This window comes from Calypte anna, chromosome 1 (assembly GCF_003957555.1).
Source record: "Calypte anna isolate BGI_N300 chromosome 1, bCalAnn1_v1.p, whole genome shotgun sequence".
NCBI lineage: Eukaryota > Metazoa > Chordata > Aves > Apodiformes > Trochilidae > Calypte > Calypte anna.
In genome coordinates, this window is record NC_044244.1 from 31269216 (window position 1) to 31341304 (window position 72089).

A 72089-nucleotide genomic window follows, 5' to 3' on the forward strand; every position below is an offset into this window, starting at 1 on the left:
AATATGGCAAAATGTTTAGACCTAACTGCAAAAACATTTTCTATATTTTAATCCTAATTTTTTTTTTCTTAAAAGCTTTTGGGTTAATTTCTGACCTGTCTAAAATTAGTTTATTTCATCAAGTGAAAGTTATCAAACTGCATGCCTTGTAAGTAATTTAGAAAAGAAATGGAATAAAACAGGAAAGATACTTAGAAAACAACCACAAAAGGATTCCAACAGGTAAATATAGCAATATTCCCCCATTATGAACCCATACTCCCTTTTCCCCCTGTACTAGTTTTGTCTGAGATATAGTTAATTTTTTTCATTGTAGTCTTTAAGTTGCTATGGTTTTGATATGTGATGAAAACAGTGTTGGTAACGCCAGGATGTTTTAGTTATTGCTGAACTGTGCTTACACAGTGTCAAGGTTTTGGGGATTATCACAGCCCCTTGCAAACGAGAAGCCTGGGGGTGAACAAGAAGATGGGAGAGAACACAACTGACCCCAAGTGACCCAAAGGATATTTCATACCTTATGACATCATGCTCAGCAATAAAACTGGGGGGAGCGGTGATGGAGTTTGTCTTCAGCGCTATGTGTGGAGCTCAACATCTGCCCCCAGTGAATGAATTCCTTGTTTTGTTTTGCTTGCATGCACATCTTTTGCTTTATGCATTAAATGGTCTTAATCTCAGCCCACGAGTTTTCACACTTAAACCCTTCTGATTCTCCCCCTCATCTCACTGAGGGCAGTGAGCAGGTGACTGGGTGGTGCTTAGCAGCCTACTGGGGATAAGCCACGACAGCCCCCTAAAGTATGAAACACTAACTATTCCAGCATATTTGGCCAACAGTCAGAGAAAAGTATGAGGAGATACCCAGTGCTGATTGAACTGAATGGAAAACCATTCCCCAAGTATAATTGTACTATACTGGTATACTGTAGACATATTGCACAGGGTAGAAGAGAATCCCAGTGGAAAAACTCCATCCCCTGAGTTGGAGATTGATTCACGCTTCAGATTCCAGCTGAAGCCAGCTCAGAGTACTTCAGCTACAATTGTAGCTGGACTTGTTCTTAGAAAACCTCATAATTAGAAAAACAAACAAATAACAAACAACCTCCTTTTGTCTTTGCTTATGTGCTGGGTTCTGTACATTTATTTTTTCCTCTCTTTTTTTTTCTACAGATTTTTCTCAACCCTCTCCCTCCCTTTTCTCATTTCACATGTGAACAGAAGTCTGCTATGGAAGCAAAGATCATAACCAACAGCTTTACTAAAAATAAAATTTAATAATATAATTCCTTCAGAGGCCTGTTGAATAAGTTAGTGGAAAGAAACAGATACAAACACACTCCAAATAATCCCAAACTGATAGATGCTCAGAGCTACTCCTCCTTCTCCCCTGCCTGCACACGAAGACAGATGCTGTTACAGCTTTTAACATAGATCAGGCTGTGAATTCATTCAGCCAAAGACCTAAATTACATTTGCAAGATACCAGTACTTGTTTTGCACCACTCAGAGCCATCCACCCAAGGGACCAATGCCTGCCTCCAGATCAAGTGACAAACTGTGTATTGTGTGCATGCTGCTCAGCACAAGCTCTAATAGAATAGCTGTAAGCCTGGGTTGTTTGGGGTTTTTTTGTTGTTTTGTTTGTTTCCTACAATGCCCTGAAATTATCTAGGGACTCTGTTACATCCTATCAAGCCAAGGGTGGCACATGATGATATCATGTTTGTGTTGCAAACCCTGGACTCTGATTTGAAGGTGTGTGACAAAGCTCTGTGGGGAAGGACAATGGTCCTGCTCCTTCTGCAGCTGACCACTGGGAACAGCCTTGGAGAAAGTCATCCCCAGAAACTCATTTGAATTTCATCCCAGAATGAATAAAATTGTTGATTCCTTCCAAAAAAGAAATGAGGCCTGAATAGGGAGACTGAGATGTTAACACGGTGAAGGTATTCTCATATCCCTACAGGTTCACAACCCGAAAATCTCATTTTGCTGTGCAAGTTTACCAGTGCTAGGAGTAGATATTTCTGGTGTACAACAGACAGGTTTTTGATGTATTAGAGTATCAGAAGAACTGATGATGTTTGGATATTTCTGAAAACCCGAAGACACTGGTTAAGAAACACCTTAAAATATCACTAAGGGAAACTAAAATTGAAGATTCAAATTTAAGAAAAAAAGCAACTAAAACTAATTGCTTCTGTCTGCAGCTATTTCAAAAAGGTCAACAATTTTTTCATGATTTGTTCATAAGGAACAATATTTGCTGTGGAAATACAAAGAAATTGTTAATCTCCTCTTTCCATTCTGTATCTTAAGAAACACCTTTTATTTATCAGGGTAGTAGTATAATGTGATAAGAGTTTCCAGCTGTAAAGCATATTTTTTCCATTCAAACTTACAAAATAAATACCTACAGAGTTAAACATTTTATAATGAGTCAATTAAATATAGTACTGCCTCATGTTCTTTGGGCTCACCTCTCCAGATTCATAATCAGAGTCAATATATTAGGTCTTTGAGGAATACATGATAAAAAGTGTTTTCACAAGTATGTGCTTAAACAGAGAGTTTGTATTTCCATCCAATTCAATACTGAAATCCCAGCTGTTAGAACCTCATACACAAGTACAACCTTCTCAATGCACGTTAGTGATAAAATAGTCTCTCTATTATGTGTGTGAGAAGAGCAATGCAAAGCAAGAGCACAGGAGCACTTGCTAACCCAAGATGTTTCCCTAGGTCTCTAACCCAGCACACTGAATTGTCATTAAAGAAACACTGGTACTTCCCAAAGACCCACTGGACCTGATGGGCTCAGGCATCTCCAGCAAAATAAAGATGAAAATGTTTCCCTTAAATTGCTCTTGTCAAGTGTTGTGGGAGGTGGCAAAGTTAATGTGGGTGATAAGAAAGGAATGTGCTAATGAAGTACCTTGTTTAGCAAAAGAGATGGTGGGAAACTACTGAAAAATAGTGAAAAAACCCTGGAAAACACTGGTGGGAGGAACCTGGGAGGATCCTTGGGAGGACCCGGGGAAATGTCTGAGTATAGAGAAAATCCTCAGTTTAATAAAGTTTGTATCAGCAAGGGAAGCCTGTGAGTCCATGAAGAGTATGCCACAAAGACTTTCAGAAATGATAGAATTAATTAAAGGAAGAAAATCTCAAGAAAGAAATTTCTCAATCTGTACAATTCCTTGTCTCTGTAGATGGTTTTGTGCTCAGCTGATGAGGGTTTTGAACAACCCTTTCAATAAGGATGTATCAGTAGGAAAGTTAAAACATTCTGTTGTGAGAAAGCTGATTCCCTTTAGATGATGCTGGCTGGACAATACATCAAGACAAAACCCTTCAACTAACACACAAAAGCAGAAATAAACCAAAAGAAGGAAGCACTTATTGAACGAATAGAGAATAATCCTGAAGCTGCAGAGCAAAGCCAGCTGCCCTATTTGTGAAATCATGATGAGTATGAGGAACACAGAAAAATGAAGGATCTGGTGCACAAAACTGGACTTGAGTGGTGAAATAACCTGGGAGTGGGAAATGCTCAACAGGCAGCTATGAAGCTCCCTCTGGAGGAAGAAACCTTATAAAGAGTAACCTGCTTTCACCTGCATGTCTTTAGCTTCATGTCAGGACACAGATGCAGATAAAAAGGCATTTAATCTGAGCATTGCAGTGTGGCAACCATTTCCACTTGAGGTTTATAACTCAGGCAATTGTAAACTTGGACAAAAGACCATATTTCTTTCATATGGTTCCCAGCTGATAACAAAAGGGAGGTAAACACGAAAAGCAATATTTGAAGGGACTTCAAATCTGTAAAATTACATTGAGAAAAAGAATTTTTTCTGCCAAACACAACTGGGATTGAGACTAATTCATCTCTCAGGCTATAAATGTTAGGTGCTAGCTTCAGGGCATTTTCAACCATCTACCACTTGTTTTGAGGTTAATTTTACCATCTAGCCTATCCACTCAATTTTACCATCACTTACCTATCCACTCCCTGTAATTTTGGAGGTTCCCTATGGAGTGAGAGACTGATCAGTCAAATATCCTGCCAGATGCAGGACAGGCCCAGAGGAGTACCAGAGGTTACTCTCACCATTATCACTGAGGACCTGCTGGATGGTTACATAGATACCTTACTCCTGGACAACAGAAGCATGGAGGTTAGGGATAAAACACATCATCCAGTCATGTGCTGACTGTGTGGAGATAAAGGTCTCTGAACCTCTCAATAGTCTGAAATGGTTTATTTTGTTCTTGAACTTAGATGTAGGAGCTATTGAAGCAACAACACCAGACATGTCAGTGGTCTGAATATCACTGTATTCAATTAGTTACTTTCTGGGGAAAGTTGAGGCTTTGCTAAAAAAGTTGAGTCCTTTCACTGCCTTCTTCTTTATATATGATTTCAGGTTTAAGGCTTGAATGTTAAATTGGTACAGTGTAATTAAAATTATTCATGTTTTAAGCAACTAGCATTCAGTGTGAACAGAATCAGACAAGCTGAAATGTCAGAGTATGCTCTTGCTCTTCATTAAAATGCAGGTTTCTGAAAAATGACACATTCTGAATGATGAGCAAATTGATATAGTTCTATTAGTTGTAAGTGCCAATTAATTGCTGACTGTATTAGCAAGAAATTAAATCATTTAAATAGAAAGATCTAAACCCAGTGTTCCATTGCACTGTTACTAGCCTCTTCAGTAGTCCTATACTTAACTGCTGGAACACTAACAAAATTTTAATGTAAGTAGGAATATTGCCATTGACTCAAACAAGACCCCCTTGCACCCAGTGTAACATGACCTCTCTCAAAATGAGGCAATGCTCTTTCTGTGCTTCTGCTCAACAGAAATTATTTTATTCCTTCTTCCAAATACATCAGTTCTTGTAGTTCTGCAGATTTTTGGGGGGCTGTATTATAGGTTTGGTGGACCCCACAGAGAGTCCTTAATCAAACATAAAGAATACATCTATATTAACTTTCTTTGCTCTTCTTGTAGAAGACTTTAAATATTTAACTCAATGTTCAAACTACGGCTAATTTTTCAAATTATTGCCTTTGTTGATTTACAGTGATGTTAGGTTGGATTTATAAATTTAGAATAAAGAGATGACAAAAAAATATATATTGTATTGATTTAGGAAAGGACAAAGTATATTCAAAGTGAAGCACAAAATCTGGCTTCTTTAGCTTAGCAGGAGAAAGGCTGAGAAAGAACACGCTTGGTCTTTATAAAAACATTGGAGTCTAAATACTGGATTAGTTCTATATACTTTCACCTACTGAAAAATGTTATTTCAAAGACTAAATGCCTGATTAAATGTAGGCTGAAAAACAGATTGAGATTCCTACCTCTCTGAGCGACCTGGTTTCAGGAGATGTTTCTAAGTGGATTAGAGGAGGAAAACTCAGATGGCTTCTATGGAGGAACTGCTTGATGAGTTTCCAGGACATTTGGGGAGAAGCATCTGCTGAGGTGCCATTTATCCAGAGAAAACCATAACAATTACCAGAGGCCAGAGGCCCAACTTTCCATCAGCTAAAATGAAGCAATGTTCTACATATCTTTTAAACCCCTCCTGGGATTCAACCACCTCCCTCTTCCAGTTTTTGTTTCCAAGCAGCTGACGACAGAAAGTGAATGAAGACATTGATAAGGTCAAAGGCTCATTTTTACCTTTAGAAATATTTGATTTTACAGTCTTTAACTGTGAAAATGAACATTCTTTTATCACTAGTTTTGTGTGTAGATCACAGTTAGTGACTGTATCTGTGGACCACAAGTATTATTGAGTACCATAACTTGATATTTTATTCCAAATCATATTTCTCTAGTTATAATTGAAATAATAGCTAAGAAAGAGGTTCTTAGGCTGAGCTAACTGTTTTGTGGTTAAGCAGTAACAGTTCCATTGATTGTCAGAGGAGGAGATATTCATAAAATCCGTGTTCTCACAATCCAGTGTTCCTCTCTGGCAGTTCAGCAGAACAAGCTCATCAATTCTCTCTACGATACCCCCAAATTTTTTGCCCTCTCTAAAATTCTTAGTTTAGTCAAAACTCACAGTTTTGCTATTAAGCTTATTTTTATTTTAATGAAGGGATTTCTCATTTTAATTTGCTTCAAGTAGCTGAATTAAATCATGGAAGCAGTGTAACACTTAAGGAACTTTAGGAAGAATGAGTGCATGCAACCTCTACTCCCCACCCTCTCCATACACATATGCACACATACACACACACACACACACACAAACACTTTATTTATGACTTCGTTTCCACCTGTACTGACATGGCTGGGAATTTACAACAGTGTTGAAAATGTTACAAGCAGTACCTCAGAAATTCCACATTTTACTGAGCTGTGTTATTATGACACATCTGTCAGGCAGCCAAATGTTGTGCCAGCCCTGAAATTGATTTACAGCAACATCTATAAGAATATCTGAGGAAGAAGAGTAAACCAATGTCCACTTTTGAATCCAGTGTTTCAAAGAAACAGATGGTTGTTCACAAACAGAAAACACTAAACAGTATGGCTAGAGGAACATATACCAAATGTCAAAAAAAGGGGGGGAAAAAAAAACAGGAAAAAAATGTCCATTACTTTTCAGACAGGAGAATAAACACAGCCTTTCCAGGCATTTTTAAACTTAGCTATTTAAAACACCTGGCCCTAAAAAAGCAGACCTTTTTCTTTCTTTTTTATTTTTTTTTATTGAGGAAAATGTGAAGCTTAAACAAGAAGCCCACATAGGCTCAAAACTCCTTTGTGAAAGACCTTATTAAAAAAAAAAAAAAACACACACCCCATCAAATTTGTATAATAGCTAACTTTGTAATTTGTATGAACTATATGAACAAATCCCTACTTTTATGCTTAGGAATGTTTTGTGAGGAGAAAAGAGGTCCTATACTATTGAAGAGCTAGAAAAGTTTGTGTGAAGAAAAGAGGTAGGAATGCCTTTCTCAGATCCTTCTCCTCAGCCTCCATACCTACAATAACTTGCTTTTCTGTTTGATTCTTGAACCTTTTCTCTGCAAGACAGTATGATGCTGAAGAAAGCAGAGAAGATAACTGATGAGATTTGGGAATGCTGAGTATTAACATCATCATACAATACTGGTGTTGTTTAAAGTTGGTTTTGGTTTGTTTTTTGTTTTTTTTTTTTAAGTTGATTAGACAGCATAAACTTGAAGAATTTTCCTTAGCTGCCTTCGAGACATGACTGTGTGATGCAGCCTTTGGTTTTCATTTCAGTTCAACAAGACACATGATTTGGGTGGTGCTTGGACAGCTTGGGAACCTGAAGTGCTGTTTGAGATCTATTGGAGCAAGGCATGGCCCAGAGTGGGGACTTCCCTGCCCACAGCACATGTGGCAGCAAATCTGGAGAGAATCCATCTTGTGCTTGTTCAGAAGGAAAACCACTTTGGGCTGCACAGAAAGTGGAGGGAATGATCTCCTTCAAGTCTCAAAGTCTACAGGGACTGGTGTGTTTCTAATTAGAAAAAAAAAAAAAAAAACGAAAAACCCAGAAAAAAAGACAAAACAAACAAAAACATTAAGCCTGCTTTTTTACAATGAAAGAAAGTTGTTGAGTCAGAACTGCTAAGAAGAAACAAAGAAACATGCTGTGCTGGCAATGAGAATCCACAGGGACCTACCAAATATGTGGTGGGGAGAGAACAATCAACAGTTCTGCCAGCACCAGTCTGCACTTGGTCTGAGTTGCCATGATAACTCAAATGGCTCTGCACCCCATATTCCAGTTCTGAATGGAAAAGCAAGTATTTCAATTTTAAAATGAGAACAATTTTTCATCAGCAAGTAGTTTCAAAGTGAGATGAGAAATCAAAGTTTTTCTCTTTTTTTTCAGAATTCTTTTGATGTTCTGAGTTAGGAAATTTAGTAAGACGAGTTCAGTGGTTCAGCATCACAAGGCATCTTTTTTATTTTTATTTTTTTTTTCTTTTTTTTTTAAACTATTTTGAGTGAAAATGCTATTTCAGATGAAGCCAAAAGTGTGTGCTGGAAGGTGAAATAGCAAAGTTGTTACAAGCTACAGAGCAATAAACAAACATTTTTTAAATGAGGCACTTAAGAACCTCAGTTTACATTAAAGCATAATTTTATTCATTAATCTAATACAGCTTTCTGATTAGTCATATTTTCCATCATCGCCGTCATTTTACTACTTTGCCTACCGTGTGGCCACAGCTACATGAAACGTAATTCATTCTAAGGGCTATTTTACACATAGGTTTTTTTGTCCCTTTGCCAAAACCTGAGAGCAGATTAACTTTTCCCTGCTTACAGCAAATACCTACGAGGTTGCTGTGAGTGCCCCTGACACTTTCCATTCTTTAACCCACATGGAAGGCTGTGTAAGCTAATTACGATGGGGGCCGTGTTTCCCCTCTCCTGAGGGAAGGTTAATAGAGAAAGAAGTTTATGCTAATAAAGAACACGATCAGCGTGTGGCAGAAGCCAGGCTCTGGGCAGTTGGCTGCTGTAACACTGATGCCTTCTTAATGCTGTTGGCACAGAGACCCACAGCAGGTAGCAGTGCAAGTACAGTTTATTTTAAGCCAAGAGTAGCTAGTTCCAGTTACAAGACCTGGCTTGTTTATATATATACTCTTCTACCACTTGCTCAAATAGTAGCTTCTTCATTGCTGGGCTAGTGAGCCACAGCAGTTAAAAAACCACTGGAAAAAAGAAAAGCTTCATTTGTTACGGTTACCGTGTGGTGCCTGTGGATCAAGTATTTTTTTTTATTTTCTCTTGTTTTCAGCTATGTCAGGCAACAGTCGACAACATCTTTCTGCATGCAAAAAGGTGATGAGCAGAGTGAGGAAACATCTCATGTCAAATGAAGGACTGTGTCTTTCTGCTTATTTCTAAGCATGTAGAGTGAGAATGAAAACCAGTTTCAAAACCTCCTCTAACATTTCTGGGGAAAACGTGCATATGTCCTAGGATGAAATTTTCCCTCCTTGTGAGTAATAATTCTACCATATAGGGATTAAGCATCAAACAAGCACCTCACCAAGTATCTTCAGTTCTACTCTGTGTCCTGCAGAAAAGGCCATAGGTTCCCCATTCAAGGGCTGGCAGAGTGGCAGCTCTAACTCCTTGGTAAGCTTACTGAACTGTGTTACAAGGAGTAAATGTTAAAAGCTGTACAAGTTACCTTGGACCAAGGAGACTGTTCAAAACCACTTTATGGTATGCCAGGAACTCCAGCCTTCTTCCATGCATTCACTATGGAGTAGCTCTGTAGCTCTTACAGTAGCTCTGACTACTACCCTTCCATGAGCCATGCCAGCACTTCAGCAACACCACAGAACAAGATATGGGTGTCAAGTGCTGGCACATCTAAGAGAATCAACATGAAATGCCACTCTTTGCTGATTAATGGAGGCTGGAGCCCAAATTCTCCATGTTATAGCAACACAAAATGTAAGCCAGGGGCACAAACAAAACCTAAGTATAGCAGTGTCAATTTATCCATCTTCACTCTTTCTTATTTTACAACCTTCTTCAATAGATTACTAAAATAAGTAGACTGGACACCAGGAAAAGTGGCAAAGGTAGTTTCTTGAGCATCACTGTTCAAGATGTTATTTCAAATGGATGTATAATCAATACCTGAATTCTGATTATCCAGTAGTGGACCCAAATGATAAGTCACAGCCTCTCCATGAACATGGACAAAGTAAGTGCTGAAAGGAGTAAGATGTCCATCATCTTATTCTGTCAAGTAAGTGAAGTCTTAATTTCCAGTGCCATTACTTTTGAAGCCACAGGTTTTACAATCAGTCACCATTCATTTCAGAACATAAAGGTGCTCAGATTGCAAACTCCTGTATCGCAGTTGTTGGTGAACAGCCCATAGTCAACAATTAAACTGAGTGGGTACAACACAAAAGCACTTGATGGCTAAAAAAATTTATCATGCTGAAGTGCTATCAGTAGTCCATAACCTGGAATAATTCGTGGGTTTGTTCTCTGCTGTGTGGGAAATAACATCCTGAACTCAAGTCACAAAGCCTAAATTTGGTTTACAAGCAGTGAATTTAAATTATTGCCAACTTCACTCTCAGGTCCTGTTGTCCCATGGCATTCTTGACTCACATTGATAGCAGACTTTGTGACACACTGGACTCCAAAGACCACACAACTCTGGGAAACTATGCATTGGACCAGCAATATTTAGCCTTGAACACAAACACAGAATAACAAATGGATCTTGTTTATTGTCTGTGAGAAAAAGAGATTTTAGATACAGTAAGACATAACTCTCCAAATGACATGTTCTTTGGAGCAGAGCTGCTTTTGGCATTTCTGAGCAGAGATAAATAGATACACAAATGTTTTGTGAAGAGCATGGGAATGAAGCTATTGTACTACAAATATACTCTTTTTTTCTGTCTAGGGTCCTCTATCAAGCATCTTCTGCATATTGACACCAAAATCTTCCTGAAGCTGTAGCAATCCTGCCTCCTCACGTTTCCATTCCTCCAGCACTCTACTGCTACTACTGACTTAGTGCCTGCAGTTGCTGTGCTCTGTGAACTGAACACATTTGTCCTACTCTGTAGCCACAGTGACAGGGCAAATAAAGACACCAGAGTACTGTGAGTTACCAAAGAGGATCCCCAAAGGACATGGGAACAGTACTGAACTACAAGAGAAAAAAAGCAGCATGGGAAAGAGGACTTCTGTGCCTCTGGGTAAAGTGATAGGATGTGCACAGATGTTCTTTCAGCACAACTACTGAATGCTAATGCTTAAGAACAATATCACACCCAAGTGAGCAAAGACACTATGGCTTTTATTCCCTGCTTTAACACCTCCCTAAAAATACAGTAAAAAAAGCTATTGGGTAAGCTCTTCACCCGAGTGAAACCTTAAGACCAATAAATGCACCTTGCTAGACACCGCTTTCCTTCTTTCACTAAACAGCCTGAGTCTCCATACACACACACACACACACAAACCTTATTTTTCTTAACAGTTTCACACAGCTGCTAGACTAACATCCAAAACAATACACAAAATAAGAAAAAACCCAAATGTCTTCCCAGAGAAAATACAATCCACTGAGATATGCCACATCTGTGACAAGAAGTCTTGCAAGTAAAATTTCTGCTTACATTTTTACTTGAAGCACAACCCCCAGTTGTGGTTCTAGCTTATAGGGTTGGCAGAACAGTATAAATATTTGCAGTATAAAATTTGTGAATGTTTAGTTGATCTTGAATCTTAACTATTAGTTTTAAGCTTCTTAGAAACAGTTCAAGGAGTAAGACCCAAGAGCTCAAGAGATTCCCCCAGACCCAGGTCAGAAATGTTTTGTGACACTATTAAGTCCTCAAGCTGGAAACGTAGCAATATTCTTCAGCAGAAATTTTGGACCTAGCTCTTTGTCACTGTAGCACTGTCAAGCTCCATTTACAGTAAAGAATTGTGAATACTTAGGCATTCCTTAAGCTTTTATGTGTTTGAAAAAGTAACTGCCTTCAGTTAAGAAACTATGCAGGTATCCCTCAGTGTCATCTCACCCACACCCTTCAGGTTATTCACTTAGAAAATGTCTGCTCCAGAGAGATTCTGGTAAACAAGTAAGTCAGTGTGACTGTCTAAAATCATTGAAATGTTATTCAGGGTTTGTAGAAACTATACTTCAGCAAACACCTGTATGAGTTTACTGGGTAAAACATTTTGTTATGTGAAGCACTGAGAGGACACTGCCTTCAAAGAACATCTTTTGAGTTTTAAGTGAGCCCACGACATGGTATCTGGTGGTGGTAGTCATAAAACTGCAAAATGTCTATTTTGCCACTCAGCAACACTTCTTCCTCATTCTAATACTCTGGGATGCCTCCCCATCGTACCAAAATACTATTTAGCCATCAGCTGTGTAAATATCAAACCACCAGCTCCCTCATGTCTGGATTCTCATAGGGGAAAAAAAAAAAAAAAAAAGTAAAAAAATTGTGAACACTTGTTAGCCTTTAAAACAGATGTTCGGTTAAATCATTAGTCCTAAAAATAACTATTACACTATTGCAATGAACGATCTTGTAATATACAGATTGCCACTGGATTTAAGCACAATCAGCTTACTTAACTTATTCTGGCAGAAGAGATGACTCAGGAGCATTTATTTCCATTTCTGGAAAGACATTAGAACATAAAATAAAATTTTATCACTCACATTTCTTGTATGCTAAATGAAACCTAGTGGGAAGTATTTAAAATGCAGTCATTGACCCTAAGTATTTATTTGGGTACAGGGATCCTTGAAAGATGAGGATCTTTGTGCTATCTCCTTCAGCAAGTCTAAACAAAGTATTTAAGGAAGACGATGTATGGGAAATAAATTATATTTTACTACTGTTCCTAAGCTTCCCCCACTACAGAAAGTAAATTTAAAGTGTTTTGGTTTTTTTTTGTTTTGTTTTTGTTTTTTGCTTGTTGTTTGTTTGTTTGTTTTTTGTTTTGTTTGTTGTTTTGTTTTTTTTTTTTTGCTTTTTTGTCTGGTTACAGATGTTATCATGGCCCCCAGCTCTCCTCCCCCTAAAAAAAAAACCTAGGGTCATTGGAGGGGGAGAAAAAGCAGAGTTATCAAGTGAATCAAATTTAAGATTTCTTGCCTTATTGACTTATAGCACCGTGCTTAACTCAGGAAAAATTAATCTCTTTCAAAATGCACTTAATTATAATCAAATACCCATATCAATGTCTGTCACCACATCAGCACATCTGGCAGCAATGAAGACAAATTAACAATACAAGTCGGAAAATCTGGCAATATGAACAACTAAGGCACACAAAATCCATTCTCTACGCTCAGACCACCAGTGACTAGGATGGATTAACTTCCTGTCTCTAATACTGGCGCCTAAATTAAAGGGAAATTGCATTGCAATCTGGGTACCAGGTTTCTGGCTACAAACTGCAAAACACCCTTAGCTCAGCTCCACCAGGCAGTGAAACTTCTGCTCTAGCTTCAGCCATGATGTCTGTGATGGTCTGCTCTAACAGCTGCTTTTAATTTGGTTTTAAAACAGCAAACTGGCAGCCATGGAAGTTTTGCACCTTCAAAGCAGACAGATGTAAAACGCTGATGTCCTGTAATATTAACTTTTGGAGTCTTGCCTTTCTAATGCAGTGATGACAACAAGATTCACAGCTTTTTATTTTGGTTTTCTGTGCCTACAGATGCCTACTATTTTAGAGTGTTTTCACTTAGTTTTAATCACCGTTTTATAGTAAGCAATCCTCCTACTCTGACTTTGTATATTTTAAGTCATTGGGTTAATTACTGCAAATTTAATCCAGCAAGAATTTAAAATTGCTCAAGTGGAGTGAGCAGTTGAATCAAACACAGATCTTGTCTGTAAGCAGAAAATGGCAGCTGAATTAGGAACAGAAACATGAGTTAAACCAAAGAAAACATTATCTTGTACTTGGATTACCTCTCATGGTGGGTGTGGAAGCAGCTGCAGAAGCAAAAAAGAGGGAGAAAGTAAAGGGGTATGGAAAAGCAAAGATTCGGACATGCAATGCATATTTGGTAAACTCTTAACACTAAGCTACTGAGAAGAGACAGCCAGTGCCTTTTTTCTTCTTTTATTAAATAGCTTGATATGGATTTATTCATCTACTGTGCATTCCCTCCATCAGATGCATGCACACCTCAGCCTTGGGTGCACGAAAACTGAGGATATAGGCACAACATCTGACAGTGGGAACTCATTAAGTGAGAGACTTGCATGCTTATTTTGGTAAAAATAGTTTCAACCTACCTTAGCAGCCACCAGAAGTCGAGGCAGGACCCCACCTGCCCTTAAAAGCTGTACATACATAACACCAGAGATACAAGTTAAAACAACCAACAAAAGGCACCCAACAAAAGACACCTACCTATGCAATATTCCACCATTTACAAACAGAATTCACACTTTTCATTCTTTGTACACTAATGTGGGTCAGAGACCACATGGCAGCATGTTTTATTAAAAGTAATGTGCAAATAAGATGCATGATACCTGCAAACAGCATGGAGTTTCCATTTATAAAAAGGTACAAGTAACAGTACAAAATTTGATTACTACTCATTTCAATAAAATGAAGTCTGACATAGAAATACATATGCTGTATTATTTACACCATTAATTTACAAAAGATATTATTTGCATAAAACAAAGCTATAAAATAATTAGAAATATAATGTTTTTATAAGGAGTGTTTTCTCTGTATAAAAATGTAGAGCATTTTGGCAATTAAGCTTTATTTGAATAAAAATGCATTTATTTGTTCTGAATTCATAGCATCACATGGTTTCTTTCTTCACTTCTTGCTTTCCTTATTCCCTTTTTAAATAAAATTCCACGCTGAGGTAGTAGTATGTCAAAGTATTTCTTTGGTTTCAGAAATCAATGGCCAGCCCAAAAGTAGCTATGTATCCAAATCACAGGATTGGAAAGTTGAAGTCCTAAAGTTTTCAAAGGAATGTTTGTAAGTGTAAATGCTGTTTTCTCCTCTACAAACTGTCCTTTCCTTTCTATCTTCATCTGCCTCTGCATCAAAGTCCAGTGAGGCATGAGAATTATTATGGGAGGTTTTTGGATGGCAATTTGCTGGCTGTCTGCAACTTGAAAGAGAGTCCAGCTGAGGCCTCCATAAGGGCTTTCCAAATGTTCCTGAAAGACAGTAAATGAGAAACTAAGTACAGAAATACTGCTGTTAACAGTTTGGTGTCTAACTAAGAGCTGTACGCTGTATTATAAGCCAAGGACCAACACAAGCAAAAGCTCACCAAAGTTAGATTTTGCTTAACTGTTATTTTACCCCTTAAAAGAAAACATCCATGTGATCACAAGCATAAGGCACAAGCATAAGGCAAGATTCCACCACCTGAGACATTAAAAACATTTCCAAAGTAAATGTAGAGCCACACACAATTTCATTACTTTTGTTTTCATGACAACTCCCAAGCTCATTTTTCACTGGGGACGGTGGTGAGGGGAAAAAAAGGTAGGCACAGAGAAAACTATAAACATATAACAGGACACTTTCCAATGTGAAAGTCAGAACAGTCTCCCTGCTTTATTTTTAGTGAACAAATGACACAAGAAATCTGCCATAAAATTCAGGAAAAAAAAAAATTAAAAAACCCAAAAACCCCTAGGAAATTTAACATGTATAGGGTTATGAAGCATCCTCTCACTGTACAATCTAAATGCTAAACCCATCTTCTTCTGGCTAGCATCTCCCATTAATAATAGAAGTTTCACCAGCCAAATTCTCCATTCACACCTGCTCATTTCTTTGCCCACAACTGGTTAGAACAGATGTCACCCAAAAAGAATTTGGGATTTCAGTTGAGTCTTTACTAATTATTGGCATTTACAAGCCTCAAAATAATTAGTGTAGTTGTCACTCTTCCCACTGGGAAGGTGTTCGCACCAACCCCTCTGCAAGAAGTGTCTTCTCTTTTTTCAAAGAAAGATTTGGCCATTGTAAGTCATGTTGTCTATAAGTGACACCCAAAAGACTTATTTTCAGATGACAATGTGCCACAGGCTGAATTTTAAGAACTCAGTTTTTATTAATAACTTGAGTCTACAGTCATTAATAAATTTTGCACCCAAAAAGCCAGAATTTTAGTTTTACTTAGTTGCTAGAAGCAAAGGTTTCAAGTAAAACTGTAATCTGAGAAGTTACTGAAAATGGATTTGGACAAGGTCCACAGAATCCAGAGCAATTTTGCTGTTAAAACAGTATGAAGGGATGTGTCTCACAGCACCAAAGCTACAAATTAATCTTATCTTAAAAAAAAAATTTACAAGCTGCGAACTTTGTCTTGAACATTGACATCACTGACAATTCCACCCATCTTCTTCATCCACAACTAAAGACAAGAAATCTATCAAGACATCTTTCACAGCCATCATCTCCAAGACCTAACCATAGGCTCTTTGGGTGAAGGGTGCTAATAATTATGAAGTGTCAAAGGCAGTGATGATGCAACTTGGTGGGGTAGTAGCTCAGCAAACTGACAAAAAAAGTAGTTCTGCATAAATTTTTAGGTCAGAAAGAGGAATATGAGCCCTTAAGGTTGTATTATCTCCTGCAGAACTACTTTCTGCAGCAGACGTGTGGTAAAGCCCTATCTGCACAGTCCCACCAAAGCAATAGTGGCAGGCAGCCAGGAGAATGTGTGTAGTCCCCGAGCCTCTGCCAGACGTCACGGCATCTGCAATTTTCACAGTCCAAACATCTGGCTTTCAAAGGGGAAAAGCTTCAGAACTTGTACCACCCTCCCTACCCATAAGAACAAAGAGCCCAGTGATGCACATTCCTCCAGCTCTCACAGAGCCAACAGACCCAGGCCTTGATCAACCATGCTGACACACCAGCCAGTAGACAATCCATGGAACCAATGATGCACTTGATGCTCAGATATCATGAGAATGAAAGCAGTATGTGGCTTCAAGTGTGCTTAAAACCAAACAAACAAACCAATACCCAAAACTTATTGAGATTCAAAGGTAAAGCAACACTTTCCTCCTTCCCCACACTCTCTCTGCAATCTGGAGCAAAACTGTAAACCCTGAATTAAGCTTCAGGATCTCCTTTGTCATGCGCACTGTGAGAAAAGAAGACAAAGGAGGGTAGAGAGGGCTCACTGCGTTCTAACCTCTGGATTTCAAGTCTCCCAACCTGCCCTGAGTCCTCCTGGGACCTTGCACATTTTTTGCCTGACAGGTAGAATTTCTGGCATGCTAAAGTTTTCTAAGGTATATTTAAGTAAATATCTTATTTTTTATGGAATCCGCCAGGTCTAAAAGGTAAGAATAACACCACTGATGAGATTTTCATCTAAGTATTAGGTATTAAGATCACCTGGTAATATAAATATGCTCGTTACACAGTTTTACTGTAATAACTTTTCTGTTCCTAAATTTCAAACATTTGGAGTGGTGTATCTAATGGTCCTTAGAAGTCATGGTTCCCTAGAAGCAGAAAGGGCTCATGCATCCACAAGTGAACCATCTCCCTGTACTATTACCTTTGACCTGAGGACTCCTTTGATGTGCGTTAGTTATACTTCTGACCAAGCTCCAAGCTGCTACCTTTTTAAGATAGGATAAAGCCCATCTCCTGGGTAACACCTGGTAGGACCAAGAGGGCACCCTGAGTTCTGGGGCATCTGGGGCATCTGGGGCATGTCCTCATGCACCACAGCAGAGAGAGTAAACCTATGTGTAGAGTTCAGTTTTTAGGGCCTTAAAATAGATACTTCAGTATGGCAAGTTATTCAGGGGAGGAGAAGGGGGGGGAAAAAGACAAGAACACATGCAAAAGTCATGGACAACTCTCAAACTGCCTTTCCTCTCCTCTTTTATGAAGTATTTATTTTCCACATGCTCTATTATCTTATCAAATTCATGGACACTCACAAAAAGATGTTAATGAAAAACTGCACAAAATTATTTTTTTCACAACGCTAGCTATGTGAGGATTTAAACACTTATACAGAATTACCTATTATAAGAGTGCAATAAAGGAGCTGAGAAATCAGTTTTGTTTAGTGTTGGAAGTAGGAAACGATACAGCAAGGACATCAGCAGCTTGAATAAAAACCAATAGGTAGAACATACCCATAAAAGTGCTGTTACTGATAATAGGTGAGGGTTCCAAACTCCTGTTTAAATCAAATGTGTCTGAGTTCAGACTTCTGCTTTTTAGTGCATTTCCTTCATTTTGAGTATAAATGGAGCTAATCAATTTGCTGCTTGTAGCCTGCATCCCAATAATGCCAACACACTGGTCAAAAGGATCTTCCAGTGAAGGAGAATATTGACAGCATTCCTTTTTCTTCAAATATCCAGACTCATAAGGGTCCAGGCACGCTGTTCTTTGGTCAGGGCTGCAACCTAAAGAAAGTTAAAATTGTCATTATAGAAAATCATCTCAGCAAGAGATCAAATTAGGACTAAAACCAACCCTTTCCCCTCAACTTACTTGAACTGTATGCTTCAAAGGCCTCAGAGCCATACGTGTTTCCTTTTAGATACAAAGTCCCTGAAGTCCCAAGATAGTGACACAGGAATGGATCTGCAGCACCCTCCAAGTCTGTTTCACTGCCGTTATCTAGATGGCAAATGCCTTAAAAATAAAACTGATGTGTCAGTGTATGGGCTTTTCTTAAACTTCAGCTTATAGTTTCTTGAGTAAGTTTTGTTCTTTTAAGAACTCCATCTGCTCCACTCAACTTAGAGCTCAAGTTTAACCTAACCTTTTGATGAGAACTCTTAATTCTAGCAACTGTTCCAACAAATTAGCTTGACAGAGAATGTGTCACACTGGGCATCATTGTATGTCCGTGGATAACAGAACATACCCAACCACGGGGATCAGAACCAGATCCTTCCTTCAAAGCACTGGAAACCAAGTTGATGCTGTCATGCATACATCTCTTGAAGCACAGAGTGCTCCAAAGAGAAAGTCCCTTGTGGAAGAATCTGAGGGATTCACGGGCTGCTCTAACAGCTACACTGAGACTTTCAGCTCAATAGTTCCTAAAAGCTGTGGATATAGTCTTTGGCTCTTGCTCCACAAAGAGGCTGCTCCTGTCACTACCCTACCATTGCAGAACAATCTCACCACAGCTCCATTCCCACCTGCCCCAAATCCTGACTGCAGCTCAACCCCAAATCCCTTCCAGCAAGAGCAGGGTTCCTTTTCCTCCCTAACCCAGGTATGTTCTCAATTCTCAGGGACCAGTTATATAAATATTAAGGACAGCAGCTTTAAAATTGCAATCACCTTAAATCTTTTATTGACTCAGACCCTAATGACTTTTCCAACAGGAAAGTTTAATCAGTTTTACTATACTAAATTTACAATGACACTACCACCCATCCCTACATTCCATTAAAAACCTTTCCAAGCTGTAACAGAAGAAGACATGCTGTTGTAATTTCTTTTGAATGCTCTTTTTTTGGAAATGTGCTCATCAAGTTAAATTTACCCGGGAGACTAGAGAAAAACTTCACGATTTAAGCAAAGTAAATCACTTGTACCAACAGAACCAAGTTTCTGTTATTATCTGCTGAAGCAATCCCAAGCAATAAATTTCACACCTTCTTTTAAACTTCAGTGAAGATGTCTCTACAGTGTTATTTCTGTTAGTTAGAAAAACAACAGCCAAACTGCAACTACTCAAACAACATGGAATATCTGCTTAGCATTTTACACTTACCATTACTGTCCTTCTGCTGCAAGAAATACCCTCCTACAGAAGATGTGAGGAACTGATGATGACTGCCATTTTCTGATGAACCATATCCATCCTGCCTCTCAGCCAGTGTCCCCTGGGATGACAGGTAGCTTGGAATGTCAGCAGGCAAATTTGTTTCATCTGTGCGGAAGGAAAGCACACACAAAAGCCATCAGCATACTTCAGAGTTTGTAGAAGCATTTTTAAACTTGTCAGCAAAGTGCTGAATGTAACAAGTAATTCACTCTTCTGACGCTGAGTCAAAGCACACAAATGTTCCTACAATAAGGTCATTGCAAAGCAACCACAAACTTTTTTTTTTTTTCCTTTCCTATGCAAGTTTTCAGTTTACACACCTGTATTTGTGATGCTGCAATCTTCATTTCTTCTTCTGGTGTGGTAGATGATGACCACCCACACCAAGGAAGTGCCCACCACACAGCAAACCACAGCTATGATCACAATGCCAACTGTGGCCCATCCATCATCATCAAGTGATGGGGCAATGTTTTGAGGGGAATCACAGGTGGGTGTAGGAATTACATTAAGACGGATGTTGCCTCGTTCTGTTCCAAGTGTATTAGACATTTCACAAGTGTATTTCCCAGCATCTTCTACATCTGTATCCACAATAATTAGCAACTGATTGCCTGCAGCAAAGAAATGTCTTTCTGTTACCACGAGAGGGCTGTCATCCTTAGTCCAGTTCAATCGGGGTGGAGGGCTACCCCCAGCAATACACTGCAAGACAGCAGTTTCACCTTTCGTTACAGTTCGATCCAGCAAAGGCCGCAAAAATGATGGCGTTTCTGGAAAGGAAGCATAAGTTTTATATTCTACATGACCTTGAAAGAATGGGAACATGTCCCTTTCCTACATAGTTCAAGAGGAAAAGCTAAATTAAATAGATCAGTAAGGCCTAATGAAGCTTACTCTCATTCTCAGAGAAAACACATTCAAGGAATTTGAACTTGGAGCCTACAGATTACTTGCCAGTTGATGAGACAAACCTATATGCTTGATTACCTCAGACAGTAAAAAGGCCAAATCATACATGATTAAGATTGCAGACAACTAGATTAAAAATGGTTAACAAAACATGAGGAAATTCAAAGTTAAACAAAATCTCCTGTCTCTAAACAGAAGTAACAACCCCCTTTTCTTCCCCCCCTGCATAACAGACGTAATGTACACACTGAAAAACAACACTAAATTTTACTACTTTTCATCATAATAGTGAGTGTGTGCTGGGCCACATATTTCTAATCTGTATGTGCCAATACAAATTAGAATATTTTTATTTCTATAAGCCAGTGATTTCAGAGGTGTAGCAAAAGCTAGATAAGGAGGAGGAAGGTGCTCTGAAGATGATTTATCTTTCAACTAGATGTTGCAAAGAAGAATCATTGGGTTCAAAGTCAGTAATTTCTGAGGAGAAGCAAAGTGATTGTATCAAAACCAGTGCTGATGGAGGCAAGACTGGAAATTAATGTTTTGGTAAGAGTTTGACATTATGGAGAGAAAGCAAGGCACACATTTTGGATATCTCCTATGTAGACAGGCTGAGAAAGCTGTAGAAGAGAATAGCCTGTAGAAGAAAAGCTTCCAGGGACACCTTACAGCAGACTTCCAGTACCTGAAAGCGGATGACAGGAAAGCGATGGAGAGACTTTTTTAAAGGGCATGTGGGTGAATGGTTCAAACTGGAAGAGGGTAGGTTTAGGTTACACATTAGAAGAAATTCTTCACAATGAGCACGGTGAGATGTTGGAAAAAAAATCACCCAGGGAAATTGTGGATGCCTCAGCACTGAAAATGTTCATGGCCAAGTTGGATGGGGCTTTGAGAAACCTGGTCTAATGGAAGGTATCCCTGCCCATACAGTGGAGTTGGAAGTAGATCACCTTTAAGATCCATTCCAACCCAAACCATTCTAAGATTCTATGATTTTAAAATTGCTCAGCAATAGTTCTACTCAAGGAAACTATGTCATCAAGGATTGCCAGTGTCTTACCTAGTACTGTTAACGTTGCATTAGCTGAAATGCTTCCAGCAGTGTTTTGAGCTGTACAGCTGTAAACACCCGTGTCCTCTATCTTGACATCAACAATAAAGAATACATCATCTTCAGGCATCACGTGCATGCGCCTCTTGCGTGCTGCAGGAAAATCTGTTCCACCATCTTTCTGCCAAGCAATCTGTGGGACAGGATGCCCGACTGCAGCACACTCCAAACGTGCCATTGCCCCAGCACGAATGGTTAAATCCATGGGGATCTTCGTAAATGAAGGCAGCACTAAAGGAAAGTTAAGTAACACCAAAAGGGATAAATGAAACATACTTTTTTCTTTCCCCACAGCATATTCTTAATACAATTCTTGGTCCTAAAAATGAGGGAGAAGCATACAACCTAAATTTACCAGTATCAAATAAAGAGAAAGGACAGAAGCTGTGAAATATGTGAGACTGCCTAGATCAAAATCTCATTTCTGCTAACAGCCTCCTACATGACATTTCCATAATAGCTTGAAACAGTATACACTCACTTGTGAAGAAAAGACTAATCTTTTCCCAGGTTGTTACATAGATTTTGTCAGTTACTATGAACTGGGTCTGTTTTTAATTTTTTCCTATGCTATATATACACTGGCCAAAGGGGGACAGATATAAAATGAACAGGGACCTCAGAGCTAGACACACGTTAAGAAATACTCTCAGCTTATGAAGGGATCTTCTAAAAGACACAGATGATGAGAATGGAAAAACTTTGTTTAGAAATCTTGATGAAAATCATTCTACTTCAAGTCCACAAGGAAGAAGTAAAATACTTACTGTTTACTGTAAGTTTGGCTTTGACAGAGTAGGATGAACCGAAATGATTTGAAATAACACACTGGTATTTCCCCTCATTACTGAACTCCACATTGCGCAGTCGCAGGATGGTGGTGTACTCCATAACTTCACCTCCCTGTGCCCTGAGGTGTGCATAATTCTCCATTTCAGCATCTTGCAGCAATTCATTGTCTTTCTTCCATGCAAAAGTCATTGGGGAATCACTGCTGCTGGCTGCCGAACACACAAAACTCAAATTGGTGCCTTTGATTGCTGACTGGGTTTCTGGCTGGACAGTGATCTGTGGTTTAGGAAAATCATCTGCACAAAAGGAAGAAAAAGTAACACAGAGGAAGAGAAAAAAAATATATATACGTGAGGCCCAAGGACTTTTTAGAAAGAGCTTGTAAGCCTTGTTTTACAGGTTTGAGAGAAGAGCCAGTTAAGTATTAATAAAATGGATATGCCATGTTTTCATTTTAAGTTTTGCTTGCCTTAAGGCATTTAAAAATACCATATTTATGAGTTTATTCTGCCAAGTAATCTTTTATTGAATAGAAAGCGTGTTTAAAAGCAGATTGTGTGCATGGTTTGCTCAAGACCAGCACTAAAGAGGAGAGAACTACCTCCTGACATCCATAAACTACCCTGAATGTTCATCATGAAGCCTGCCCTTCATCTTTACAACACCTCAGGCTGCTGTGAGGTTTTTCTTTACTGAAAGCATAGTTTTTCTGCCATCAGAAACTGCAAGTTAAAGTGGTGGGTTTCCTTTAAAGCCCCAAAAATATCCCCAAAACATGTACAAAAGTCATTGTTCTAGTGATTTGTGGCTGTTTGATCCACCTTAAAACACAGCAGTGCTGAAAAACCCTCACACCAGGAAGCACACAATTTCAAGACATCAGTTTCTGGAGATCCCTTTGCTATTGGAAGGTTACCTGAAAATTACCATTTTGTGAGTTTTGAATACTCTGCCAATTGCATGTACCTCGTATGTAAAAAAGGAGTTACCGATTAAATGCTTGGTCTCCCAAAAGCAAAAGCCTTAGCATATTCCCCATTTTCAGGATATCTCCTATCTCCTGAGAAAAACACAGGCCCAAACTTGACGAGCACAGCACGAAACACCCTGGGCTCCAACTTCTTACTGTAGACCCTTTCAGCAGTGCAAAGTGATGGTTTTACTTAGCCCCTTTGCCTCCTTATGTCTCATCTCTTTGGGAACAGCATACCAGCATCAAAGTGTAATTCCTGTGAAGAATCTCTCCATTGCATGTTACAAAAGAAAAAGGGATGTGCATATAGCCTGAACTTGAGTTGCCTGCAGGACACTTTCAAGTCTGGAGCAACATGGATTTCTCAGTCTGGGACTCTAAGCATCAGCCTTAAGAATCTCCCAAGCAAACTTTTTCACGCTTCAGATTATTGTTCCTCCATGAAAAACTACACCATTTGCAAATCATGTGGATAGTTAGCCCTGTGCAAAGCCAAATGAAGCAAAACATTTAAAATACTTAAATTAGACTTGTGAAAAGATAGAATATACTTTATTCCAGTTTAGCTTTACTATAAATGGGATAGTAAAATATTTAAGTTATTTTGCAGGAAGCTTGGGATGAAATGGTCGCTCAAAGATACTACAGAATACAGAACACTCTAGGATAAGGCTGGCACTGTCTTTTGTCTGAACAGAATAATTTGGGACTGTATTTGCATGCATGTTTCACAGAAACATACATATATATACACACACAGATACATAAACACATACAAAGACTGTTTCTGAGAAATATACTTCTCATTCTATAGATGCCACTTGACTACTGTTTAATAGAAAATAAACTATTCATTGCCTAGATGGTACTCTTTTAGCATCTCTGTATTAACATGAATAATAGTAAAGCATTTATTATTTTTTTTCCATTGCTATCGTTAGTACAGAAATGTCTCATGATCTGTTTCAGTTTGAAAGACATGATCTTAGCAAGCACAATTTACACAGATTTTCTTTTTTTTTTTTTTTCTAAGTTTCACAGATAAGGAAACCTTGCCTAAGACATGCCTTCCTCTAATAAATCTAGGATGACTGCAACCTATCTCACAGCTCTTTTAAAAAAATGTAACGTGGCATGATTTGGCCAATGTATCTACTCACACAAATTACACATAACGGATTATTTTCATTTCAGATGGGACACACTTCTCTTGAAAATTCTCTAAAAGCAAAAGTGACCACTGTAAACTTCTAATTTTCAGTGTTTTCTAAACACTGAAAACTGTGTATGCCCAAACATCTAATGATGAGGGCGCACTCTCAAGACTTAATAAACAGTAAAACACTCATTGCTGTTATTAAGATTCTAGTTACTTCGGCAAAACAACTACTTTACGTAAGAGAACTAACAACTTAATCTTAGTAAATTCCTTTTTGCTATTATATCTTAAAGATTTTGAAATGAATTCATTAAAAATGGCATTCAGCAGCTAAAAGAAGGATCATGATCCCCTGTGGTTTAGGAAAGAAAAAAAGATATATATTTAAATCCCTTAATTTAATGTTTTGCCAGAATGTGCTTCTCATAAATAAGGATGTCTACTTCATATATACTCCAGAAACTATTGAGTAATCTGTAATTTCCTGCACTGAGTCAACTTCTCCTTTTCAGCATTAGTTAGATTATACCCTATTCACTCGTTATTCAACATTAATAAATTACACATTTGACTGTTAAAATTAAGCAGTCGTGTTAGCTATGAGAGGAAAGTTACTAAGATAAATATGTTTACTACTTTATCTCCAAAGAATATAATTTTCTGTAGCAAGAAAAATAAAATATATACAACAAAAATACTAAAATCCAGTTAGCTTTTAATTTTTAAAGTTCCCACTTGATGTATTCGAGAACTCAAACACACACCTTTAAGTGCTTAAATTTACTCTGCTTTAAATAGAGAGCATAACATATAGGTGATAATGAATACCAAACACAGAGAAATTTCATTTTTCTAGGTGGATGCTATCTCCTCAAGTTCTCAAGTCTCAGTATTCTTCTAGCATTTACTGTTGCAAGCTTAAATTTAAAATATCAAGAGCAGAAGTATGGCAATCAGGTGTTTTAAGGTACAGTTTACATACAGACAACAACTTACATGGTCCAAATAATTTTCAAGTTGACAACAAGTACACATAAAAAAGGCCAGAGCTGAGTCCTGTATGGCTGGTTTGCCCTCATGTTTTCTCAGCTCTGGAGTAACTTCAAGATTGAAGTAGTATGAAAATAATTTACAAATAATCAAAACAAAATACTGCATCTTAAGTCTGACAAAACATCTCACTTGTGATGAATTATTTAGACAATATCTATCTTTTAAATAAACACACATACCACCACAAACTACTGGGCTTTGCCCCTTGCATGCTATGCTATGTACTATGGAAGCAAGCTGTACCTGAAATAAGTCAGAGAACACTCATATTGTACAAAGCCACAATCTTTGAGCATCTACACCACCATGTGGGAACAGAGAAAGAACTGTTAACAAATATTAAATGCTCTCTATTTTATCAGAGAAGTCAAAACATATTAAAGAAACAACAACAAAACCCAATGCCTTCAGCAAAGTTCATGCTATGGAATGAGGAATAGAAGCTGTACTTACCACAGACAAACCCATCCAGGCTGACAGCAAAAATACTTCTCCCTTTTAGCAGCTGAGGGTGGGCACAACTGGCATTTACAAAGCTCTGAAAGTTATTCTCTGACATCCACTGTGGTAGCCATTTCAGCTGGCAGTCACACAAGAGACTCGATGTGTTTAAGTGCCTAAGAAAAAGCAATTACATTCAAAGCCTGTTTGATCAACAGATCAATATGAGCATGTGTCAGCAACAACAATAAATTTTTAGGCTAAATAAATATATCATAAGAGAAAGACAGCAATATTATTTATCTCAGATGTGGTGACATATGATGTCATGACCCCTACATTCTACAAAGTGGATGTTATCCTGAACCCTGAGCTTCTGATAATGAATATGAGTATAGGCAGTCAAGCATGTTTCTAGTTTCTTCATTACAAAACTACAGTCAGGAGTAGGACACAGAATGGGCATGTAGGAAAACAGTCCAGAAGGGAGGTCTGGAAGATAACATCAAAAAATTCTGAGACAATTTCATTCCCATTTCAGCCCAAATGTATCTTGGGGAAGGCATCTAAAAAGGGGAGTGAGAAGATGAAGAATAGTCAAGTGCTGAAATAACGAGTGCAGAACTGGTTATCTGCTTACCTGACCTATGTGAATAGCTACATTCACAGAGGGGGAAAAAATACCAAAGCAAAGAGATACCCTGTGAAGCTTTTAGAATCAGGAGTTGGAAATAGGAAGAGTTCTCACTTTTGGCTTAAAGAATCACCCTTAAAAAACATAGTAATACAGTTCCTCTCTTCCAATCTTATCTGTTCCTGGTAGAAAAGCAAAAATAACTCATGATTCCAGGGAGTGAAATAGCTTTAAAGATAAATAAAGACATAGCAATTCTTGATTTTTATTTTTTTTTAAGAAAGGGAAGAGCATCTCTGTGCTCTTTTTTTCACACTAACACTGAATGGATGAAACCAAAGGATGCCATCTTACCAGTTTACATTGAGATAAAATAGGTTTTCCTCCACTGAAGTTCTAGTAGCATTCTTGTTACTCTTATGAGGCAGAAAAAGTACAGCATTTTTTGCTACTGTGATGCAGCGGGTGTCTGTCGTTAGTTTTAGATTTACTCTCAAGAGGTCTCAAAATAAAATTACTAGATGGGAATTTAAACTAAAAAACCTCACTTTATCTTTCTCAGACATAATGGATGCCTACCAAGAGTCTCAAGAAAATAAAAATAATTTAAAAACCAACAAATCTTGAACACTTATTTCACTGAAATGTTCAGTGTCTGGTATCTGTAGCATCCTGGAGTACTATTAACCTGCTATTCCATCACATCTGATCACTATTTCAATCATCTGCATCGTTCCCTAATTGTTGGCACTGTGCACCCACAGCTTTTCTTGTGCCAAATGAAGCATTTGCCCTGCAGCTGGCTGACTGACTTCTGCAAACTAATCAAGCAATACCAGCAGATCCAACTCAAGGAAGAGGAAAGGCAGAAAACACCTGGCAATGGGTAGAAGCACGGCTGCTGTTTTCTAGAGCAGCTGCAGCTATGCCAAGATATTGGTAACAAAACTGAACTTCGAATGACTCAACTATTGTATAGATACAAGAAAGAAATCCTTTACTGTGTGAAGGATCATACACTGAAATAACCTCCCCAGGGACATGGTGGAGCCCCCAGCACTGAAAGTTTTCAAGACAAAACTGGACAGCATGCTAGATAATCAAATCTAAACTCCCTTTTCCCTGAAAGCTTGGACCGAATGACTTTTTGAGATCCCTTCCAACCTGAGCTGTTTAATGATTTTATTAAGCAGACAGGGCTTCTTGTTACTTTCTCTGTGGCACACAACATGGACTAACACCATAAAATGAAGTACAGAGCCAGCTGCTAGGGTGATACTTGATAAAAATCTGGAGAATACAAATTAAAAGCTTCAAACAGCTTCTGCTCATAATGAGAGCAGCATCTTTTTATTATTCTTTAGTTTCTTGACAGATTGTGCACAGAGCAGCTCAGGACAATATATCTAGCTAGAGAAGGCTGATATGAATAGAGAAGACACGAGATATATGCAAGAAGAGAATTAGCTGTGCTCCAAACATAGGGGACAGTGACCCTGATCGACAGAAAAAGAGGACAAAAAGCCCCAAAAACTGTCTAGAAGAATACATTCTTCCTAGTGACCGCTTCATGTGAAGAAACTGCACCTTTGCTACTACAGGACAGAAGAACCAAATTATAAGTACTGACAACCAGGTCTTTACAAAAGAATTACAGCACTGCATTTCACTGGTCCAGTAAGTTTTAGCTCAGCGATAGCACTGCTGATCTTATAGCACATTACATCAAAGTCTCCCTCATCTAATACCTATTAGAGACCAGCCAATATAAAATAAGGATTCTAGACACCAAATGTAGCAGAAAATGAACACCTCTTATCCTATACTCTCTCTCTTAAATACAGTCATCATATGAAAAATAACAAAAAAACCAAAACACTGACATACCCTTTTTACATTACTTCAGAGAGATTACATTGGGAGTCTATCACTGCATCAGGGAACATCTTACAAGGTTTTTATTTATATGGCTATATATATGTATTTAATTCAGGTGATGTCTTTAGATAGAAACTTACAATTCTTTGAGTTTCTTCATTTGTGAAAATGCATTTCCTTGAACTGACATAATTGCATTGTTACTTAGATCTCTAGGAAAAGAAAAAAAGAAAAGTAGTATTAGAGGAGGAAAGAGTAAATTTTTTTAACAGAATGCATTTAAGACTCAAGGAAGTCTTCTACCTTAGCAATATGCAAAGGATCCCCTATAGCTCAAGAAGCAAAGAGATAAGATGAAGGAGTTTCACAGCATGCCTAATACTTAACACTTTCTCCATTAATTTTAAAATTCATATTCAGCTTAACTCCAAAACACAAGAAACACAGAATGTTAGATAATCAACAATGTTAGGGGTTGGAAGGGACCTTGAATGATCGAGTCCAAAGAACCTTCTCAAGATCCCAGTATCAATGAAGATAAGTGTATTTCATTAGTTCATTAGAAGTCATAAGTAAATTTTGCTAGTCCTACGTTTATTTCAATTATTATAGAAATTAATTTTTTCCAGTGTTGGATTAAATGTGAATTTCTACTACTTACAGGTGTTCGAGTACATCCAAACCAGAAAATGCTTTCTTTGTAATGGATCTAATCCTGTTGCCTTGGAGCATTCTGAAAATGTAAGTACATGATGCAGAAAATATGCAACTAAACAGAAGCATTTTTGAGCTGAACAATTGCTTTTTTGGCATTTATGTCTAATCTGTGAATATATTAGCCATTCAGCCTTTCCAATGCAGTAAAGTGTCTTAGCTCTAAAAGATTCTAATTTATTCCCCGAGTAACATCTATATTTAACACTTTTTTAGAAGATATTTTATGTATACAGTTCAGTGATGTGGATTTTTATAAATGTATTCAAATAAACATCTTTTTATTTCATAGATTTGCATTTGAAAATTTCAGTGCAAAGAAGCCACTTCCATTGGATGCTGCATTACTTGGTCAAAGCCTATACTTGTCACTCTGCCACTGGCATATAATTCATTTTTACTTACTATTGTGGGAAACCTTCATTCTTAAAGAAATGTTCCCATAAACAGCAGTAATACTTAAAATATTTCAGATTAGTTTGATTTTAAAATACGGAATTTCTTTTGTAGAAAAGTAACATTTTATAAAGAACAAAATGGTAAGGGAGAAAGAAAAACCATCTCAGCTACAGAAAATAAATCATCATTTTTGGGGCTTGTCCCTTGATATACACATTAATTAAATTTTTGTTTTTAAACAAATGATGACATAAGTACTGCAGCAATACTCACAGATTCCGAAGTTTATCTAAGCCAGAAAAGGCACCATTCATATCTTCAATAGTCCATGATATTTCATTGTTTTTCAGATCTCTGTTTAAAGGACGACAAGAAATCAAACCACAGGAACAAAAGAAAGAACAAAATACATCTTCAAGAGCATGTATTATTTAAAACTATTTCTAAAACAGCTTTCTGGAGTGTTGTTTTTTGTTGTTTGGGGTTTTGCTTGTTTCTTTTTTAAGAAAATATTTTCCTGATTACCTATTTAATTTCAATTTTTGCTAAAAGACTTTAAAGTTTACTGGTATTTTTTCCACTGATAATTAAGAAGATCACAAGCCCAACAATTTTAAGAATCATTAGAAAACAAAACCATATTCCTCTAAAGGGGTATATAGATATAGGACTTAAGGAAGGAATGCAATAGGAAAGGAAGGAATTGTCTCCTGCCCCTTTGAAACAAAGTACACTCATGCTTTTGTAAGTTCGTAATATTAACACACAGAGATCATAGAGATTTATTAATAAATGAATCTTTTTTACATCCTACAACATCAGTAACACTAGCTTAATTATCTGTGAAGAATAAAGTGATGAGATCTGTGAAAAGAATGATGTGTCAGCACAGAATCAACAGGGCAGGCAGGGCTAGAGGAGAAGAAAAATATCTAGGAGGAAAAGTCTGACACTTAATTCCTAGACAACTCTCAAGAGGATCTTCATCTGTGATCTAGATCTCTGTAAACTTGAATAGCCCAGCATACACCTCTCTGAACTCTGACTTTGCTAGATGCACGATGTGTGAATATGTGAGCAAAATCCTGAAAGTGAAGTTCAAGCACCTTTTTTAAAGCCTAGAGCTAAAGGCAAACATTTCATTCATGTGGCTAACAGATGGGTCAGCAGTACACAACTGGAAGATTTCAGTGAAGCAATATGTATTTAGATTAGTTTACTTCTTTTATCCCCTTTTTTAAAGAAATGTTATTTCAAAAAATGCTTAAATGCATAAAGAAATTGCCCAGTCACGACAAGCATCTGCATATGTGCAAAATACACATATTTTGAGTTTTGTCTTATTTCTAACATGAAGGAAAATGTTGATTCAGCTAGCACAGAACTGTGATCCAGGTCCCTAAAGATGTGGGTAGCAGTGGAGCTTGCTGTCTTTGAATGGAGACATGCTTTTCCCATAATAATGCCACTGGAAGCTTGTATCGTAATTACCACTATCCACTGTACACAGACTTAGTGAAACAGGACATCCTCTCTCTGTCAGCTATTCTGAAAAAAAATCCTATTGTAAGAGAAACATTTGCTGAGCTGGGAAAGTTAACAAAAGGTTCTTGTATATTTCATAAGAAAAAAAAGAAAAAAAATCTATAAACACTGAGGGTTTTTCTTAAGGTTTTTGACCTTAAAAACTGAGTTTGTCAACTTACAAAGTCTGTAGACTGGAAAGTCCCCGGAAGGCACAATCAGCAATGTAATTTACTTTGTTGTTTCCAATATACAGTCCAACCAGTACACTTAAACCAACGAAGCTTGAATCATCTAACCTTGCTAAGTGATTGAACGTCAAATCTCTGCAAATTCAAGGAAAAAACATGATTTAATGTTTAATCTGCAGTGCTTATTATTTGGTTCAACCCAGGTGAATTTTCGGGGAGGAGAGGGGGGGGGGGAGAAAGTTTTTTCCCTTACACCTATCACAAAACCTATTACACCATTTATGACCACACAGCCTGTCTCATTTCTGACAATTTACAAATTACTGTAGAATTAATTTCTGTCATTTCAAAATGACTGTGTTACAGCTTTAGTACAAGTGCTACAGCAAAATGAAGTAGTCACAGTTGCTTTCAACTTTTTAACCAAAATATAGCTGTCTCGCATATAAAAAAGTTTTTGTCACCTTGGAAACTTTGTTATGAAAAGTTCACAGATCAGTGGTAAGAAGCTCATGGTTTGGCACGTACCAGGCTTTCAAAACTGGAATAGAATAAAAGCTACTCACAGCTCACTGAGTTTCTGGCAAAATTCCCAGGCATCAGGACTGATCCTGCTGATGGCATTTTGGCTGAGGTGGAGTTGCTGCAGCATCAGCAAGCCATAAAGCCAACCTTTGGTTACTTCTGTTAAGTTGTTATGGTCCAGCTGCCTACAAACAAACACAAACAAACAGAAAAAAACCCGTAAGGTTCAGACACTCAGTGGCATGTGTGTTTTGCTACAGGTCTACATCTGCCTTCACTACACCAGCTAGTTAGGTGCAGCCTCTATTTACATTTTAGAACTGTATGCATGGATTCAGAAATGTGCTGTCCTATATGTTCACCAATGGCTACTTGCTGCTTATTGAACCACACTACAGCAATTTAATTCAAAAATATCTTTAAATTTTATTGGTCAGTTCCATTAATTTTGTGCAATTCTACTTCATATGCTATCAGCAAAGTATATGAGCAAAAAGTTGATACTTACAAGACTTCCATGTTGGTCAGTCCCCAGAAAGCACCATCCATGAGCCGAGTAACCCCATTTCTCTGCAGTTTCAATGATTTCAAAGCTGGGAGTCCTTGGAAAGTAAGCCCATCTATTTTTTTTATCTTGTTGCGATTCAGTTCCCTGCATCAATAAAATTTACAGTTACAGCAGGGTAAGTTTACCTGCATTGCCAACAACCTTTCTTCCCTCTCTGGAAACAAACTTTAATTAAATGCTTTTCTTGCAAATAAAAAGACATGAGTTGCAGGTATAAACAAACATTTTACTGTCAAACATTATGTTTAACCATAGTAATATTGTTCTGCCTTTCTGATACGGAGGAAATGTAACTTTGATTTTAAAGAGTCCTTGTAGACCTAGAATGTCATCGTTAATCCTGTTGGCAAATTCAAAACTGAAAGCAAGTTGCAGATGTTTATCCAGAAATAGCAATTAATTGCAATCAATATTTAGTCAGAAAAAGTAAAAAAATTTAGTTATCATAGGTAGGCAAAATTAAATATCCTGGGTGATCCCTCTTTCTCCATTGAGTCAAGCATTCACTACACATTCCTCATTCTCCATAAGTAGTTACAAACATTTTCTTCCCTCTTTCTCAAGCAGCCTTGGCACTCATGCTTCTGCCACTACACACACCCCTTGTAGGTTTGAAGTAGGGACCCAACATGTACCCTGGAAAGGAGTTATAAGGCGTAACTAGCTGGAGATCAAGCTGCAGTGACAGCAATACTCAATATTTTCTTTTTTCCTGCTCTCCACACTTTCTTACTTTGGTCCTTTTTAAATTCAAACCCTGCATCAACCTCATTCAGCTTTGTGACTTTGTATGCTACACAGAAAGGGAAATCATGCCTCACACAGGCACAAAGAATAATGCTAATTGTTTTTTGACAGTGAATTTTAAAACTAGCCATCATTTACTAAATTAACAGCTTATTTATTAGCAACAACTCATGCACAGCATAAAGAGATATGTTTGGACAAGACTAGAAGAAAGCCTTCATATAATGAGGGTCATTATAGAGAATATAAAGAACATCTGCCTCCCTTTCAAGGTCTTATATCTCATCAATCTGCATCCTACCAAACCAAGAGCAATCCTCTCCTTCCAAAATACCCTTCCTACGGGAGGTAAAGGCCTATATAATTCTCCCTCCACAGGTATACCACAATTATTTTTCAGAGTCTTGGTCTAGTAGGAATGCGGTTTTCCTTTCTGGTAGTCTGTTATGAACCCTACATTATAAACAGGTACCTGAAAAGAGAATCCTACTCCTCCTCCTGTGTTTAAAGATGCATAAGCATTCAGTATAAAATGAGCACTCAGTAAAAAGAGCCTTTGGTTCTTCCCCATTCCTCCTTTGAATACTTCTTCCACGTTATAACACAAATTTTTGCCCTTAATTGCAGATTAGTTAACATCACTAGCCCAGCCTACAGATTAAATTGTGAAGGAGAACAATTTTTTAGGCAAACATAGAACCATATTCCAAAATTTCAGTTGAATCTGAAGATCAGAAAGTCTACTAAGATCCTTAAATCCTGACCTCTGCAGGACTGTTGCCAAGCCTTTTCCACTGAGGCTTGAGTTAAACTCTTCCTGCATTTGTATACAGAACAGACACAGTCACTGTGGCCAGATGTTCTTATGACCTTTCACATTCAAGGTTAACCTAAGAGAATTCGTAATTTTTAGCTCCTGACTATCTAATAATGGAAACAATTATTCAGGATTTGACAAAGTACAGTCCTAAATCAATCCTACTGTCAACTTCCTTCCATCTAAGTTTTCCAAGAAATAAATAAAACAAAATTTTAAATAAAAGATATTTCCCTCTCTTTCTCCATATTAAATAACTTCATTATTTATTAGGTAAAACATTTACAGACAGCATTGAATCAATGAAGCTGATGGGCATCTCTTTAGTCAAACATATTGCTTACTGTCATACCTTCTGAAAGCAAATTAATTTCCTCAATTTCAACATGAAAGCACAAAATAAATAAGAGACTGCTGTAGTGAACTAATATAAGTTTAATTCACTTAGTATTTTTCCAATTATTTCTTACAGGAATACCACTATTATTCCTTCTCTAACCCCTTCTTTTCTTTCAGTAGGCAAACTTGATGTTGAACATAAAGACTATTCACATCACATCAGTATATAAAACCAGTTTTGTTCAGCACAAAGCTGCAGTTAGTAAGGGTTGTAGTAATATGTTTTCAGTGTCTGTCTCACTCTGCCTCTGGTTAAATTAAAGGCTAAAGTTCAAGAACTGCCAGTGCTTTGGAAAATCTGAAAACAATTAGTCAATTGTAGGTTGCACTTACAGGTGCTGCAGATGGGAGAGTTTAAACATCTTTTGAGGGATTGCTGAAATTCTGTTCCTGTTCAGTTTCAATACTTGAAGTGTCGTAGACAAATTGTCAAAGGTACCAGGCTCCATGGAGGTTATTCGGTTACTGTTAATGTACCTGTTGAAACAATGTCTAGAAGGTTAAATTTACTGTTATTTAATAAATTCTTAATACCAAGTAGCAAAACCCAAAGCTGTTGCGCTGCCTACTCCTTGATAAATGGAATTTCATTTATTATAGAAATTAGAGCTTTTGACAGCTCAGCCTATGGTCAAACAGTATTTTACCACCAACATTTTGCTCTACTCTGCAGGTGTGCATTACTGGCAGACAATAGCACATTGCGAGCCCAAAACTTTATTTTAACTCAGTATAGCTCTGGCATTGCAGTATTCATGAATAAGGATTAAGGTAGATTCAAAGAAGCCCACCAAACTCCATGTAACTCAACCAGGTAGCCCAGCCATGGGAAACTTAAGCTCATTTTGTTACATAATTATCTCTCTCAAGAGACATACATACTTTTTTCCTCTCAAAATAACCTTCACTTTTTGTAATCTAAAACCTCTCACTGCAACAACTGATGTCTCCAAGGTAGCAGCTTATGTTGCAAAGACAAAGCAAGAAATAAATATTTTTGTCTACTGAAAGAAGATTGCCTTTAACAGCTGTCAATTTTAAGTTTTAAAAAAAGTTTTTTTAAAGTAACCTGAAATGAAGAAGTAATACTAAGTTTTACTTACAGATACTTCAGCTGTAGGGATGGAAACGATGATACTTTGAGCTCTGATATGTTGTTGTTGCTCAAGTCCAAAGTTTCTAGATTCTGAAATGGCTTCAGATGTTCAGACAAGATGTTGGCAATCCTGTTACTGGTCCTAAAATTTAAAGACAGTAGTCAAAAGACAGACCAAACACTTGTTGAACACATGACTGAGGAAAGTTAGGTCTTGATTTCTGTATTTGAAAATAATTTCTGTAAAGAAAATAAATGATGTATGTTCTCTAGACAAAACATTCTTTTCTGGCCATAAAATAATAAAATAAAAACAAATGAGTTCACAAATATTTCTTAAAAAAGCAAACTCAGCAAACAAGATTAAAAAAAATGCATTATAACTCAGTTACTGCAATTCATGGCTTTTAAAACAAGATTTAAAATTCTCTGATCATCTATTTCTGAATGGCAGAAATAGCTAGTATTTGCATTTAAAAGTTTCTCACAGTATCATAAGGAAATCAGATTCAAGTTGTTTTCCATTCTAAGCAAATTAACTTCATAGTTGCAAAACAATGTGCTTTTTTAAAAAAAAAATCTACAGCATGAATGTAATTTCTATAAATTTCATAATTTCTAAAAAAGCAGAGCCAAATAAGAGATGGATGACAATATGCCCTCCCAGAAAGATGTTCTGGAATTTTGCAATTAGACCTAGTATTTAATATATAGATTTTTCTAATGAGTTTGTAAATAATAGAATTTCTGCTCCTTACAGAAGTTCTAGACTGTACATCTGGTCAAACTTCAGCTAAGCATCACATCCAGCTCAAGAACTAAAATTCTGCAACTGTTTAAAGACATAGGTATCCTGGTCTACTATAAGAAACAACCCTTCTTTCACTTCCAATTAAACTCTTGCAACTGACCAGGTTTTTTCACCACAATTGCACAGTATCACACATGCACATCAGCAACATTAACTGGCTCATTTGTTTGGGGCTAACAGTACATAGGGGAAAATAGATCACGACCAATTAGGTGAATGTAACCTGAAATGATCCTTGTTACCTTGGGAAGTTCAAGTCAGTTCTGGCTGTGGGACATTCTGGGTACATTTTAGGATGATGAATGATCAAAATTCAGGAGCTCTCCCCAGTTCCGAGAGACTGGAGGCAAAGGCAGTTTCAGTAAAACTATCAACAAGAATGTTGATTCTGGAAGGTGTTTGCCTTTATTGGAAATAGTTGCTCTGGATCAAATAGTAAACCACACATTTAGGACAGCATGGACAACTCTCACATATTCAAGGAGTGTGGGGGGATTACTTGTCAAGACAAGAAAGTCCTGACTCAAAAACTGAACCAGAAGTCAGATTAATGGGCCCTCTGACCACATGTGGGAATGGGTAAGTGATCTTGCAGTCTCTCCAACGCTGCACTTGTATCATGTTTCACTCCTCAGGCTGTCTGGTAGAGGTATTCTGCATTATTATTTTTTTTTAACTCTTAGCTGAAAGTATTTATAATAAATGGAAACAAATTACTTTAATAAAAACCAACAACAAACACTACCACCATGTGTCGGTCCCACTGGCCAAATAAGAATGTGAGTTAGATAACAGGTCATAGAGCCTTGCCTTTATGCATCAGTTTGTTTATAAGGTAATTACTAACAAGGTATTAAAACTGTCAATTACTTGAGTGACGAATAAAATTTTCCTTGCAGTAAAAGTGTGCTCTAGCAGAAGCCAGCAATTTCCTGAACTGCACGCCTCCTAAATTGCAGTGTGAAAGTGTGCAGTTATAGAGCAGGCTTGCACAGTGCTGTCTTTGTGTCAGCCTTGCTCCATAAAACAGAAATTCCTCACAACTGGCAGGATAATAGCCCCTGTATTACAAAGTTTAGTTGGACCTAATGGGACCAAATAAAACTCTCATACAGCCTTCAGATTAGCACTTAAACTAACTGGCAAATTACCCGACACAGACCAGCCTACAACAAAAACAAATAAACAAAGAAAAAATCCAGCTTGTTTGTTTCAAGGAGTGTTTTCTTTTATGGTGATGGTCAGGTCATATTGTGGGGAGAAATTTAAGTGCTTTTGTTCACTGAAACAGCTACACATCAAAGTCTTAGCCCATCTCACCACAAAAATCAAACCAGCCCTCACTGAACACCTTACTCATATTTGTAGAAGTTACTCAAATGCAAAATAGCTGAATGTTCACTCCTTATTAACCCAACTTCCTACTCCAGTTCATCCTTAAAAAAAAAAAATTAAAACAAATTGAGTGCCATTATTCAAACCTAGAAGAAGATTGGCAAGGGCTGAATATATTAAAATAGTTCTGCTTTAAGGACAAACTTCAGTCAAGACAGAACCAAACAGTACCCTCTGTGTCAGCACACCACCATATGTTTGTTCACTATGCAAAAGAGAAAGCAACACCAACTTTCCAGTAAAATGCTGCTATTACTGTGCCCAGACAAAAGGAGCTGAACACACCACACTGGTTTCATTTCACAGACCCTCAAGGGGTCTGTGCAACAGAGATCCCCTGCAACAAGAGAAGTAGCGCATCAGGTTCTCACAGAAACAGACCTGAAGCAACCTGATCACCATTTATTCATGTGCAAGGAACAGGAACACGCTACAGCTTCCTGGAATTTCTCCTGTTACAGCAAAAGCAGCAATAGCACCAAGGAACACAGATAAAACCACCAAAAATACCTGGATAAATTTGAACATGCTTTTGGCAATTTGAATGACTACACCCTGACTTGCAGCAAAAAAGCCCTTCAAAATCCCAGGAGTGTATGCAGACTGATTTAATTATCTTTACATAAGCCTGTGTGACTACCAGCTTAAGATGGAATATCACTTTCTCATTACAAGCATGAGAAATCTTAGCCTTCCTTCTCAGCATTCATGACTTAAATCATACCACTAGGCCAAAACATCCATCACAGCCCTATCAATCATGATCTCAAGATTCATTTTGTGTAACCAACAGTTACAACCTATCTAACAAAAGCCATGTACTTTCCCTGCCTCTGCAGAAATACAAAGCAGGACAGCAACTTCTCTATCCATTTTGTTAAGGATCTACTCAACACCACTTAGACCTAATAGTGCCTAGGTGCTGAAAAAAAAAAACAAAACCAAAAAAAACCCCAAAACCCCAAAACTATTTTTAAATACCTGAGACAGTATGCCTTAGGATCTCTTGATACAAATTGTCCGTATGTAATGTTTTCTAAGTAAGAAAAATATCTATGCAAGCTTCATTACTCTGGTCCTGTAACACAGAAGCCCCAACTATGAAATACATTATGACCTGAAGTTCCATCTTTTGTTTCTATTCAAAACTCTTCACAAAAAATGTATTATTGCATTTCCCTTTCCAACATAACTCTTTCTTTTGGGTAGATCTTAATCTGCTGTGTTTTGAGAACTTCTTAGTCTTCTCTTACCTCATGATCCTCACAAGTCCAGAGGTGGAACAAGCTGGTAAAAAACAAGTTGCCAAGAATTAAAATTTTAGAGACGTGTCTGCGCAGTGTGTTCTCCAAAGCTGCTAAAATGTTAAATCACTGTTTTAATATCTGTGTTATTCTGGACCAACATGGCTCCTCCTGTCCCTCAACTAAGCCCCGAGAGCCAGGACATACTGCATTTGCCTCACCAACAGGCAAATGGAGTCATAGTAGACTCTCTTTCTAGAGACTAAGAGGATACATATAGAGAAAAAGCACTCTGCTAGGGCTAGATGTATCTTTTGGAGCAAGCAGTGCTGAAGTCCTGACGCTGGAGTTCATCTGTGTTTAGTTTGACGATCTTGTGTTGACGTGGCTTCTAGAATAGAGCTGGCTTGGAAGCAGCCATGTCAGAGCACAGGCAAAGCAGATGTGACTGTCCACATCCAAGAACATACTGGGTGGTCTCTACTGTGTTCCACTACAGCTCACAGACTCCTTTTTTACATTTCCTCAAATCTTTGTGCATACTTTGCCTGTTCTTCCCTCTACTCACCTACTGACATACAAATCCTGGCATATCATCTATGGTTTCCTGCACTCCCTCTCCTGCTCTTACAAGAAAAAATTAGCTCTTACAAGAAAAATTATTTCGAGACAGAGTAAAAGAAAATTCAAGCAAAAAGGAAGAAATAATAATAGTTAAGACAAAATATCAATATTGTAATAAACTTTCATCAGAAAGTGCTGGAAGACTCATATTTTGTGGCTTTTAGCATAAAACTGGACCACTATATAAAAAGCATACCAGAAGAGTCTCACTAACTCCTAAAAGAAGAAAAAGAGAAAAAAGTATGGTTTTTTTAAGCCAGATTGTAATGAACAATTACATCATTTAAAATATTGCAATTTTGGTTACAAACTGAACAGTAACCTTACAAAAATCCCCTGATCTTACCGGGACTACGTGCTTTTCTCAACATTAGAAACTCAACTGCACTGAATGTTAAGAACCTCCATTTTTCTGTATCTTTGCAAATGTTAGATATAGAAATATTTTGAGTGAAACTGTTATTCTCCAAGATGAAGATGCCAGAAATAGAACCCGGATTCTGGCTGACTTCCAGTCCTACTGGTAGGTCTACAAGTCATGCCTCCTTCACACACAGACTTCTCACGTTCCTTGCGGCAAGCAGTTCTTTCTTTTGAAGGCTTCCTTCATTCCATGATCCATGCCATGCCTGTCATTGCTCTTTCAAGCCAGACGTCAGCAAGTCTCTGCTCTTATTTGTTGTTCTTTTTGTGGTATACAGGCATCAAGTAGAATATGAAAACTCAGAACTCGGTAGGATACTAAAACCCTGACCAAAAGTTGAGAGGAAAGGTTTGTTGATTCTTAAACCAAGTATCAGCTGGGGAAAATGGGAAGAGAAAGATGCAAAAGGAAACAGCTCTGGGATCAGAGATGTCTTCGTGATCAAAAAGAACAAAGACAAATCTGAGCTTGCAAACACACAGAACTTTCATAGCTATTATCTCCTGATTCTAGGCATAGCACCAATCAAACTTTCCTTCCAAACTCTTGTTTTGATACCCTGCAGTCTGGTTCCCATTACACTTTCTGACCCTTCAAAAATAATCACAAGTTACGTAGCACATGATAGCCAAGTCAATGTGTAAAGTTCATTATTCTAAAGAAAGCAAACAACGGCAATGCAATCATAGCTATTTCCACATGAGCTGACAATAGGAATAACAACCCATCGTGGAGCTGATGCACACTGTGATTGTTAGTTAATGCTAAAATCTCAGCCATAAATTATAACTATGACCTAGATTAAACCCAGCATAATGTCCTCTAATATTATAAATCATATTTCTAATCTGATGTATGGTCTGATGAAGTACCTGATGAACCTTATATTGTTCCAGAGCCAACCTTGGATTCTGGAGGGTGCAGACTAAAGTCTAAGCACTTCAGACTGCAAAGTCTTCTATATTTACTCATAAATACTGTTAGTACTACTTGCTGAGGAATGTTTTCTTATCCACTTCTATTTCACTCAAGGCACTGAGTCATTACATTTCACTGCTCTATCACAGTATCTATCTACCACTTCTCTAAGACACCACACTCCAATATTTACGCCTGACCTCTTAAGTTCATTCTGACTTTCACTCATGTCTGTACTATATGCTCTACAACTTCACATCTCCTCCTTGGTAAAATTTCCTACCATTCTTCCATTTTCTCACACAGCAAGTGTTATTGATTTTTCAGATCATTATTTTTTTAATCCATCCTTTTCATTAACATTGTTGATCAGAAAACCATGCCAGTTTTTTTCAACTATAAACAGCTCCTAAGATTTGCATTCTTTTTCTTTCTCATTGCAAAAGCATTTGTCTAGGCTCTCACTACTTTATTTTTTTGCTACAACAAAGTCCAGGTTTCTACATGCTTCTTCCTTTTCCCATCATTCATCTAAACTTGCTGCCATAAAGTTTCCATGTCTGCAAGTCTAAGACAGGTTCCTTTTCAAATTCTTTCATTTACTTCCTCTAAGTCTCCACACCAAATGTCAAAGACTGCAAGAACTAATTCCAGTAAGTTTCTTCGCTTCAGTTTTTTGCTTACAACTTCAGCCCAAGTCACACATGGTTTACCACCACTCCCATTTTTGGGACTTTCTCCAACTACCCTTATGCCTGAAGCCCAGTCTGGCATTCCTCTATCCTTTCTTCAAAACAAACTCTTCCAGGCAGCATCCAAATCTTAATCCTTCCCATAATAAAGTGGTAGCTGAAGAGATGACAAGGATGTAAAATATTTGACCAACATTTTCTTAATACTGGGAGCCAGACTCCAGTTCAGTATGCTAGCTTTATAAACACACAATACCACTTTCTCTGGCAAGAGCAGAAGGGAAAGGCATCCACTCCTACTGAATGTAAGCTTTCATTTTCAGGAGTTGTGCCTAAACTCCTTTCTTGCATATGTGCACCGAGAACAGTGTTCTCCTGGATTTTACACACAGCTTCCACTCCCAGGTTACTGTAAGACAACCAAGAGGTAGATTTCTCATGCTTACCCAATAATTTTGCAAACAAGGATTATGAGAAAAAAAATTATCTTTACAGAAGGCTTTTTTTGCAAGAATTCTCTTTAAGACTGCCACACAGAGTGCAAAGTATCACTCTTATTTCTACATTGCCAGCTGGGACAAATGCATAACCTATTTTGCACATTTCTTTCAATTACTTGAATTTTACCTCTCACAGTTACTATTTGAAGCATGATCTGTGATGCCCATTATCTCAAAGCACATTAAATGTAATTTTCCACATTTTAAACAGGAATGACATAAAATAAAATCACTTCCAAATAGTGTAAGAGATTAATCACCACTTTTCTTCAGTAACTATGTTTGCACATAAAGTTAGATAGGCATTTAAGCTGTATGTTGACTAATGAAACTTAGATTAAAACAGTGATCACTTAAATTTTAGAAGAGTATATATTGGCAACAAAGTTGGGGTTTTTTTAACAAACAATTAAAATCAGTGACCAGAACATGCTCTATTATTGTCCCAGAAATGAGGAAAGTAAGACTATTCTATTCTTCTGGGTAAGCAGAATGGAAGCAACCATAAAGCTGCCTAAAATACAGATGAATATACAGATCTTTAGTCACAAGCTCAGCATCTTGCTTAGCAAAGATCTGTGAGAAGCCACTTCAACTTAAAAGTTAGTTTACTAACTTCTTCCTCAGATTACATATTTAAGTTAGGTAGCATGAACAAACACACATTCACTCTGAAAGACCTATAAATAAAGACATGGACACTGCAGCATCATAAGCTCCACTTATTAAATGTTTATATCACAGTTAGCTCTGTCTCCACTGCCTGACAGCACAATGCTTTACCAATCTCAGGAAATACTTTGTAAACAGGTCTTTCAACAATAGGATTCTATTCAGATTGGAGCAAAGCAGGCTACCCACTGCAAAAAAAATTCACTGATGACTGAAATCAAGATTAATGAGCAACTAATCAAGGCAGAAGGAAGGAGCTATAGGAAGACATCAGGTTAAACCTGGACTCTTCTGGTAACTGAATTTGAAATGTCAGAGCTTATATATGAAGCCCAATGCACATTAAAACTTGGAGAACTTCTCCAATAAATCCCCCACTGAAGCTGTGTGGGACAGATAAGCAACAGGTAGAACCTCCCATTCAAAGCACACACTACCATCTGGACCCAAAAACACTTACGGTGTTTTGTTTGTTTTCAGTGACCAAAGTAATATTTTTTTAAACAAATCACGGTTGATGGCTTAGATAATTTTGCTCTTCTTTTTTTCCTTTGAAGGGAAGGACTTTTTACTTTTTCAGTACAGAAATTCACTGTTAGGTTTGTTTTTCAAAAGCATTAATTGAACAACAAAGGCCTAATATTAATAATCAAGTAACAAGGAAGAAGTAATCAGAGTAATTTTATACTGGCTCATCAGAAACCTAGACTTAAAAGTTGAAACAATTTTGCTTGCTACAAAAACTTGTGATCCCCTGCAGTCATCGAACCATAGAATTTTCAGGGTTGGAAGTGACCTTTAAGAACATCCAGTTCCAACCTCCTGCCATGTGCAGGGACACCTCCCACTGGATCAGGTTCCTCAGAGCCCTGTCCAGCTTGGTCTTTAAAACTTCCAGGGATGGGGCTTCCACCACCTCTCTGGGCAACCTGTTCCAGTGTCTCACCACCCTCACACTAAAGAATTTCCTCCTAATCTCTAACATAACTCTCCTCTCTTCCAGTTTAAAACCACTACCCCTTGTCCTCTCACTACAAGCCCTTGTAAAAAGTCCCTTCCCAGCTTTCCTGTAGGACCCCTCCAAGTGTTGGAAGGCTGCTATTTAGGTCCCGCCAGAGCCTTCTCTTCTCTTCTTCAGGCTGAACAACCCCAACTCCCTCAGCCTGTCTTCGTAAGAGAGTTGCTTCAGCCCTCTGATCAGTTTCGTGGCCCTCCTCTAGACATGCTCCAACACATCCACATCCTTCTTGTGTTGGGGCTCCAGAGCTGCACACAGCATTCCAGGTGAGGTCTCACCAGGGCAGGAGAGGGGCAGAATCAACTCTCTCCATTTGCTGGCCACACTTCTTTTGATGCAGCCCAGGATGTGGTTGGCATTCTGGGCTGCAATTGCACATCAGTGGCTCATGTCTAGCTTTTGATCCACTAGTTCTCTTAAGACTTTTTCCACAGTGCTGCTCACTAGGGAGTACTTCCCCAGCCTATATTCATGTCTCTGGTTCCCTTGGCCCAGGTGCATGACCCTGCACGTGGCCTTCTTGAACCTCGTGAGATTCACCTGGGCCCACTTCTCCAGCTTGTCCAGGTCCCTATGTATGGCAATCCAATAAAGGATGACATCCAGTAAAGGATGGAAATTCTCCTTGGCTGTTAATGTATTTGTAAAATCATTAAAAAAAGACCCAAACAAAAAAACCTAACAGACAAATCACAAATATTTGGCAGCATTTTTCATCACCTCAGAACTCAAGTGAATGGCCATGTGATTCCTTGTTTTAACTGCTCTAAAGGCTTCCTGAACAGATGGGGTGGGAGGGTACTCTCAGAATAGCATAGGAAAACCTGTACCATGTTGCATACCCAATGTGTCTCTTGTGAAAATATTTCACATTCTGCAAGAAGTGGGAACCCAATACAAACCACATATTAATGTAAAACTTGAAAAATATTACCAAACCCTGAGTCACCCATGCTCGTTTTAATTCTGCACCATGAACTTCATATTTTCCACTCTAGCTTTAGTACTAGATTAACATTATCAATCTTTACAACATAAGCTACAAGGGTATTTCCATCTAGATCACCTGCACCATATGTACCAGTGATTTTAAAATAATGATTTGTATTCACAGAAATGTACAATCCCAAGTTTATTTAAAGCATTCCATCATTTAAAGCTAGTCTAACATTAGAATTTTACTATATGCACTAAAGACTTTGGCATGTACAGCTTTTCATGTCCCTACAGACAGCAAGATTATTACTGTGTAACATATCCTAGATGTAGCTAATAAGAAACATGGCCTTTAGTATTAAATCTAGTTCTACACAAGAGATTTCAATAAGAACAATAACATTTAGTTGGAGAGGCAGGATATCTCAATACTCAAAGCTGTTCTGACTCTCTAAAGTCACTGCTGCCTTCCAGTTTCCACAGTACTCAAGAACAGACAGCACCCATGACATCAAGTGGTATCTTCAACTAGGTATGTAAACTCTGCAAGTAAACTAGCATGGGTTTCTTATTTAAACTAGATATAACCAAAATATATATAAACAAAAATATATAAACAAAACCTTAAATAATGTTGTAGCATTTGCAAATCAGCGTCACCTTTCATTTCAAAGCACTAATCATACTAAAAGCAGTTAATATTTTTCTGAAGAGTTTTAAAGTGAAACCCCTATGCAAATGGTAGTTGGCAATTAAGCCCCTTGCAGGGCTTCTACACAAGGTTATAGTACTTTTATTACTTGGCTTCAATCTATTTCTGGATTCAGCCTAGGTACAAAACTTCACAGCAATGACAGAACTAAAAGGCAATACTGGCTTTCTTCTCATTTATCAATACCACAGATTCTAGAAGAATTTCAGGACAGGACTGGTACATCTTGGATAATGAATGTTACTAGAATGGGAACCATTAGAATTAAAATTCAGAACCTTTGCTTGCTCTCTGCTTGACACAGCTGTGGTCCATCTATTTAGAAACAATGAAAAGTAACTTATTTATTCATCCAGAACTGCAGAATTTTCTACCACAATCATTTGAAGCAATTCTACAATAATATAATTGTTTTTATAAGTATTTCAGGAATGAAAATTAGGAGACAACTAACTTTTTACTTCCAGGGATAGATAAATACATCCACATTATTCTGTGTGGCATCTGCACATTATATATTTGTGGTAATCAATTGTGAAATTCCCCACAAAAGCTTATGCTGTCCAGAACTTAAGGAGACCTGACCTCCCAGCTTGAACTCCTGCACTGACTGGAGAGTTGGCAATCTGGTAAATGGTTGAACTTCTCACTTTCTGTCCTGATAAACCGCTCTCTTCCTGTCTTCCCTCAAAGACAGAGAAAAGGGTTGGCTGGCTGAGCAAAAAGAACACCCAGAAATTTTAATTTCAAGTAACTGACTGAAATGGTCAAACATGCTGAAAGATGCAATCAGACCTTTGAAAGTAGCATCCCTGTAAGACAAGCACCCCAAGTATGTTGGCTAGATGTTTCAAAAGGAACCTAACTTTAGAATAAGTATCTAGATAAGCCTCAGTAGGAAGATCTTATGAACTATCTTTGAAAAAACAAATTTCTTTAGAGAGACCTTTTTCTTCTCCACTCATTCTGAAGAGGATCTACAGTTAGTAATTCATACTTACAACGTCAAACTTTAAAGACTTTAGAGTAAGGAAGACAAATCCTTCACTTTGCTCTGTCCACAATGTATTTGTTCGTGTCAGGCAACCCATCATAGCTTCACAACCTGAAGCCTCCTGACCAGATTATGCCAAAATACCACCCATTTAGTTCACAGCACTTTCCCAGGAGGCTCAGAAGCTCTCGTATGCCATGTGAAAGACTCATACTAATCACATAAATAAAATCTTAGATACATCTCCAGCTATGTAAAGAGAGTGTGCCTGCATGTGTTTGTACACTCCTTCACACAAGCATAAAGTCTTTCCAGGGTGTGCCTGCCTGATACTTTACTCTCCCATGGTGTTCAACTCTCACCTGGCACCCATAAAAACAAAATGTTGGCATCACTGTTTCATGATTATTGACAGGATGCGACCATGAGACTGGAACATCTACTGCTCTGGATATGTTTACCCTGAATAATTCAACAGGATGTAAATATCTGCGTTAGATAAATATCAATTAGATACCTAGAAATGAGGTAGCTCCAGAAATGTAAACTACACTAACATGGTAATCCACCCATGCTTGTTTATACTGCTCAAAGCATTTAGGCATACAGAGCTCTGTGGAGATACCAGCACCATTATTCACTGTAGACACACCAGCGGTGTGACCTCTTTTGCAAGGCAAGGAAATGCTTGCAGCACAGTAAAATTCTAAGACTCCACAGCTGAGTGACAAGTACTAAGAAGTGGAAAAAAAAAAAAAAAAAAAAAAAATTTCTTCAACAATTAAGATTTTAGTAAGAAAGGAGAGCATCACTTCCACAGCAGTCCTTGAAGTTTCCTTGGAAAAAACAACTGGCTTTTGAACTGACAGTACTGAACCAACATATATGTATCTCGTAAGAAATGTAATCAAATCAAGTTTCAAAAGACTAGTACCATCTTTTCTGATATTACTTTAAAGAACAAAGACTCAACAGCGAAAACGGTGGCTTGAACGACTCCACAAGCTTCTTTCATACAGAAGTTTAAAATCCTGAAGAAACTCATCAGATGTTTCAAGTAGTTATTCTTTGAAGAGTGATTATTAAAAGTGCATTCTAACTGTTCCATGTGTGTCCTCTTTGAATGACTCAGATATAGGATTAACTTGGTTTGATTCAACACCTCCAAATAACATGCAACAAGGAAAAATAAGAACATATTTTACCACTAAAATAAATGTTTTGCTAGACTGAATATTGAATATATGTCCACCTAACATACCACTATATTACACACGTTTATGCCAGATAACTGCTGTATGTTCATTCCTCTTTATATTCCTTTCTATAGCATCAGACTTAACATCTTCATACAAATAACTTCCAACCCGTAAAACGGTTAAAAAAAAAAAACTTTTCCAAAAGACACAAGATGCCTTATTTTTTGAATAGTGCAATACCACTCTAATTTATATCTATGTACATCTGCTTTGATATGGAAGAAACAATTGTTTTAACTATTATAACTGTCATTCATAAATTAATGTAAAGTCTATAAATAACTTAATTATTTCTATCATACTAATCTCAAGGAATCTCTGCTGTGGTCACAGAATAGGTACTTAATCTCAGCTGGAGTACACTTACATTCAGTAATCTCCTGACACTGCACAGAAGTAATGGAAATTAGAAAGAGAACAATCTAGAACCCAACCAGACCTACTTTAACCACATTGATAGTATGATAACAGCTTTTAGAAACACATTTTTTTAGTTCCTTTTAAGTGTCAGATCTGTGCTCTGCACTATATATACTAACAAAGGTTTTTCCATGTTCGACCACCTGAGTAAATGAACTCAGCTCATGACCTAAGGATATGGAACAACCAATCCAGCAGTTACTGGTTTTCCTTTATTCTCTCTCAAAGGAATACAAAAATCTTTGCACAGCTGCAGAAGGACAATTTTAGGTTCATCTAAACTATTTAAGTTTCCATGAGAGAAATAGAGGAGATGATAAGAAAACTCTCAACATTGTATTAATCAGAAGGATGGCAGGAGGATATTAACTACTTCATTATGTTAGTATTTCCAACCTTATGGAAAAACAACTTTAGCAAGGCAGTAGGAAAAAAAGAAATGTATTCTTTAGATCAGTTAGATGCTTCAGCTATGGAATGCTATGCCAGTGTAAAAATAATGTCGACACTAATACAAAATAGAAGATATGCTTAAATTCAACAGCTATTTGTCAGACACCATCTGTTTTTTCTTTCATTCTTTTCTGATTCTGATCTGTAAGAAACCACATCAGTATCAAATGTCACTTAGTTCTTATTCAAACAGAGCAGTCCAGACACAGCGGCTGCACCAGCTGACTTAGCTGACCCAGGCCTAGAGTAAAAACAAACCCCTATAAATCACCAGATGTAAGCAATTGAATAGTGATCAATTTAATTAACTGAACAGCTTTCGAAAGTTTACTGTATTGTTTTAACCCTTCAGGCTTCTTCACAAAAGGTAACTTGCAATTTGTATTCAAGGGCAGGATTTGGCCTAAGGGCTACATATTACTAGCTTTAGACACTTTAGATTCCCACTGATAAAACTCAAATCCCACACATGAAAAATGTGTCCTTTCTTTTTTCAATTAATAATATAATAGTACCTATTTTGGTTAGCAGTTCTTTCAACACCTTAGAGAAATTAGATCACAGGAAAAAAAAAAAAAAACAAAACTGCTTTCAAGTGAAAAAAAATGCCTTTAATATCAACTGGTTTGGTTATGGACCCTATGTGCTTTTACAACTTCATACTCACAGATGCCACATCAAGTAACTTAATATTTTCTTTCAAACAAGACAATGAACACAGACAATCATGTGTCACAATTATATGTATTAACTGCAGCCTTAAAAAAAAAATGCCACACATTAAAAAGGGCTCCAAGTAACATTTTTAAGATACTGGCAAAACACCGTCTAACAGATATTTGTCCTGAAGCTACATCTTGAGGGAGTTTCCCTATGTTGCCCACTGAAATTAATGGAATTCTTCTATGATTTAACAAAGTGGGATTTCAGCCAAGATGCATAATGATAAAGAATAACCCTTGTTTTAAAGTCTGCATTGTACAAGTTTGTGTCACGTTTACTGATGTTCGTACAGTGCCTAGCACAACAGGACTGAGGCTTCTGGGCACTACCACAACATAAATTAATTCTAATGCAGTCTTTGTATCTGAGAGAAGCATAAAAACTGCAAGGATTAAGCTCAATTATACAGATTTTAAACAGCCTGCTAAATAATATGACATAATCAACTTCCTAACCACAAGGTGCTCAATTTCAAATTATTTCACTTTAATCTCTGTAATGCACATATTTCCACAAACCCTGTAGAGTTAGTTCCACTACCTAGGGACAAGAGTAAGATCTACTTACAAAGACAGAAGAGTTACATTTGCAGAAACTGGCCCCAGATCAGGAATGATCTTCAGTTCATTGTTGTTCAACTTCCTATTAATATTAGGAAAGGAGAGTCAGCCTTGATGTTAACCAAAAGTAACTCCATTGGATTTCCTAAATTGCTGAAAAGTGCCACCCCAAAATTAAAAAAATAATTCCAGTTTCACTTAATGTAAAATATCAGAACAGCAAACATCTTTGTTGTTCAACAGCCTATCCCTAGAAAAGGGCTATACAATTACCATACACAAACACTGGTTGGGGTTTTGGGTTTTTTTTTCCTTGTTTGTTTGTTTTTAAATTAAGACAAATTAACTTACACTTCCCGAAGACTATGAAGGTGATCCAAGAGAGTGGTCTTGATTGAAGATAATTTGTTGTGACTTAAGTCCCTGGGAGGTTACAAAAATAAACAGGCTGTCAGTTTTGCCATGAAATACTAGGTAAAGCAATACAATTTCAATCCAATATATACTATCTTTTGTTCCCACATTATTAAAAAAAGTTAGTAAAATTAGAATAATAGTTCGAGTGTACAAGATATAAAAAAAGTATAAATATTTTGATTACTGTCAGGCATGTCACAGAATTTCCTATACTTCTGAACAATTCAGAACTGTACATTAAGGTGTGTGTAAGACTCATGAGAATAACTTAATATATTGATGTCAATACACCAACAACCATTCTTCCCCACCTCTTTACAACAAAGATCTGGCTAAACAGCCTTTTTGCTTTAGCTTATTAAACAAAATTCATAAACCAAGACGCACGGTAGTCTCATTCCTTGAGTCAAAATTAGCATTTGTATCATTTACTCTTCACACACTCCCTAGAGCAATGCACAGATTGTAAGTACACAAAGAGGACTGTCCAGAAACCTCAATTCATGCCATTCTAACATAACCAGAATTAATAGGGGATATTAAACAAGCAATATCAAAAGAAGAGACTTAGGAAGGCCTAATTCTACTCTGAGTTTTAAGATATCTGTAACAAGTCACATTAATGCCACACTTAATTGCACTCAAAGAAGTAGCTCAAGCTCTTAGCATGTGCCACTCTGTACTGAAGATCCTGAATATATAGCGATGCAATTTATAAGAAATCTTGTCAATGTCTTTTAAGTGCTTGCTACAAAACAAGCCAAGCTATTAAGAATGCAACACATTTTCTTGACCACTGTCATCATGGTCATTGTGCATATTTACAATGTGTCCACTCAACATTTGACGACACCATAAAAACAGAGTTCTAAGAAACCTTTGCGGTAGTCTCAGGAGTAGTGGAAACATACAAAAATAAAAGACCACATAACAGAAGGCAGAGAAGCTAATTACAGAAACTCAAACTTGCATGTCTACCGAGATCTTCGGAATTGGTACAGATGCACATCTGATCATGTAACCACAGCTAACCCTGCTGAAGACATCCCCCTTCTTAGTGACTTACCCACCACAACAAGAACTGCTTTGTGACTAAGCCCTGAACAACTACAAATCCAGAGAAATTCAGTCTCTCTTTGCAGACCCTTGGATACAGGTGTAATGTTGCAACCCAGCCAGGCACCTCAGGCACTGTTTGGTGCTTTATGCAGTCCTTGCTCAATGTTGCTAAGACAACTCCGTTGTCCCTCTTGTCCTCCCCTGGAGTCAGCAGTTGAAAGTAATAGAAATTGAAAATGGAAAAGAATCCCAGGCACATACAGGCACTAAAGAGATACCACCAGGATGAGGTGTGCTGAGCCAGACAACTGGATCAGACCCAGCAGGGTCTGATGGCACCAGCTCAGGGCCATGGGCAGGGAGGAGATAAGTACCACGTTTCCCAAGCCAGGGCTGCACATGCAGAGCAGACCCGCAGGTGCAAAAGGCATTTTTGAGCACAAAAAAGGGTAGGAGGAGACACCTAGAAATGAGGAACACCCTCTACTACTTTCAGGTGGCCACCAAAATTATGTTTTCCAAGACTCAGCTCTGGTCTCAAGCACCTTATAAATAGCTCCAGATACGTAAGCCCTTACACATTTTCCTCTTGGAAGATGAAGAATCAATTCAGTGTTAACATTTTCAAAAACCCACAAATGTTAGTTTCATCATTATGATTTGTGAATTCTCCTGTATATGGGGTTAACTACACTTGAGTTGGAGGACTGCATCTTTCACTGCTTAAAAAACTAATGCAAACATTCATCTGGCCCTAGACTGGAGAAAAATTCCTTTGTGTAACTTCGGAAGATGTTAGCTGCATAGATTTGAAATTCTCATACTCTGTTCTTAAATATAAATACTGAAAAAAATATGTTGTTATAAAGATCTAGACAGGAATCTAACTTGGACTTTTAAAGCAGACAAAGTAGAGACAATTTTTACTCTTAAACTTCATTCAGTATTTGGCTTTAGTCTGTAGGGATTATATGAACTATGCAAATAAACAGCCAAAATTTAGTAAAGTTATGGCTGCTAGTGCCTGATATGTTACTATTCTTCATGCTTCAGACAAGACAGGAATCAGTAATTATTTCAACAGAGATCTTTCATCATTAGTGGTAAAGACCTGCATTTCTTCACTTTATGTAAAAAGCCTGCAAAAGGTTTATTTAAAACATGTTTGCCTAAAGGACCTACCAGACAGTAACAGACGTGAGTAGATTTGTTCTGCTGGAGTTATAACATGTTAAAAAAAGAAAAAAATCTGGCAGAGTCCTTAAACTATAAAAATCCTGCAATTACAACCACTGCTGTGCATGATCACCACACTGGAGCCAGACACTTTCACTCATAGCTCAAGCTCACATCCATCTGGAGTCTATCAAGGCAACCGTGAGCGTAACAACTCACACTATATAGCTTCAAACTACTTTTTTGGTGCTTGTTTTTCAACACTAAAGATACCCTCATATTTTCCATGTAGTTTTGAAAAATACATACATACAAATTCCTCATTCCTGGTTTCCTTACAGCAGGTTGTCAAAAAAACACAAAGAAAACAACAAACCCCCCTCCAAACAATAGTGAAGCGCCTGCTTCACACAGCTGTGTATGTGCTTGTCCACCAATTGCTGGATATATGAATTGTAAATATTTTATTAAAAATTATTCAATGAGAAACTTCAGGGAAAAAAAACAGCCCTGGAAATCGCATTCTTAAACTAAATCAGTTGCTGGCAGTAAAGCAAAAGTTAAAACATTTGCCTTTTATTAATATTCTAAGTGAAGCTTAAACCTATAGAAGTTTCTGAAACTTACGATCACTGAATCTGGGGCATTTTTTAAATATAACAATCTATCATCCCTCTTGGAAATCTACCAGTACATTTCAGTCCAATGAATTTCTCAATGTATTGTGAGTAGTACTAGGTGTTTTCAATTTCTGAATTTTCCTTGTCAAAATTGCAAGTGATTAAAAAAAAATACTGTGGTTATTATTGCCCCTAAAAATTCAAAAATAATCAAGGATACAGCAGTGAATGCACTCAGAAACTTCAGGAACCAGATGTATATTAAGAAACTGCCTGTAACAATAGAAAGTATATATACTTGTTCTTCACCTCAGATTTCTAATAAAAGGGATTGTGGGATTGCACATTTAAGTAGAATTGCCTACACTTCAAAAAGCATGCCATAGTTCTTGAGGCCCTTTAAGATTCCAGCTTATGAAAGAAACTATTTCCTATATTCCATTATGTTTGTGTGACTGTATTTTGTAACTCACAAGCCTCTGCACTAGAAAGCTGAAGTGTACCTCTGAACATTAATGCTTGCATGATAAAAAAAAATAAAAGGAAGGCCTAACACATAAAGGGAGATGCCGTTTCTTCACACATTTTATAAATATAACTTTTAGACTCTAACTTAATTTACAACACTTAGTCACAATTATCATCTTCTTCCTTAGAGAACTCAGAAACCCGAGCCCCAAGTCAAATTTTAAAATGCAAATCCAGCAACAGCTTCTTAATCAGTCCCACTGGGGCCTATAGAGCTGCTAATTCAGCAGAAATCAGGAGAGCTGAAAAACAAAAAGCCAGGCTGTAGCCGTTTTAAGACACTGATCCAAAGTGACTCATAAATCAGCTTGCTCTGTTCAAGTTTTAGTCTGGAAAATATTGAAAAACAGCTGTGAAAACCATACAGCCCTTTTTTCTGGCAATTCTGGTGGAGAACTAGAGGATTTATAAAATGTAAATACTAAAGATGTAATACAAACACAAGTGAAAACCATCTTTCAGATTTTCCCTCCAGCCCCACCGCCAGTTTTAGCATTCCTCAGTGAACCTGGCAAGGGGTACGGCAGTGCCACCAGGAGTTTGCACATATGGAGGACGCTGGCCACAACTCACTCTTCCTCCCTTCATTCCTCCCTCTGCTACACCAGCTCTAACAAAGCCAGACTCTTGCCATCATGGGATGCCCATGTTGGAAATAAATTGAAATCTGGCTTCAAACCTGTTTGTACACAAAGCTATTACAAACGTTTATGAGTTTTCAGCGGACTGTTATCTTCCACACAGGCAGGGTTTCAGAAGACAGTATTTTGGGCTGAAATCACAGTAGAGCTGGCAATTACAGCTCATTTACAACCCATTTTTAAAGCCACTTTGATACAAAGCAGTAGACTCACACTTGCCACCAAAAAGAAGAGGACATAGGCATTACTTAAGCTCATTTTTCTTGTCACGAAGCCTTTCCACGTTAGACAATCTCATTTTATAACACCAGAGGTATTTGAATACAAAAGGCACGGAAGAGTGAAACAGAGCTACAGAAAACCAGCTTCATCTGACCAGGTCTCTATCTAGGTGAGCAGACAGGTGGGCAGAGGAACATGTAAAGCCTAATTTGAGCTTAGACCTCACACACAAGAACTTTGCCTCTTCTGCTTGGGATATCATGCCTCTGCATATTGAGAACATGGTGTTATAGCTGTTGCCTTTTGAAGAGGACTGGAAACCCTGCAATTAAACTACTCGCCTATGGCTATAACTACTATGGACTTCTTTGGAAAACAGTAAACACGTAGCGATGAAATTCATAAAGTCTTTTTCAATTTCTAAGTGCACTGTTTGTTCCAACAGTAATCCAGGATAGTTAAACCTTTTCTGTGCGTGTAAACCTGAAACTGATTTATAATCTTACACACTGCAAAATCCCAGGTCCAAGTATTGGAGTAGCAGGAGGTAACAGCCAACCTCACACTCTTCCTTCTTCTCTTACTAAGAAGAGGGGAAGGAAGAAAGAGCAGGGCACTTCTAAAGCATTTGACACAAACAAAAGAAATATTTACACAAAAGCAGCCAGACCACATGGTTTGGTGACACTTACAAAGATGTACTCCTGTGAGTTTAAGAGCAAGTGACACAGCTGTCCAATGAGTAATCACAGCAGGGTTTCTTACAACAGACCAAAGCTTATTTATACAAGTGGAACCTATTTTCTCACACTTTTAAAAGAATGTGAACCTACATAAGGACAATTTACACTACCAAGGGAATTCTAATTAGAAAAACCTCCCTTGTGCTAACAAAAAAGCCCTGCAATGTGTTTTACTGTCTCTCAGTAACGTAAGTGGAAAAGACAAATTTGGATTACTGCTAATGCAAAATGTTTTCTTAAAGCAATTAAAAAAATAAAGTTCTGTGATTTTTCCACTTGTTTATTTTTGTTTAGTGTACTGTTACACCAGAGTACACTTAACAGTGCTAAAGCTCAACTAAGAAACTAGGCTATGAAGCTTAGCTTAGCATCAAAAAAGCCTTAGATTTTGTCAGAAAACTGTTAGCATACTGAAGTAGTTCAAAAGAACAGGAGGCGAGAAATTTAATGGGAAGCAAAGCCAGTTGTTGAATGTAAAGCAGATCTGGTATTTGATTCATACACTTCAATCACATAAACCAGAAGAAAAGAAAAGAAAGAAAGAAAAAAAAAAAAAAAAGTTCTTTTCCCCTCACACTTTCCTATGCCACTCCTGGAAATATTCACCTTCCAGAGCAGCTCCTATGTTCAGTCCCATATGGTGTCAATACAGGCATCCACATTTCATGAGTAAAGCAGCATGACCTCCAGACGAGGCAATTGAACAGAATTAGCCACAACTAATTGAAAGTCTTCCTGTTTACTTTAAAGTCCTTATCTCAATCTGCTTTGGAAATGTAACAGAAAATTAATACGACTAAAACAGAAGATCTCAGAGTGACAAGAAATTAAAAACAAATGTGAAAAGTTTCTCAACTATTTTCAGGCTTTTAGAAAGACCCCCTGAATTTATCCTGTGTCCATAATAGTTTGTCACTGAAAGTAAGTTTTCTACAGACGGCCTTACAGGATGTGTTGCTTTAGATTCAGTGAATCCCTGCCACTGGACGGCGAGGGGCGAGCTCCGGTGTTAGTAAATCCATCAAACCCCAAACTTTCGGGGAACCGAACAAACAAAACGGAGGCGAGTTTTCCCGACACACAAATCAGTAGTAACTTGATGATTAGTGCACGTTTTCCAAGAAAGTCGCCATAACTTTCTTTTCCTTCCTCCCTCAACACCCGGAGCAGCTCTCCAGGGCCCGATTTCAGCCCAGGTGCTTATCTCCACGGCCGCCCGGGGCCGCAGCCCGCCCCAGGGCCCAGCGCCGTCCCGCTGCGGCCGCCACCCCCGCTGACAGCTCGGCCGCCGGCCGCAGGCGCTGCCTCCTCCCGCATCTCCCGCATCGCCACGACACCCGCGTTTTCTTCCCCCAAATCTGCCCGCGAGAGGGTCCGCGGGGCCCTCCGGGGCGGAAGATGGCGGACGGGCGCGGGTCGGTACCCCCAGCCCCCCGCGGTGCCCCACCGCCCCGATACTCACAGCTGCACCGCCCCCCGCGGCAGCCCCTCGGGCAGCCGCCTCAGCTCCAGGCGGCTACAAGCGACGAGGTGCCCCGCGCACCGGCAGGGCGCGGGGCAGCGGGCGGCGGCGCGGCCCCCCAGCAGCGGCACCAGCAGCAGCGCCAGGAGGGCGGCAGCCGTCGAGCGGGACCGGCGGGGCATGGCGGGCTCGGAGCCGCTGCCCGAGCTCCCGTCCCTGGCGCTCCCTCACTGACAAAGTCGGGCACGGCGCGACCTCCCGCCTCTCAGCGCGGGTGGCGGCTCCCGCTCATGCCCCGGAGCCGCCGCCAAGGGGGGAAGGCGGTGGGAGAGGAGCGGAGGCGTAGAAAAAAAGTAATGGGGAAAAGTGGGGAGGGGGGGAGGCCTGCTGAGCCGCCAGCCACTCCGCAAACTTTCCACCGCCTCAGCCCGCCTCCGCCCGACCAGGGGAGCCCCGAGAGCAGCCCGCCCCGCCGCAGCCCCCTCCCCCTGACATGTGACAGCCACAACCCCCGCCCGCCCCGCCGCTGCTGGGGGTGGACGGCCGGCCGGCCTCCGCGGGACCGGTGGGGTGTGTGTAAAACGGGGGGCCGGGGTGCGGGTGGGCTGGCGTCGCGCCCCGTCGCTGCCAGGCCGCCGCGGCGGCATTCGCACTCGGGACCAGCAAGCCCGCCCCGGGGGCAGCCGACAGCCGGCCTGGCAGCACGGCGGGCACACGTGCGGGAGGGCTCTCCCTGCCGACCCTCTGCGGGGGAGGGCGGGAGCGGGCAGCGGGCCCGGGATGCCCTGAGCGTCGCCCGTCGCGCCTGGCTGAGGCGCGAAGGCGCTGCGGCCCTGCCCGTGCGGGACTTCCCTTCGCCACTTAGAGCGAGTTGGAGCTATCCCGAAGCTGCTCCAAAGGCCCCAACAGGTTCCCAGCCAAGCCTGGGGTCACTGGCATGTAAAAGGTGAGGTGAGGTTAACTCCTGCCTTCCGGGTCCTGCGCCGCTAGTCCAGACGCCGTAATTAAGCCCATTATGTTCCCCACAGGATCCCAACTCCAGAGGTTCAGGGAAGTGGGCAGGGCATACAGATTCCACATCTCTGAGGTAATCTGTGTAATTTAAGTAAATACCTATTGTTCAAGTTCCATATGTAAGCCCAGACCCTGAGATGGATTCAATTAATGTAAACTTCACACACCTCTGCTCCATGGAAGCAGACGTCAAACTGCTCATGGACGTTGTGCTTTCTTTTCCCCCTTTGTATGGATGCATTTCACCTGAAAGATCGTGGACTTTACTTAGACAATGGGCACCTGGAGCCTTGAAAGCCTAACAGTTCCGATACCACGGTTTGTAAGGCACGAACATTATCTCTCCTTTTACTGTTCCCATGTGTATCTCAGCACACCGGTTAAACTGAATGAATGAAACTGTATTCTAAGTCAGGAATCATGAATTTGCAAGCCAAACAGGTGAGTCCTGAGTAACTACATACATTCCTGTGTCACTGTCAACTCGAGTGTTTCAGGTGCTCAGATATGCAGAACTGTGTGGTGGTTTGTCAGCTTGGGCTCCCTTGACCAGTGGTGTTCTGTATGGATGCTGGATAACAAACAAACACTGCAGGAATACACATTGTAGCATACTAAAGGACAAAAACTAAATAGTATATATTTACAAGTTACTCCCATTTATTTCTTGTAAGTCAAAACTCTCTTGGCAGCACTGATGAGTCAGAGTTGTTCACTTTTCTTTGCAGACTTTTTCTTCCTATGAAAAACATTGCATTGGCATTAGAGTAACAAAGCCTCTGAAACATGCAGCTCTTCTAAATAGCTGCTAGGACAGTGCCAAAAACACAGATTTTCAAAACTTTCCATCATTAGCCCATACCTGTTCCCATTGAATTTGGTGGGAAAGCTTCCTTCTGCTCCAAAGGTGCCAGCATTCGTTCCATCTGCCCAGTTGTTTCACATCATCATACTAAGATACAGAGACACTTGAAAGTGTTTGGTTCATTTTAGGTAAAATATGCTGTACTTGCTAGTTGTACAAAGTAATAAAAATTCAGAATTAAGACCTTGTTCATTTTGCTCCAGAGAATTAAGGAACATCTTACTAAAATTAAAATGGATTTAAATAACTAAGCCTTGTACTGCAGTTCCCAGAGTGCACAGCAAAGTGCAGTCACAGAATACTGTGACCTTAGAAACACCTAATACATATTTAGTGCTAACACATGAAGTTGTTTTAAGTTAAACAACGTAAATCAATTCAGAAAATTAATCCATTTGTCTTTGCAGCTTCTTTTCTCGAATACTCAAAAAAGCATTGTAAAAATGATTATGTTATGGATTCTAAAATGCTTATATGCTATACTTTGGAGCCCATGGCAGAAAGTTGCTCTACAGGGAGATTTGCTCTCTTCAGAACTCTCAGAGACTGATTCTGCACCTGATATGATTGGGCAAGCCCCTAGCCCAGGTGTCTCTTCCTCATTAGTGTAGATTGAGAGTGCACCATGATTGTACAGAGGCAAATAAAAATACCCCTTCAGAGGTCTGGCTGGACTATGTCTTCTTAAAGTATGCTTATATCAAAATGTGAGCTCTCTAGTTACTCTGTTATCTCCTCAGGTAGCAAGGGATTTCTGCTGACCCTTGTTTGACATCAGTTGTAGTGTAAATGCATATTCAACAGGATTAAGGGACTTAGACTGAAGCCCCATCAAAAATAATAACATCCCCCGTTTAGTTCTGAGTTGGAATAATTCCCCTGTCCAGTTTTCCATGTAGCTGCACAAGAAAGAGAGCTTCTTCATGGTAGTTGTGCAAGGACAAGCCCTCTCCATGGCAGCCTGAATGTAAGTCAGCCTGAGGGGATGAAGAGTGGGAAGAATGGCTGCAGAGAGAAAAGTTCTGGTAAAACTAGACCCTCAAGCTCTCTGTTTGGCTTATGACATTAGTTTCCTCCACAATACTACCAAGCATAGTAGTCTGGGTGAGCTGGGAGTGGAAAAAAGAAAGTTGCATGATAATCCTTCATTGGGATGTTACTGGTTGGCTCTGATGGTGACTTTTTCAGTCCCTGATTATTTTAAATCAGATAAACACAGGTTTACAGTTTCAAGTCAAAGCATATGTTGTTTAAAATATGCATTCACTTCAGGCAGAAGACACACCTAGAAGCTGCCTAAGTATGTATGGTTCAGGGTTTTTTTTTGGTTGGTTGGTTTTGGGTTTTTTTAACATTACATTGAAATCAGGCATTGCTTTCAAGTAACCTGCCTTCAGAAAAGGTTAACCTCAAATCAGGCTGATTTTAGCAGATTTCTAAAAGTAATTTACCTATTGTTAAATTTAGCAAAATCAAATTAATATACTATACATTTTCTGGTATGTTTAAGTTTGGAGTATCTTTTACATAGTTAATGATTTGTTCGGTAAGTGGCTCAGCTTCCAAATGGAGATGTGTGATGAGTGGTGCACCTCAAGAGTCAGTACTCAGACTATTTTAACATTTTTGTCAGTGACATGGACAGTGGAACCAAATGCACTCTCAGCAAGTCTGCTGATGACACCAAGCTGTGTGGTGAAGTCAACACGTTAGAAGGAAGCGATGCCATCCAGAGGGACCTTGGCAGGCTGGAGAAGTGGGCTCATGCAAACTCTGTGAAGTTCATCAAGGCCAAATGCAAGGTTCTGCACCTGGGTTGTGGCAATCCCATGCATGAATACAGTCTGGGAGGAGAAAAGATCGAGGGCAGCCTTGAGGACAAGGACTTCTGGGGGCAGGGGGATGGACCAGAAACTTCACATGAGCCATCAATGCATGCTTGAAGCCCAGAAGGCCAACCATGTCCTGAGCTGTATCAAAAGAAATACAGACAGACAGTCAAGGAAGGTGATCCTCCCACTCTACTCTGCTCTTGTGAGACCCCTCCTCAAGTACTGTGTCCAGTTCTGGAGTCCCCAACATAAGGAGTTAGAGCTCCTGGAACATATCCAGAGAAGAACCACTGAAATGATCAAAGGGCTGGAGCACCTCCCCTATGAGGAGAGGCTAAACAAGTTGGGGTTGCTCAGCCTGGAGAAGAGGAGGCTCTGAGGTGACCTTACAGAAACCTTCCAATATCTGAAGGGGGGGCTACAGGAAAGCTGGGGTAGGGCTTTTTTCATGAGTGTGTAGTGAGAGGACAAGGGTAAATTGTACGAGGGGAGATTTAGGTTAGACATTAGGAAGAAATTCTTTCCTGTGAGGGTGTTGAGACAGTGTCACAGGTTGCCCAGGGAAGCTGTGGCTGCCCCCTCCCTGGCTGTGTTCAAGGCCAGGTTGGATGGGGCCATGAGCAACCTGCTCTGGTGGGAGGTGTCCCTGCCCATGCAGGGGGGTTAGAACTAGATGATTTTAAAGGTCCCATCCACCCCAAACCATTTTATGATTCTGTGATTCTATGAAATCTGCATTTAAAATTTTATGTATATTTAAATCTGCGGGATTTATGTCGGAAGGTCAATAGGAGTGAAGAGTTACATCTGCTAAATGATTATGCCCATTAATGCTACCATGGGAATTTAGAGTCTCCCCAGGTACCCTTGGATCACCAGGGAACCCAAATCTGTCTCTAGTATTCACTTTGTATTTTCTACTTTTCATGGGTAAATACCCATGAGAGATTTATGTAGTGTTCCCAACACATCTCAGTTCTCATAGAGTGAGATAGAAATCAATCGACCATCTATCTGCTTTCCTCTCAGTGTATGGACATGTAGGAATATTGGTAGAATTAATGTCCTGACTATTTATTCCTAAACTTTCCCAGTTCTGCTTTATTGCTAGACAGGAAGTTTTGGACTATCTGGTAGAAGGAAATGAAGAATTCAACCTCTCAAGATAACTACTTTCTATTGGAGGTTCCCCAATTTAATCTGTGAAAAAAATTAAAAATCCTAAGGCTAAGAAAACTTTTTTTTTCTGAAGCCACAGCTCGAGATGAACCAGTGAGACCCATCCTGCTTAAAATACCAATGTGGAGCAGGACATGGTTTTTGAGGAGACTGCTTGCAGACCTTGCAACAGGCAGTAGAAGGTTTTGCCTCAGGCACCTGTCTGGCAGTCACTATAGTGGGTCCCACTAAAACTTCCTATTGAATGCAGAAGACTCTTCACTTCTGAATATTTTTCACTGAAATTACTCTAAATGCTAAGGTTTCCCACTCACCTTTTCTTCAGCCCATCTGATGTGGCAATTTATACTACTTCTAGTTTACAGTAACAGTAAGACTTCATAACCATTTATTTCAATTAATGTGATTAGCCATTGCAATTTCACTTGCATTTGAGGAAAACAGTAATATGTTCTTAAATAATTTCCTAGTAATTGTGAATCTCCTGCTATTGTGTCATAAGTCCATGGTGAATATCCCAAGGTGTATACAGGAATTTATTTTTGGTAGTAATTATGCTTGACTTCATGTGATCCAACACTGGAACCATAAAAACCAAATTATGCATAATTTGAATGCGCTGATTGCAACCAGAAAACCCATGTGAGCTCTTTCTGAAAACTTTGCCTAGGGCAAAAAAATGTTCAGCTTTTATAGAATTCATCCAAACAGTGAATGTTTGTCTCCATTACAAATAAACTTAAACATCCTAAGGCAATCCACATGAGTGAGGACTGTTAATGTCTTCAAGTCGTGTCCTGCATGGGGCTAAGTGGGAAGTTAAGTGCATGATTGGAAGGACAATTAAACAATCAACATCTACAATGATGTAACTTCAAAGAGGAAAAAAGGAGAGTTAGTTTTATGTCATTAAGGAACACTCAGGTTGAAATGTTGTCAATTTGAATAAAAATAAGTAGATGTAATTTCAGGATGGTGCTCCTGTAATAAGACACCTGCCAGGTCTGTTCTACTCGTTGTTTTAGTTTGTTGGGTTTTTTTAAAATAATCTTTTAGAGTAACTAATTTTTGTGTGTGTGTGTGTGTGTGTGTGGTAAGAAAGATCAAGAAGTGACCAAAAAGGGCCTACCAAAGAGATGCTCTGTTGTATCAGACTGTGGCTGTTCCAGGCAGTAATGTCTCCAGCTTTTCCCCCGTCTTCTTGGGTTTGGGGAGTTACTGCACCTGGAGCACAAACACCTTCCCTTCTGCAACAGGGTTGGAAATTTCTGACAGAGAAGAGGTATGGATGCTTGAAAGCTGTATCTGCTTAAATCATCACGGGCATATTTGGTAAGATTTTTGTCAGTATTTTGAGCCTCCCCATTGCTAAGTATTCATGTTTAGGTGTGTAAATCTCGTTGAAGTCAAGGGCTGAAACAGTTTCACAGTGAGAAGTCAATGGCATTTAGGGCCTGAATCTTTCAAGAATTCAAGTCTGATTGTTCCATGGGGGAAACAAGCTGCAGCTGGGACTTATCTTGTTCAATTTTAGCAATTTGGAAGTTCGGTATCTATTCTAAAGCAGTTGTTTTGCCTTCCTCTGTAGGCAGTGGAGAAAGACACATCCAGAGAGTGATTACTACCTTTCTAAAATAAGCAATCAAGGCATTTGGAATGAATTGGCTTCTGGAGGGTTTTTTTCCTCCTCCATTGATGAGAAATAGCCTTATGACTAGTTTAGACTAGACAAAGGATTTTTAGATGATTCCCATTCTGTGCTTTCAAACATACACATTAAATAGCAAAATAGAATAATGCATGTACATATTCTCAAACTTTTCCAATTATACATACTTTAAATGTAACATAATAAGCAAGCTTTCTCACAAATAAGAACTGTAGTTCTAATTTTATTATACCCCTCTAATAGTTTGCTTTGTCTGCTGATGTAGTATGTTGTATTAACAGATAATATAGTATTAACAGATAATAGTATATTGTATTAACAGATAATATAATTAGCATACAAGATTTAGTAAAACAGAGGGGAAGCGCTATGCTTAAGTGAACTATCATGTACAAATACATGAAGAGCCTTTGGAAAAAGAGGTGGTAGTGCATCACAACCTAAATAAGTATGTGTCAACAATGAAATATCATTGTGTCACCAATGGCATTTTGGGGTATATCAGAGTTTTCTCTGTGAGAAAAAAAATGATTTTTTTTTTTTTTAGGTCTGAGTTGAGGTAATATGTCCCATTTTGGGATCAGATATAAAAGGAGAGGAATGGAGTGTGGGGGAGAGGGCTTGTAACAGGCCCAGAAGGACACAGTTTGCCATTCTTACAAAATGAATGCCCAGTATTGCAGCACAGCAAGCAGCACTTGAAGTTTTGCACAAATCTATCTCGTTGCCATCACTGGGAAACCGGGGAATCGTAGCTGCCTGTAGTGTCCTCTGGACTTACTGTCTCCTTTTTGCCATCTTGCTGCCTGTTGCTTTCTCAATTATTATATAAAACAAAATAAGCAAGCACTCTCCTGGTAAGAAGTTGGCCAAACACACATTGCACCACTTCCCCAGCTGCTCAAGTGGTTACTTGCAATATAACCCTGTTTGCCAATAAAATCTGACTTTCCGAGCTGGAGCATCAAAGAGCAGGCTGGGATCAGACGGCGGCAAACCCAGCCTGATGCTGATCTGGATGGGCTGGGTGCCAGCCAGAGCTCAGCAGGAACTGCAGCACACACCAGCGCTGTGCACCAGCTGGGCAGATGGGTGAATCATGGTCTGCAACTGGGAGAGTCTTCAGTCAGGGACACTGGTCTGAATGGTGCTCATGGCTCTGAAACATGTTGGGAGACTTACACAAGGAAAACTTTCATAGAAAGTTTTATATCTCTCACATTCAGGCAACATGGTTTGGGAAGCTTGGGAAATGCAGATGTCACTTTACAAATAGTTGTTGTCTGCCAGTTAACACTAGGAGACAGGTTTGTCCATTTCCTAATGGTTATGGCACTTCTCTTGGTCCTCCGTGACTTTCTCAAGTGGGTTTTCTGCTAGGGTAAGCTATGACAACCATCAGCACACATTTCCATGAATGTTGCCTGTTGTGAAATATTTCCTTTGTTGTTCTTCCTCCCAGGTTTGCTGCCTAAGTCATCTCTTTGCAGTCACTGCTCCCGTTCTCTGACCCCTCCACACTCTTCAATCCATCAAAGGAAATATTCAGCAGTGCAGAGAGTTGCACGTGTTGAATCTTGAAACACTCTTCTGGTTGTGTGCTGTCATCTCCACACGAGAAACTTCTGCTTCAGGGACTCTCCTTGCAGCTGTGTTCTCTGTTGCAGCTTATGAAGAGGAAACAAAAGGATAAAAGGGTGTAATGCTTTAGCAGTGCTATGTGGCAAATACCTTTGGACTGTACTGAGCTCAGCAGTAGAAAAAGCAATCTCCTGAAGAGAAAGCAACAGAAGTGTCAGCATCCTGACACATCCTAAGAGGTTAAGAAGACACAGTGCCACCATATTATTAGGTGCCTTGGCCCATATGTACAGTGTCAAAATCAAAGTGGTTCCACCATGAGATCAGGTTGGTCACAAGCCTGAAAACAGTGATTAGGAAACTGTGGCTTTCGTTGGATTGCAGACACTCAATGATTGAATTATACTTTGAGTGCTTTATAATCAGAAGTCTTCTTACGTGGGCTCAGCTACTTCTATAGAACAAATTTCACAATTTTGTGAAACAAAAGCTAGAAACTAAAGTAAACAGGAAGAAGTTTGCTGATTATTTTAAACTTTGAGAAAATTGTGTGTTATTTTAATAATAATGAAAAAAAAAACCTACTCCTAGTACACTGCATTTTCCACACTACTATTTTTCATTCTGAAACACAGATTTTTCTAACAAAAATTCAGAATTGGTAAACACAAAATTACTTTCCTAAAGTTTTGCTAAATTATGCACACACTCACCAAGTACCACATGTGAGTAATATTTCATTTATCCCTCTGATGTCACTGAGATGGAATTAAAAGTGCTGAAATTTTCAGTGATGGATATTTCACCGCAGCTGTGAGCAATGTGTTCCTCAGAGACTGTAATTCTCCTGAGGCAATGTTAAACCCTTGGACTTGCAACTTATTAGTAAAATAACACAATTTTAAAATAGTATCAAAAGAGATCTAGCCAAGAAGCTTACCCTTGTGTATATTTCAGTTCTTATATAAATTAATCTCTCAATTTATAAATAAATGTACTTTTTATATGGCTGTGTGTCATAAAGAATAAACCATAAAGTATGTTAAAATAAAATCAACAACAAAAAAAGGGCAGAGTTAAATCTAAAATCATATTCTTTTACATGATTTTTGAATGTATATCATTGTGCAAAAGATGCCAGCAGTTAAAAATGGAGTGGTAGGACTTTTAAAACTTTTCAAGTATAGCTGCCTGACTTCTTTTGCGTTTTAAATCTCTCAAACTTATTCTAATGCTTTCCAAATACTTCATTCCCTAATTTATTTAATTAAACAGATGTTTGTAAATTAGGTATATATTTAATTACAAAATATGTTAAAGCAGCTTGCACAAATGAATAATTTTACCAAAGAAGCAACTACTGACTATTTTGCAAATGCAAACAGCCCTTTGTTGTTGTCATCAGTATTTAGTGGCACACACTGATCTCCGGAGCTGGAAGAGACTTGTATAAAGCTCTGGTTCAGAAGAGCTCTCTATCATGTAGTTGAGAAGATCTGGACACAAAAAGTAAACCTGATGGGGTGGATTGGGAGAGCCTTTCCTGGACAAGACCCCTTCATGAACTCAGATCTTAAGTGTACAGGCGTCTGGCAAAGTGAATCTGACTACAGCTGATGGGAAAATCTTTATAGCTGCAAATGTTTTGTAAGTGTGAGTGGCCCAGAGCTGTCTTTAGCACTACTCCCTCAAATCAAATCAAATGTGCCTGGATAGCTTTTAGCTGTTCTGCCTGTGGCCTGAGGACCTTTCCATACCTGCGGACAACTTCTCAAACAATGAGAATGAGAGAATGCAGTTCAGAGTATCCCTGTGAACAGTTCTTCATACCATTTTCTCAAGCAGAGGTGGCTTCACATTTTCCCATCCAGCATGCTGCCTGCTCAGACCTGCCCCTACCACCCTTTCCACAGTATAAGCACAGCTGCTTGTGGTGCCCTACAGGAAGCCAAATCATTACTTTTTTTGTTGGAGTTATTTTTAACCTGGCTCTGTTCATTTGCTTGGTTTGTCATTTGGCCCCACAAATAATGCCATGTGCCATAATATGGACAAGGAAAAAGTGGCAAGGCCTTAGGGGTCCCAGGTGCATCTTCAGCTGTTGTTACCACTGAAAACAACGTATCAAATATATTGTGGTCTTAAGAATCACATTTAATGTGGTAGTAAATCCAGGTTTTGGGCAAAGAATCTGAGATTAGAAACATTAATATAAAAAAAAAAACAAACTTGCTTTCCTTCTTCAAATATGTTCAGTATTTTCTCCATATAGATCTTTGTCCTCAAAACTTCTGGCTCAAATGTCTCCCTTCACTGGTTTAACTTTATGCTAGATCAGAATGGATCTATCAATAGCTTAAACAAAGATACTACAGGATTCTGAAGGTAGCATTACACATTATGCTGTCCCGTTTGGCAGAATGTTGTTATGGATTCACTAACAACTGATTTGGCTCCAATGTCCACTTATGCACAGGTCTGGTATTGTTGATCATGGGACATGCATTACAAGAAAAACAAGCTCATTTTCATAAGCATTGGCAGACATTCATTTAACCGGTAAGAAATGTAAAAGGGCTAAAAAAAATGGAAAACAGTTGAAAGCAAATCAGACAGCACGCATCAGTGGTTGTACTTGAAGTTCTTCCATTTCCAGTGCTGTACAAGCTTGTCTAAAGCCACAAACTTTGCATTTATACTACAGTTCTTTAATGCACATTTTTTACCCTGCTTTCTTCATTTGAATTTTCAGATTGTTCAATTAATGCTTAGACCCCATTTTTATATTGTGCATGTAAATTCATAAATGCATTTATATATGCATATGCACACAAATATATTTTATATATACTTTAACTTTCTGTGCACATGATATTTAACTTCATGTACTTCATGCATTTTTCTTTGGAGGAGTACAGTAACTTCCAAGCACAGCCTTCAACTAAGACTATCCATGGCAGCCTCAGGCTCAACAGCCTGGCAGGAAAACTTGCAAATCCTGCTGTACTCCATAGGTTTTCGTGACTTGTAGTGCTGATAAAATGATCAGCTCTGCTGAAGCCTCAGAAGTTCCCAAATAAGGAATCTTTTCCACTCTTTGGAACTCAAATACATCTGCAAGTTTGAGCCTCTTTGATGTTAAATGTGGATTTTGTATTATTGCCCCATAAACAATAAATAAGCATCAAGCAAGGAGGATAATACTAAAGCTAATGGGAATTCTGTTTCATGACTTTAAAGAGGCTGGCATTTCTCCCCAAGGAAGAAAAGCCTGGGCATTTCTCCCCTTTAAGAAAGTGTGATTCTGTCCTATAGTTAATAGAACAGCACTGTCTTGTAGTGCCTACCAGGGATCTTAAATTCAGCCCTACCGTTGACATGGGTTTGGTTCATTATTCAGGGAACATATTTGATCAGTTCTAGGAACTGAAATAGAGCATTGAACACACTGTGTGCTGTGTCATGAAATCGGATTTATGTTGTTAGGAGTATTGGGGGATATTTTATTTTTTTTTTTTTTTTTTCCTAATTGATCTGTCACTGATCAGAGTTTCAGCTGAAAACTTAAGGAAAGGCCAAGAAAGGGTCTGGAAAGACACTGGAGAGAAATATCCTGCAGGATGTCAAAGCATTTATTTGTTGGTTTCATTTGTGGTCTCAAAGGATGAGCCAAAAGAGGTTTATGTATGCTTTTAAATTGTAAAGACTATAAACACAGGGCAGGAAATAATGAGTACAACCTGGATATATTAGGGACGAGGTAATTGCAAACAGTTTTGCTTAATTTTAGAAGTGTGAAAGAAAAGTGGTCTTTTAATTCCACCAGATTACTCCCATATCTAAAGACATGCAAAGACATAAAAGCTGTGTGTATGCTTTCTGAAGATTAATTGTACAATAAGTTAAATCAATATATTAGCAAGTCATACTCTGAAATGTAGATTGTAGTAAAGGAGAATACTTAAAAGGCAAGTAAATTAACAAAAAAGTAGGTGTACAAGTTAGAAATTAGGGAAATATACCTCTGAGTTTACAACTCAGCAGAGACAAAAGACTCAGTCCTGTTTCACCCAAGAGGGCATTTGACGTTTTCCCTTAATTAAATTCACATAAAGAAGTACGTGTGACAAGCCACTTAAAAGTTAAGAAGCCTTTACAGATAATCGTGTTTACTTGTTAAAAAAAAAATTTAAAAGAGTATTCCTGTATTACATTGAATAATAATTACAACTAGGCTTTTAAAAAGCTATTTCTATGCTATTTATTTGCTTTTTGAAGGCGTCTTCGACTGCGCGATCAGAAAAAGCTTTCAGGAGCCATTTCCAATGCGCGGTACTAATTTAAGCTGGAAAGAGCAGGCCCATTAGCACTTAAATTTCGCGAAATGCCAGGCAATTCGGGATGCTGAATGCCCTGCTGGTGGTTTAGAGGAGACCCCGGGCTCTGGCTCGGAGCCGCTCCCATCCCCGGGGGGGTCTCTGGAGGGTGAGGGTCAGAAATACCCTGAATAAAGCGTTCCGACAGACAGCACCACTGAACAGTTTCTCGTGACTTTTTTCCTTTTCCTTTCTGAAAATAATTATATTTGTACAATTAAACAATAATTGTATTTGCACACCTGAGGTAGATTTTTCAAATGCCATCACCGTAGACCAGCAAGTAAAGGCATTCCCTTTACTTGGAAAGACTTACTCATGAATCTTCACTATTTAAATCTGTTTAATCAACATATTAAAGGACACTAATCCTTCTAGAAATTCCCCTGGTAATTACTTTTCCAGACCATCACTGGGACCTTCAAGTCTGTTTGTTCCCCTGAGCTCAGCACAGCTTGTAGTGTGGGGAAACGTTTGCACCTTTTCCATCAGAAAGAGGTAATAAAGATGTGTTTCAGCTAAGCAAATAAGACACCTTTTGAGAAGTCTCAGGATGTTTATTGCCAAAGAAGGAAAAAAAATTATATTTTAATGCTATCTTTAAATGCTATTTTAAATTAATTTAGGGTGACTTAGAAATATTAAAAGAAAATAGAATGAGGAAATCAGATTCAGAGAAATTCTGAAGTCAGTGGGATGCTTGTCAGTGTTAAGATTTTAAAAAACTGTGAAACTGCAAAAACTTTTTTTTGCTCCTTAAGGATGAAAATCAATTGCATTTACATATTGAAGGAAGGCATGGTAAAAAAAATTGCACTTAAGGACTGCAGAGGCTTGACCCTGATAGGTTTAAAGAGAACCTCAAGTAAGCGTTATTGAGAGAAAATATAATTATTATGAAAATCCTAGTGTTAATTGTGGGAAATTACTATGGCATGTATTAATCAAATATTTTACTTTCCTCCATTCTAACACTAAAAGAGGAGGGTCTTCTTTAGAGGAACAAAATTTTGCATTTAAATAATGAAAAAATTTTATGCAAACTTTTGGCAGTAGGATCTTCTATTAAAAACAAACAAACAAACAAAACCCCTAAAGCCCCTAGCAATTCAAATGTAACAGTGGGTACCAGTAAGGAACTACCATTAAAGGCAGTTTATTTCCATGTTTCATTATAAAATATCCTATTGACTTGACAGAGGATGATGTTTGAGAAACAAACTAAAAACAGATCATATACCCCTGAATCTGGAGGATGGATTACTAATAAGCCATGCTCATTTGCTTCATGTGGGCTGTGTGAATGGTCACACTTTTAAAATTGTGGAACTTGTGGCAGGATGAAAGCCCATGAGCTTTTGAGCCAGTGATTTCATAGGAAACTTGTCAAAGCTGAAGAAAATAAATGTAATTTCTCCACCAAATGTGTTTGATTTTTTTTGCCTTCCTAATGAAATAAGTGAGAAAAGTAACTTCCTTTGTTGTTTCTGAGTTGAAATTCAGAAACTGAGTACCAGGCCATGTTGTTTTCAAAGTAAGTAAGACCCATTCCTCATTGCCCGCAGAATAAATGTGGTAATTTTCAAGTCAAGGCAAGTCAAAGGTATAAAACTGTTTTAAAAAGGGCTTTGTAATGGATGCAAACCTAATTACAGATAGTCCATTACCTCTCCAAAATAAACACATAATAAAATAATAAGTAATAAATATGTAGTAATTACCTCATACCTGTGTATAATAAATCAGGTATTTCAGTGCAGTGACTGATGGCGCTCTCTGGGAACCATATAGCCTGTGGAGGTGTAAGTTTGTTTCTGGAGTAATTCTGTCATATTTCAATAACAATAGAAAGTTATGCTTTGTTTCTGTTTAGACATAGGTAGGTATTTTGTGATTCTTTGATTCACAGGAATGAGGAAAGCAAAGGTCCAGTTTAGAGGTTATTCTTCACCACGTCAATTGTGGTCCCTGCAGGATGACCACAGGAGCTGGCTGCCACATACTAAGACCCCCAGCAGCTCAGGGTTGCAGCCAGGTAGAGTGAAAGCAGAGTTATCTGTGCCTCAGGCTTTGAAGCAGGCATTAACTCTTCCTTGGATTTTCAGCGGGGAAGTATGTGGGGTCAGAAGGGCTAGCAGATGGGTTCCCTCTCCTACTTTCTATTTATAAAACCTTGTGTTATCCAGAGGCAGGAGCTTCCACAGAGCAAAGAGCCATGAGGTCATGGAGAGATTATAGATATCTGTAGGTAGATGCAATAGGTCTCCATTCTGCCCCTTACATAAGCTGAAAAGACTGTCTTAGCCTCAGGCAAAATGGATATTTCAAGTCAATCAAAATTTTTTGTACAGAAAACTGAAATCTGTAGTTACAAAGTAAATTAGAAAGGAAACTACTGGTGTCCTCTTCGTTTCCCTCTCTCTCTCTCTCCCTCCTTCCCTCTGTCTCTCTCCAAAAACCCTAAAAAGCAAACAAACAAAAAAGCTCATACTTAACAGTAATGTATAGATCATAGTCACTCTCAGAAAAAAAAGCAATGAGAGTTTATCCTTGCTATATGACAAGCAAGAACCATAAGGATGGCCACAGAGTTCTAGTATATAAGTAAAAACTCAGTTTCCAACTCTGCCACTGACTTCAAATACACCTTTTAATCAGTGACTTAAGCCCACAGAAGCAGACATGTGACATAAAATAAAATTAAATTAATAATACCAAGACTACTGTTACCAAAATCCTGCTTAGGTTTTGATTGCTGGTGTTCCCTAGTGCACACTGCGCAGTGCCTGGAGCTGCATGTTAAGAACAGTCACTTATTTTGCAAGCAGCTAATTCACTGAACAAGGTTAAAGAATATAGACAAACATCTACAACCAACACCTGAAAAACTTGTGATGAATTTCTTAACCGTTTCCATGTATCTGTCAGCACTCCCTTCATTGATTTCCGCATTTAGTTTCTGTAAATCTGCCTCATTGCAGTGTAGATCCTAATACATCTATAAATAATTTAATCTGTTTTAATAAGGGATGCTCTCACACTA

General features: G+C 38.6%; 1 protein-coding gene across 1 annotated transcript; it reads right to left on the reverse strand.

Annotated features, from left to right (window-relative positions):
- Nucleotides 1-14019: 14019 nt before the first annotated feature.
- Nucleotides 14020-56712, reverse strand: LRIG3 (leucine rich repeats and immunoglobulin like domains 3). Its single transcript, XM_030468762.1, has 19 exons — nucleotides 56531-56712; nucleotides 50014-50085; nucleotides 49670-49744; nucleotides 35315-35449; nucleotides 34545-34688; nucleotides 32189-32332; nucleotides 31722-31865; nucleotides 31147-31290; nucleotides 29714-29794; nucleotides 28989-29060; nucleotides 28468-28539; nucleotides 25828-25991; nucleotides 22165-22485; nucleotides 21347-21628; nucleotides 19689-20141; nucleotides 19315-19473; nucleotides 18075-18218; nucleotides 17711-17986; nucleotides 14020-14746 (listed from the first exon to the last, which is right to left on the reverse strand). Exons 1-19 carry the CDS (start codon nucleotides 56710-56712, stop codon nucleotides 14502-14504), a joined length of 3309 nt encoding a protein of 1102 aa, XP_030324622.1. The 3' UTR covers nucleotides 14020-14501.
- Between the last annotated feature and the right edge of the window lie 15377 nt (nucleotides 56713-72089).

Coding starts and splice junctions, on each gene's coding strand:
- LRIG3 (XM_030468762.1), bottom strand. CDS start 56,712: ATGCCCCGCCGGTCCCGCTCGACGGCTGCCGCCCTCCTGGCGCTGCTG. Junction 35,450..49,669: donor AATGTAACTCTTCTGTCTTT/GTAAGTAGATCT, acceptor TTTAAATTTTAG/GACCAGTAACAGGATTGCCA. Junction 25,992..28,467: donor ATGAAGAAACTCAAAGAATT/GTAAGTTTCTAT, acceptor GCTTTTTCTTAG/GCACTTAAACACATCGAGTC.